Here is a 68811-nt window from a genome sequence, read left to right as displayed (position 1 = left end):
GTAAATGCCTTATTATCTTGGCTTATAGAGACACAACAAGGGTACTCCACACACCTTCAATGGGAGTGTTGTATTAGGGTGGTAAATGCCATATTACCTTGCCATATAGAGAAACTACAACTGTGCTCCAAACACCTTCAATTGGTGTGTTGTATTAGGGTTATGAATGCCCTATTATCTTGCCATTTATAGATACTACCAGAGTGCCCCAAAACACCTACAATTGGAGTGTTGTATTAGGGTTGTAAATACCCTATTGTCTTGTTATTTAGAGACACTACAAGTGTGCCCCAAAATCATTTAATTAGAGTGTTGTATTAGGGTTGTAAATGCTCAATTATCTTGCCACCTGGAGACACTACTAGAATGCGGTATACACCTTCAATTGTAGTTTCATATTAGGGTTATAAATGACCTATTATCTTGCCATTTAGAGATACTACCAGAGTTCTCCAAACACCTTACAATGGAGTGTTGTTTTATGGTTGCAAATGTCCTATTATCTTGCCATCTGGAGGCACTACTAGGGTGCTCCGAATACCTTAAATCGCAGTATCGTATTAGGGTTGTAAAACCCCTATTATCTTGCCATCCGGAGACACTACTAGACTGCTCCGAACACCTTTAATTGGAATGTAGTATTAGGGTTGTAAGTGCCTAATTATCTTGCCATTTGGGGACACTACTAGAGTGCTGCAAACACCTTCAATTGGAGTGTCGTATTAGGGTTCTAAATGCCTTATTATCTTTCCATCTGGGGTCACTACTAGAGTGCTCCAAAAACCTTCAACTGGAGTGTTGCATTAGGGTTGTAAATGCTTTATTTTCTTTCCATATCGAGACACTACATCTGTGCTCCAAACACCATCAATTGGATTGTTGTATTAGGGTTATAAATGCCCTATTGTCTTGCCATTTAGAGATACTACAAGGGTGCTCCAAATAGCTTCAATTGGAGTGCTGTATTAGCGTTGTAAATGCCCTATTATCTTGCCATATATGAAGACTACTAGAGTGCTCCAAACACTTTCAATTAGAGAGTTGTATTTGGGTTGTAAATACCCAATTATCTTGCCATCTGGAAACACTACTACAGTGCTCCAAACACCATCAATTGGAGTGTTCTATTGGGGTTGTAAATACTGTATTATCTTGCCATATTTAGACACTAAAAGAGTTCTCCAAACACCTTCAAGTAGAGTGCTCCAAATATCTTGTCATCTAGAGACACTACTAGAGTGTTCCAAAAACCTTTAATTGGAGTGTCGTATTAGGGTTGTGAATGCTCTATTATCTTAACACATAGAGTCAATAAAAAAATGCACCAAACACCTTCAATTCAAGTGTTGTGAGAGGGTTGTAAATGCCTTATTATATAGCCATATGGAGACACTACTAGATTGTTCCAATTACCTTCAATTGGAGTGTTTTATTATGGTTGTAAATACCCAATTATCATGCCATATAGAGACACTAAAACTCTGCTCCAAACACCTTCAATTGGAGTGTCGTATTAGGGTTATTAAATGCCCTATTATCTTGCTGTATAGAGACACTACTAGAGTGCTCCAAATATCTTCAATTGGAGTGTTGTATTAGGGTTATAAATGCCCTATTATCTTGCCATATAGACACACAACAAGAGTGCTCCAAACACCTTCAATTGGAGTGTTGTGTTAATGTTGTAAATACCATATTATCTTGTCATATAGAGAAACAACAAAGAGTACTCCAAACACCTTGAATTGGAGTGTTGTATTACGGTTATAAATGCCCTTTTTATCTTTCCATATAGAGACCCTACAGGAGTGCTCCTAACACCTACAATTCGAGTGTTGTAATAGGGTTGTCAATGCCCTATTATCATTCAATTGGAGTGTTATATTAGGATTGTAAATACCCTATTGGCTTGCCATTTAGAGACACTACAAGAGTGCTACAAACACTTTCAATTGGAGTTTTGTATTAGGGTTGTAAATGCTCTATTATCTTGTAATCTGGACACACTACAAGAGTGCTCCAAACACCTTCAATTTGAGTGTTGTATTAGTTTTGCAAATACCCTATTATCTTGCCATATAGAGACACTACAAGAATTCTCCAAACACCTTCAATTGGAGTGTTGTTTTAGGGTTGTAAATGCCCATATCTTGCTATTTGGAGACACTACTAGAGTGTTCCAAATACCTTCAATTAGAGTGTTGTATTAGAGTTGTAAATACCCTATTTTCTTGCCATTTAGAGACAATACAAGGGTGCTACAAACACTTTCAATTGGAGTGTCGTATTAGGGTTGTAAATGTCTTATTATCTTGCAATCTGGAGACACTATAAGAGTGCTCCAAACACTTTCAATTGGAGTGTCGTATTACGGTTTTAAATGTCTTATAACCTTGCCATATAGAGACACTACAAGACTTATCCAAACACGTTAAATTAGAGTGTTGTATTAGGATTGTAAATACCCTATTGTCTTGTCATTTAGAGACACTACAAGAGTGCTGCAAACACCTTCAATTTGAGTGTTGTATTAGGGTTATAAATTCCCTATTATCTTGTAATCTCGAGAGACTATAACAGTGGCACAAACACCTTCAATTGGAGTGTTGTATTAGATTTGTAAATGCCCTATTATCTTGCCATCTGGAGACTCTTCTAGATTGCTCGAAACACCGTCAATTCGAGTATATTATTACTTGTAAATACCATATGATCTTGAAATCTAGAGACACTACAAGAGTCCTCCAAACACCTTCAATTGGAGTGTTGTATTCGGGTTGTAAATGCCCCATTATCTTGCCATATAGAGACATTACAAGAGGGCTCCGAACAACTTCAATAGAGTGTCGTATAAGGTTTGTAAATACCCTATTATCTTACCATATAGAAACACACCAAGAGTGCCCCAAACACCTTCAATTGAAGTGTTGTATTACGGTTGTAAATACCCTATTATCTTGTCATTTAGAGACACTACAGGAGTGCTCCAAACACCTTCAATTGGAGTGTTGTATTAGGGTTGTAAATGCCCTATTATCTTGCCATCTGGAGACACTACTTGGGTGCTCTATATACCTTTAATTGGAGTGTTGTATTACGGTTGTAAATACCCTATTATCTTGCCATATAGAGACACTACAAAAGTTCTCCAAATACATCCAGTTGGAGTGTTGTATTAGGGTTGTAAATGCCCTGTTATCTTGCCATCTGGACACACTACTAGTGTGCTCCAAACACCTTCAATTGGAGTACTGTATTAGCGTTGTAAATACCTTATTGTCTTGCCATCTGGAGACACTTCAATTGGGAAGTCACACATTCCTAGCATTAAAATGGCTCAAGAGCACTAAAGGTTCTAATACAAGAGAAGCGAGCACTCAAGGCTCTAGGATTTTTATGAATAAAAGATCTCTCACAAATCACTCGAGTTCTTACAATAGATTGAATATGGAGTAGATTTTTGGTTGTTGAATGAATATTGAAGTTTCAAGATAAAGCAACCAAGATAGCTCTCTATTTGAGTTGATCAGAAGACATTTGATGGCTGGAGCATACCCAAGAAACCTAGTTTTGGCTTCTATATAAAGGGAGAGAAGCAAATCTAGGTTTATTCTTATTTCATATCTGACGTCTGTGTTCCAAGGCCTATAGCGATCCATCCTTTAATATTTTGAACAAAGTTAATTCATATAAGTTGTATATCTCGGTCTCCTGAGAATTTCAAGCTTTGATTCAGTCAAATAGGAGTTCGTACAACCAAACAGTAGCCAAAATACGAAAGGTGCGCAGGCTGACGGACCATAACGGTCCATGACTGTTGCAACGGTCTGGCAATGGTCCAGCTCTGGATTGTTTAGCTTTATGTGACACTAAATGGTATTTTATGCATGACGGACTATCCTCAGATGTATTTTTACAGTTATAACTGTCCCTGGACCGTTATAACGGTGCTCAACTGTTCTGGAACTTCAGTACTCTTCAAACAGGCGTATCTTGGTGCTCGAGTGTCTGTTTTCGTCATATGACCACTTTTCGGAAAGCTTGGGAAGTGTAGATATTGATTCTAAGGTCTTTGCCTTCATTGAAACATTTCTACATCTTATGAACTTACACATCTTCAACTCAAGAAAATTGTTAAATGCAATTTATCTATGTTTTGCAAATTTAGTCAAACAGATAAGTCGAGGGCTTCCAAAAGCCAACAATCTCCCCCTTTTGATATTTGCAAAATATGCATATCAAGTGAGTGCATAAATTGGTTATTCCCACAAAGTTTGAAATTTTTTGAAGTTTTTGTTTTTTTTTTTCCTTTGTTGTTGTGTTTATGTGTAGATGAACTTGTAATATCTCTCCCCCTTTTTAGAAATGGTCAAAATGGTCAAAAAATAAAATATAGTTATGCTCAAAATGAAGAGAGGGCTCTCCCTTAATTTGGTAAAATTGTAGATTAAAATAACAATATAATATTGAAGTTAAACCACATATATTTGCAATAAACTCCCCCTTAATTTGATAAACTTGTAAATTAAGGCATGAAAATAACATATCATTATAAAGTGAAATCAAAGTACACATATTTGCACTAAATTTGAATTTTGAAGTTTATGTAGTGCAACATATGAAATTTCGACTCTTTTTAGTCATGAAACTGTTGAAGTCAACATATTTGTTTCTAGATGCCAGATAAAACATGGATTGATCATTTTTTTCTAAATAAGAGAATATTGAGATTATAATATTGATAAAGTGTATTAGCCTCTTATGCTAGGCAAACTATTAAAATTAGAGCGTGTTATTCTAATGAATATTGAAATTTAAGATTATTGATTGATCGTTTTGGTGATTCTTTTAATCGGTATAATTTTGAAGTTTAATAAATGATTAATAAGTTGTGTCTCTAAATTAGGTAAAAATATTATAATTATATTGTTTGAATTCGATCATATTTTTAATGTTCTTCACATAGGATATATTGTATTGTAGGAATTGTCAAATAATTTTGCCTTTAAAATAGATGAAATGTTGAGATTAGAAGTTTGAAATTAAATTAAAAATGATGATTTGATCAAGATTCTTATGAAGTTATAATTTTATAATTTTACCCACTCAACACCAATTAACATGGATGATATAGCAATTAAAGCTTAATATCTTAAATATGTATATTTATCAACTAAAGCAATATATATCATTGATACTAATGTCATATCTTTTGTTATGGCAATTTAGTCATGTAAAATAAATTTTGCAATTAATATTACCATATATCAATATTAAAAAAAAAAATCCATAATGGTGTTTCTAAAATAAGTTTGACAATTACTATTGTCATTTCTTAATTTTGTCCATACCTAAATTCTTAGATTAATTTAAAAATTAAGTTCAATCAATTTAATTTAGGAACCTTGTCAATTTTAATCTAGTAAATTTTTAAAATAAGTTTGACAATTTTATTCTCCCTGTGAGTAAATGTTACAATTCGAGATATAACTTAATCTTGAAATTCAAGTATACCTAACTTAAACCTAAGATCATTGTTTCTTTTGAAGTGTGATGGTTTCATAAAACTATTTTTAATGAAACAAAAAAAAATATTCATCGTCAATGATATAGTTAATTTCTTTTCTGAGTAATGATCAAACACACTTCCAAGGATATATAATAGTTTAAAGAAAATAATTGATAATAACTAATATATACCCTTAACTTATCTTAACCTTAATAATTTTGAAATTTAATAAATTGGAGAGATATTACCTAGAGCTTTACTCTAGCCTAGATTTAGGAACCCAAACTACATTCGACATGTTATTTCTTTTCCTAAACCTACACTCCAATGAAACATGTCCAATCTTACAACAATAATTACAAAAGGTTAGAGTTGGTTTTCGAGATATTGAGGGGTGAGGTATGTTTATGGTTGGACCTTGCTTGAAGTGATTTTGAAAGTGACATTTTAACTCTTGAGTTTGTTTCCAATGTTCATTTTGACTCCAATTTACTATTTTAGGTGAAACATTTTTATTTTGGTAGGATTTAAATGTATTGTGATGTTGAAAATATTTCTAGTTGAATCATTAGTTTGAACTCTATTTTGCGAGATATGTTTATCTTTTAAATCATGAAACTATTGATTTGATTCTTTAGAATAATTTTTGTTTGATCCTTGTGAATTGTTGGTATCCTATCATCCTTATATAACTCTTGTTATTATATCTATACCTAAATACATAGTTATGTGATCTTTTATCACTATTAATTGAATTTTTTGTGTGTTTCTCTTTTGATCTAGACTTTGACGAACTATTGGATCTCAAATAGGATTGTTGTTCGCGTGAAAGCGCAACGCAAGTTTCGGTACGCTTGGGAGCGTATCTTTTAAAACCGCGGTTACACCTTCCGATTAGGGTTGCAAGTGCACAACCCTATCGAGGAGTATAATCGGGTATCGATCCACAGGGACGGTTCTTTTCGATTCTAAATTCCTACGAATCCGAGTTAGGTACTAGAAGTGTGAAAAGTTGGGTTTGGTTTGTTTATATTTCCTAATTTCGAGTGACAATTCAATTAACAGTAAATGAAAGCAATTAAAAGTTTTGGTTTTGAACAATGATAAAAGGCGCTCCCAGGGTTTCAGGTTTCATCCCAAACTTTGCCTTCTCTGGACCTATCATGCGACTCGCATCATCTCTGATGCGGGTCGCATGGCCCTCGAGCAGAGCTGACATGTGTTCGTATCTAAGTTGATTTCTTGTGCGAGGCTTCAACCTGTAGCTCTCACCTACTGGTATCTAACCTAAATTGATTGTCTGGTTTGCTAGAAGTATCCACAACCTTTCGATAATGGAAAGTTCACCTCTCGGCTACTATTGATCTTAGATCTACTTCAAATACTCAATCACAATTGCAAGAAACATCAAGGCCAAATTACTAGAAGAGATGCTATAGACATCTAACAGTAGACAATCAAGAATCAATCAAGCAATCAAAATCAAGCAATCAATGAATACTCAAACAAAGAATCACACAAGTTCAAACTTAGATCAAAACAACATGCAACTCAAAGACAAAGTTTAGAGACTACATCCTAACCCTAGGAACTAAAGATCTACTCAAGCATGGTGAAAGAAAGCATAAAAGAGAGAGAGAATAGGCAGATCATGATGAAGCTCGAAGATCCAAGGTGGATTGGAGAGGATCTTGCAATCTTCTCTTCTCCTCTTCTTCAAGCAAGCTCCAATCTCCTTCTTCTCTCTTGATCTCTGCTCTCTAAGTGATCTGGAATGTAAAGGGGGAAAAAGCTCCCGAAATTCTGGCATATGACCTGCTTATATAGGCAACGGATCTGTCTTGGGGCTTTGCTGTCTGCTCTGGAAGCTTGCGATGCGACCTGCATCAGGTCTGATGAGGGTCGCATCGACTCTGATGAGGGTCGCATCGACTCTGATGAGGGTCGCATCGACTCTGATGAGGGTCGCGTCAGATGTGATGAGGGTCGCATCAGATGTCTCAGAATTCAGTAACTTTCCTAATTTTGCCCGTTTTCTGCAAAATAAGAATGAAATCGCAGCAGTACCACATTCTATGGATATTCAATGTAAAATACGCGATTTGGTGGTTTAAAACGCAGATTTTGGTACAAGAATTGGTCGGAACAATAGATCAAATATGGAGATATCAATTGTCCCCTTTTGTATCCGACACCGGACTTGTTATGAGGATAATGATGATTTTTAACCATTCTATCAATTTTATCAAGATCTAGACTAAGGACATTTCTAGGAGATTTTAATGCCAAATTTTCCATTTTTAAATTTTTTATTTTCACTTTTAATAATTCTATCTCACCTAGATGTGATTGGCAACTATTTTCATTATCTGACTTTTGCAATTCTCTAATTTTGTGTTCATATTTCTTAACTTTATCTTCTAACATTTTATTTGTAACAATTATTGCCTTTAAATTTCTATTTTCATCTAGTAGGTCATTTGCCTTATGTCTAATGGACTCTAATCCAACTAAATGTGATTTATATGTATGTGACTCAACCTCTTTTGCTTTTATTTTAAGCTCTAGAATATTAGACCTCAATTTTTGTATAATACATTCTCTCTTAAGTAAAGACATACCTGATTCATGGAGAAGCCCTCTCAACCTAGCTTCATTATTGATAATTTGACTATCTCTCTCTCTCTCTCTCTAAATGAAATGTTTGGCTTATTTGTGAATGTATGATTATTGGACAAATCAAATGAATTGCTAGTTGATTCACATTCGGATTCATACCCATCTACACTGAAATTTAAATGTACTTTATTTGAGGTGCTAGAAGATGTGCTACTTGAGTTCTCCTTTTTGTTGTTCGACTTAGCCACCTTTCTATGATTTTCAATAGCGAATTTGTTGGCGATGTTGTGGTTGGAAATGATATCTTTCTTGTTGACATCGGAGGCTTCATCATGGTTAGCCATCAAGGCTAGGTTCACTACATGTGCATCATCCGTGTTCGGGTCGGACTCATCATCGCTATGGGTGTAAGCAGTCAGATACGGATCGGATAGTGGTCTTATGTATTTGTATCCGTTATAATTTTTCGGATATGGATACGGATAGTCTCGGATACGGATATGGATCGGATATTAAATGTTACAGATACGGATCGGATATCGGACTAATACATATATTTTTCATAATTAGCTTGTTATGTACAAAACATCTATTTTATTATTAAAATATTAGTCACTAATTATGTCATAGAGTTATATTGTTGATCAAGATATATATCTATATGCAATTTAATAAATTATTCGTACAATATGCAATTTAATAAATCAATTTAACAACATATATCACATTTATTGTGGTTTAAAAGTATAAACAGTCAAATACGGATAGTTAAAAGTCTTACTGTATCTGTATCCATTATAATTTGTCGGATACGGATACAGATTGGATAATTTAAGTACTTTTTTGGATTCAGATTCGAACGAAATTGGATATTATCTGATCCGTTTACACCCATCTTTCACCCTCATGTCACGTCGAGGTCCTGCAAACAAAAAAACGGCAAAATTTGATCCATTTTGTCGTAGTCGAGTCGTTAACATGTTGGTTAACCGTATGATGAAACACGGAAAAAAATCATTGGCTTATCAAATTTTCTATCGAGCCGGGATAGATATTAGACAACAGACAAAACAAAATCCAACAAATGATGAGAGGTAAGGATTTTCTCGTAGCATATTGAATTAGACGGGTTATTTTTTCACCCACTACCGATCCCATACTTCCTCCGATAAACTCAAAATCCATAATCGACCCCTAATCATCGCTCCAAGGGAGGCTCCTCTTATGGGGTTTCTTCCTCAACCTTTCCTATAAAACTTTTAACAATTTCTTACCTTGATATTTTTCATTATTCGATCTCAATTTGCATTCTTGTCTTTCTTCTTCATCCTCGTGTCTAAGAAAGATCTTGTAGCATGTTTGCATGGAGTGTCCTTCCTTGTGACAAATTATACATATCATCTTATTATTACCCTTTCAACGCTTCTTGTTGTGTTTTTGTTCAAAGTTCAATATGCCTTGAAATGTTTTGGATAGGAGGAGAGGATCTTTGGAGAGTTCTTGGTCGAATTTATTTATAAAGTGATTGTAGGATTTATATTTGTAGAATTTTTTGTAGTTTGAGTGAAGAGCTACATTTTTAGGGAAATTATATTTGGGTTCATGATTTTTGGTTTGTCAAAGTTTCTCTTCACAACTTAGAAGATGAGCAATTAGTTCGTCCGGGGTGAAGGTTTGGTTTCCCAAGAGTACTACAAGAGCGCTTATCATTGACTCCCATCTTAGTTTCCTAAGCATCACATGCAAAATCTTTCCTACAACTTTATTGTTAGAAATAGGTTCTCATAATTCTATAAATTCATTTTGAATTTGTAACATCCTATTGTACATGTCATCAATTGATTCATTACCTCCTATATTAAAAGTTTCAAATCTAATTTCAAGCCTAGTGAGTTTGGTTCGTTTAATTTGATCATTACCCTCATATTTGTTAACAAGGACATTCCACATTTCTTTAGCATTTGTGGCATTACAAAATATTATGGCTATTGATTCATGTACCCCTATAATAACATTCATTGCCGTATCATTAACCTTTTTGGCAAGTTTAGACTCGGTAGTAATTATGTTGGTGGTTTTGTCATACTCAGGGGTGAATTCATTTTCAACGACTTCCCATGCACCAATTAGGTTTAGAAAGTTTTTCATTATCTTTTTCCAATAGGTAAAGTTTTTGGTAGAAGGGGTTAACATTGGAGGTTCCCTACAATAACTTGGTACCATTGGTGCCATTTATAGATCCAAATAAATTTTTTAAATTAAGTATGCCTTAATTTGAATTTCCTTCTCTGATACCACTTGTTGGTCCCAAAGGCACCTAGAGGGAGGTGAATAGGTGTTTTCAAAAACTTTTAATCTAAATTAAATTATCTAGCGTCGTGTCTATAAGTTATTCTCGGCAGAAACTTGAATAACTTAAATCTAAACTAAAGTATAAAATAAATAAAGTAAAGAGTAGAGTTTAGAGACACTTGACATGAGAGATGTTTACAGAGTTCGTCACTAATGCCTACGTCTTTGGGAATTCGCGACCTTCTTGATGGCGCACCTTTCTTTACCTAATGAGAAAATAATACAAGGTGGAACCGGTGATTCCTTACAAAGCTTGGAAAGTCACACGGCCCAAGCAAGGAAATCGCTCAAGAGCACTAAAGGCTCTAATACAAGAGAAGTGAACACTCAAGGCTCTAGGATTTGTATGAATAAAAGTTCTCTCACAAATCACTCGAGTTCTTACAATAAATTGAGTATGAAGTAGATTTTCAGTTGTTGAATGAATATTGAAGTTTCAAGATTAAGCAACCAAGGTAGCTCTCTATTTGAGTTGAGAAGAAGAAGTTTGACGGTTGGAGCACACCCAAGAAACCTAGCTTTGGCTTCTATATAAAGGAAGAGAAGCAAATCTAGGTTTATTCTTGTTTCCATATCTGACGTCTGTCTTCCAAGACCTATAGTGATCCATCCGTTCATATTTTGAACAAAGTTAATACATAGAAGTTGTAGATCTCGGTCTCTTGAGAATTTCAAGCTTTGATTGGAGTTTGTAAGATCAAATGGTGGCCAAAATACGAAAGGTGCACAGGCTGACGGACCATAACGGTCCATGACCGTTGCAACGGTCTGGCAACGGTTCGACTCTGGATTGTTTAGTGTTATGTGACACTAAATGGTATTTTATGCATCATGGACTATCCTGGGATGTATTTATACCGTTATAATTGTCCCTGGACCATTATAAAGGTCATGAATTATTCTGGAACTTTAGCACTTTTCAAATAGGGATATCTTGGTGCTCGAATGTCTGATTTCAGCATATGACCACTTTTCGGAAAGCTTTTGAAGTGTAGATGCTGATTCTAAGGTCTTACCTTTCATTGGAACATTTCTACATCTTATAAACCTGCATACATCTCAACTCAAGGAAATTATTAAATGCAATTTATGTATATTTTGCAAATCTAGTCAAACTGATAAGTTAAGGGCTCCCAAAAGCCAACAGTTTTTCATGTTTTACTAGTTTTTTCATCTTCTATTGGTTGTATTTCATCTTATTCTAGTTGTATTTCATCTTCTTCTAGTTGTTTTTTATCTTGTACAAATTGTCTTTGATGTTATGGTTGTCGTTCATCTTCTACTAGTTGTTTTTAATCTTATTATGGTAGTCTTTCATTTTATACTGGTTGTTTTTCTTATTCTTATAGTTATTTTTCGTTTTCTACTAGCTGCATTTTATCTTCTTTTATTTGTCTTTCATCTTATATTAGTTGTCTTTCATATTCTACTGGTTGTGTTTCATTTACTAGTTAATTTTCATCTTGTACTGGTTGTCTTTCATGTTATTCTAGTTGTCTTTTATGTTCTTCTAATTGTTTTCCATCTTCTACTAGCTGTTTTTCATCTTCTTCTGGTTGTCTTTCTTATTCTGCTAATTGTCTTTCATGTTTTACTAGTTATCTTTCATCTACCAATGATTGTATTTTATCTTCATCTAGTTGTGTTTGATCTTCTTTTAATTGTCTTTTATTTTCTACTATATTTTTTTTCCATCTCATTTTAGTTGTATTTCATGTTCTACTGGTTGTGTTTCATGTTCTACTAGTTGTTATTCATTTTTTTATAGTTGTGTTTTATCTTATACCGGTTGTCTTTCATCTACTACTGGATATATTTCATCTTCTTCTATTTATTTTTTTTTTTAGTTGTTTTTCATATTCTACTGGTTGTATTTCATCTTCTTTTGGTTATTTTTAATTTTCTTATAGTTGTATTTCATCTTGTACTAGCTGTTTTAATCTTCTTCTTGTTGTCTTAAATCTTGTATTGGTTGTCTTTAATGTTCTTCTAGTTGTTTTTCATCTTCTCCTAGATATGTTTTGTATTATACTAGATGATTTCATGTTCTAGTAGTTGGCTTTCGTTTTCTTCTAATTATTTATAATATTCTATTAGTTGTTTTTCATCTTCTTTTAGTTGTATTTAATCTTGTACCAGTTGTCTTTTTATGTTTTTCTAGTTTTTTTATCTTCTACTAGTTGTGTTTCATCTTCTTTTAGATGTGTTTCATGTTATACTGGTTGTATTTCATCTTCTACTAATTATATATGTTTTATCTTTTTTTTCTAGTTGTCTTTTATCTTATAATTAATGTATTTCATGTTCTACTTGTTGTTTTTCATATTGTTCTAGTTGTCTTTCATCTTGCACTGGTTATATTTCATCTTCTTTTAATTATGTTTCATCTTTTTTAGTTGTATTTTATCTTTTGTTTATTATGTTTCATGTTCTACTAGTACAAATTCAACATAGGTAGAGTTCTCATAGCATGCTGTTTGCATAATTAAGGCCTAATTTATTTTATTTTATAGGAAAATAGACGCCTAGGATTAAAACATGATTATATTTCCAAACAAAAATGAATCTATTTACTTAGTTCAAACCAACCAGTGTGCATAAAGCACTTTTTTTAAGAGGAGCGGATGTGTTACCTGTACAACGTTGTAATAAATTATTTAAGGTCCATCTCTAATATAAACTATCCAAATTTAGTTCGCCAGACAGAAGAGAATATGACACAAATCATAACTACGAAAGCGGATATTATTACTATCACGGACTTTAAATACTTTATATATAGAGCATGAATGAGAGCATTTACTCTACTGAACTGTATCGATCCATCACCTCAACTGTATCTGACCGTGCAATTAATTCTTGAATAGAGTAAGTCCCAACTAGTGTTGTAAATAACAGTATGTAGTTGTCGGACGGACGAATATCGTCAAGTGATTAATCGGTTTGCGACTGATTAATTGAAATTATGCAGACAATTTAACGTTTTTATTAAATTTATGTATATATATCATAATTTATTTAACTCATTAAATTTATCAAATAAATATAATTTAACTTAGTTTTATTATAATAATATGACACTACGTTTTTTTTTTCTTAACGCATAAGCACTTTACATGTGTAAGTAACACATTTATTTAATGAAAAGTAAATTCAAGAATTAAGTTTTTCAAATACTAATAACATATTTGAAAGAAATAAAACATTTCAATATAAAATCACTAAATTTAGTTTATAATAACAACTTAGTTTCATAAATGAACATGTTGTAATTGAAAAAATTATATCAGTAAGTAAGAAAAATGTATGGTATATAAATAACATAATAATTAATCAATTTCAAAGTAAGTAAGAAGAAAAAAATATATAAAAAATAATTAATGTATGTCCAAGCACAAATAAAACTATAATACGTGATTTATAAAAACTTATTATCACACACTATCACAGAAAAAAAAATCAATGTAAAAATAAATATTCACTGGAATAAATTAGAATAAACATAAATAAATAGGAATAAACAAGAATAAACGAAAATAAACAGAAGATTAAAGATAAAAGGGTTTATTAATAAAAAAAGGCCGATTAATCATTTTTCATCCGCAAACAAACATCTGTTAAGTGTATTCATAACGGTTTGGCCGCTATTACAATTAAATGGCCGTTTAATCTATCGTTTTTTACAACAATGGTCCCAACTCAAGGAATCAAGGTGACAAATCCGGACTGACATATTGGAGTTCAAACGATTTTGGATAAAGTCTTATCTAGAGTCTTATCAAAGTTCGAAAAAACAGTTTAAATATACATGACTTTTAAGTTTATTAAGTTTTGATCCGCATCAAAATTCCAGACCTGATTGATCCATTATCCGAAACAATCTGGAGGATGCAATGCCGAGTGTTCGTTATGAGCAGGTTTGGTTCATCAGTGCTTGTGTTGGTGATTAGTGAGATGAGGTTGGGCTTCTCTCACAGTGTACCCAAGCGAATCCAGTAGGCATGTTGCAGTTGTAAATGAATGGTCGCCATTACCGTTTGCTGGAGAGACGCATGGTCTCCTCCCATCCATACTGTGGACAAGTATTTTCCTCATAATTTTACGGTACAGGTAGGAGTGTTCAAACAGTTCGATTTATTTGATTTTTAACCGAATCAAAAAAGCTTGAACTAAATGGTTTGGTTTTCGGCTTAAATGAATTAGTTCGATTCAACTTTTATGTTATTCGGGTTTTATAATTTAGTTCGGTTCAACTTTTTATGTTATTCGGATTTTATAATTTTGTTTGGTTTAAGATTTTAAAAATCGAATTAATTGAACTGACCGAATATCAAACAGTGAAACCTAAATCCAACTCAGATTTTTTTTATAAATCATAATTAAAAAAAAATTATTATGAAACCAATATTATTACTTTTTTTTTTTACAAAAACTATAAGAATTGAAATGCTATTTTGCCGAAAATTTTAAAAATACCATTTTATTAAAATTAATAAACCAAAACACCAAATTGGACTGGAATTGTTAAATTTCGCATGGCCGTTGCGAGGGGAAGCGGGCGCTTATTTGGGCCGCTTCTGGGCCCAGCGGGCTGGGCCGCTTTCGGGGCCAGCGGCCACACTGATTTTGCTTTTTTTTTCTTTTTTGGAAAACATAATTTTTTTTTGTATTAAAATATTAGAAATGTTGAATATATTTCTTTGAAAATAGATGAAATACAATATAATTTGATTTATTAGAAAGACTGCAACAAATAACCCGGATCAATATTTTTCAGGCCGGATTTTTCGCGGCTGTAAGAAAAATTAATATATTTCTTTATGTGTTATTGGAAAATAATAAAAATACTTAGATTCTGAGTTATTGATCCCGGTTCAAAAGTAACTTCTAGATAATCCAGAAAATATTGTGATCTTTCTAATACATTTAATTTATAAAAAGTTATATCTATTTTGAGAATTATTTTTGAAAAACAATCATTAAATAAATTAAAGTTTTTATTTTTTTTCAAAAATAGATACAACTTTTTAAAAATTAAATGTACTAGAAGGATCATAATATTTTTTGTATTACCTAGAAGTGAATTTTGAACCGGGATCTACAACTCAGAATCTAAGTATTTTTATTATTTTCCAATAACACATAAAGAAATATATTAATTTTTCTTACAGCTGCGAAAAATCCGGCCTGAAAAATATTGATCCGAGTTATTTGTTGCAGTCTTTCTAATAAATCAAATTATATTGTATTTCATCTACTTTCAAAGAAATATATTCAACATTTCTAATATTTTAATACAAAAAAAATTTTGTTTTCCAAAAAAGAAAAAAGAAAAAAAAAAAGCAAAATCAGAGTGGCCGCTGGCCCCCAAAGTGGCCCAGCCCGCTGGGCCCAGAAGCGGCCCGGTTCCAAGTGCCCGCTTCCCCGGGAAGCGGCCATGCGAAAAATATAATTTTGAACTGAAATTGGTGTTTTGGTTTAATAATTTAAAAAAAATGGTATTTTTAAAAATTTCGGGCTATTTTGGTCTCGAAATTTTTTTTTGGGACCGAAATAGCAATTCGATCTGAGGTATTTTCATAATTTTTCAACTTATTTTTTTTCTCAAAATATATGAAAACGACTGGAACTGAAATGACATCTCAGTTCTTATGTTTTTGTAAAAAAAACAAAACAATCAAGTTAGTTTGATAAAATCTATTTTTTTATTTATGGTTTCTAAAAAGAATTCTCCAACTCACAGCCGTCTCTCTCGCGAATCCCCGTCCATTTTTTATTAATACCCTTAAAAAAAGATTTTTTTTAAAACTACCCCCGCACTCTGTTTTTTTTTTTTAAAAAGCTACTTCGACCACCAGGCCCACGGGCGACCAAGATCCTCTAGCAGATCGCCTGGGAGCCGGGCGGTCCTCTATTCTTTTTTTTTTAGAGATCGTAATATTTTGATTTAAATAATTTTGTGAAGAAAAAAAAAATTGTATGCCAAAAAATAAGACATTTGATATATTTATGAGTGAGATGTCGTAACTCTTTATAACTTTGATTTGATTTGTCAGTTAGATATCACAAGTCTAAAGATAACACTAATTAAGGACTTGACCTTGATTACAAAATTTTCAAGCTCTGACAGTTTGTTAATATTCTTCTCTTTATTTCTGGTGCTAAAACAGTAGTTTAGAGCTACTAAAATATGTTCAAACCTCAAATTAGATCTCTGTCCATGCACAAGCACCCTAGACTGACCTCTGGTATGGTACCAAATCCAAACTCAGCAGCCAAGCACTAGGCAAAGGCCGCTGGCACTAAAAACATTAAATTTGACCTTTGCTGGTAAATAAACAAATCTGAACTGATACAGGGACCAAACTGTAAAAGTGATTATACTAGCATGTAGAGCATTCAAAAATACACAGAATTGATACAAATTTCAATTTATTTGGATTTTCTTACAATTAGTTATGAATTTTCAAAGTTCGGCTTTTGAAAATACTTTAAACAACCATAACTTTGGCTAGGAAAATTGGATTTGCGCGTATGACCACTTTTCAGAAAGGGGGACGAGACGGATTTGAATATCAAATGGGGAAACTCTTGAGCATCTGAAGCATCAGAATTTCAAAAAAACGTCGTTTAGTGTCTCAAAAATTCAGTTTAAGTTTTCGTGTGATGGTAGGCATACAACGATTGGATTTTATTTAGTCAAAAGCCTAAGAGATTATTCAAGAATTATCCATATAATTATTTTAAAATACATTTACTATTTATTGTGTTCATTTGCCTATCTCCGAGCAAATGGTATATGTTGACAACAATCAAATAATTCAATTATTATCTCTCTCGCTCTCCAATTATTCTCTAAAAAAAATAAAGAAGTTGACATCGTTGATTATATCTAACCATATTTCCTTGTATATATTTGAATAAAATAAATTATTAAGAAGAGGAGGGTTCAAATGCCTCCACTATGCCTCCATTTTTTTAAAACTTTAATAATTCAAAATTTAAAACTTAAAAGTTAAAATAAAACCGTTGGATATGATCTACATCATTTTATTTATGCACATGCAAAAAATTATGGTATTTCAATTTTATTTTGATTGTCATCAAGAGCTTATAAAAATGCACTAATGTGGATGATTTCTAGACGTTGATTTTTGAACTTATTGATTCACATAAAAACAAAATTGAAATGTGATAATTTTTTATGAGCACATAGAGAAAATAATATAGATCACATCTAACGGTTTTATTTTGACTTTTAAGCTTTAAATTTTGAGTTATTAAAGTTTTAAAAAATGGAGGCGTGGTGGAGGCACAAAAAATGGAGGCATTTGAACCCTCCTCTATTAAGAATCAATGCCAAGTCCTTAATTAATATTATCTTTAGACTTGTGATATCTAACTGACAAATTAAATCAAAGTTATAAAGAGTTACGACATCTCACTCATAAATATATCAAATGTCTTATTTTTTGACATAAAAAAAAAAAAAATTCTTCACAAAATTATTTAAATTAAAATATTAAGATCTCTAAAAAAAAAAAAAATTGAGGACCGCCCGGCTCACAGGCGGTCTGCTAGAAAATCTGAGCCACCCGTGGACCTGGCGATCGAGGCAGTTTAAAAAAAAACATATTGCGGAAGCAGTTTTATAAAATCTTTTTTTTAGAGTAATAATAAAAATGGCCGGCGAATCCCTAACAGACTAAAAAAATAAAAAGAATCCAAATCCTAGGCTCTCTCTCTCTCTCTCTCTGCTTCCCTCTTCAAATTTTGTGTCACAGATCCAATCTACTTCTTTCTTCACCAACTAAAAGTCAGATTCTCCCTTAAATTGTTTTCTTTTCTCACTATTCGTCTATTCCCCTCAACTCACTATTCTCAGAGGAATAGTGAGAATAGTGCAAGGATTAGTGCAAGAATAGTAATTTTTGAGTTAGTGGTTGTAAATAGTGCTAATCCAAGTGGTTTGAGAATAACGCTAACTTTGAACTATTCGAGTTAGTAAAAATATCGTTTGGATTGTATATTTGGAATAGCAATGGAGGGAATTAATAAAATAATAATTAAACTAATGTTATATTACATTTAAGTTTTAATACTAATCTAACATTTTATTTAATACTAATCTAATATTTTATTAAATACTAATCTAATCTAATCTGATATTATATTTATTTAATACTAATTTAATATTTTATTTAATACAAATCTAATATTTTATTTAAAACTAATCTAATACGATATTATATTTATTTAATAATAATCTAATATTTTATTTAATACTAATCTAATATTTAAACTAATATTATATTACATTTAATATTTAAACTAATATTATATTACATTTAATATTTAAACTAATATTATATTACATTTAATACTAATCTAATCTGATATTATATTTATTTAATACTAATCTAATATTTAAGTTAATATTATATTACATACAACACTTAACATTTAAACTAATATTATATTACATTAAAATTTTAAATTAATATTATATTACAATTAATATTTAAACTAATATATCTAATATTAATCTAATCTAATATTATATAATACTAATCTTATATTTAAACTAATATTATATTGCATTTAACATTTAAACTAATATTATATTACATTTAACATTTAAACTAATATTATATTACATTTAATTTTTTATTTAATATTATATTATATTTTATCTAACATTTTATTTTATATTAATCTAATTTGATATTATATTTATTCAATACTAATTTATTATTTAAATTGATATTATAATACATTTAATATTTAATCAAATATTTTATTTAATACTAATTTAATATTTAAACTAACTCTAATTGAGGAATGAAAACTATTTTTTATTAATATCACTAACCTCACTAGCTATATTCTTGCTAACCCATCATTTCTATGGGTTAGTAGAATAGAGTTATTCTTGAGCTAATCCAATTTTCTAATTTGTGTTTGGATCACCCAAGGTTAAGAATAGTGGAGCTAATCCAAAATTAGCGCTATTCTTGCCCTATCCAAACGCAACCTAAGTTTCATCCAGATCGTCAGATTTTTGTTTTTTTCTTTCTTTCTTTATTAATAATTTGTAATTGTTTGGTAAAACCGCACCTTCTATTTACGAGTTTAGCTAGCATAGGATTCTAAACTTCGATCTTGTTTTCTAATTTTTTTATTTTTTTATTTTTGCTGTTTTAGTTTCAGTTGTCAAAATATTCTTAAAATTTATTCTTATTTCAACAATTTTGGTAGCTATCACTACATTTCAACATTTTTGGGTTTTAGTTCGGTTTAAACCGAATAAATCGGAATTTATTCCGGTTTGTTCGATTCGGTTCTTAATTGGTGGACAGGTTTAATCAATTCAGTTCAGTTTGATTTTTGAAAACTGAAAAAAAAAGAAGTTTAGTTTGACTATTTTATTTCGGTTTTAACCAAACCGACTAGTTGAACACGAAGGTCCAGATTAACTCAATATGGTGCTTAATCGAGTATAGCACAAGAAGCCAGTATTATTTGTGCTTTAAGATTTGTGTAAAAGTTAAAAGAACAGTTTGGATTCACTAATTCTAAAATATATCTGTCCGGTACCGGAAGGATATGAATTCTCATACTGTTTGGCGGGTCTTATACTTATACTTTGCTAGAACACAAATGATCTCAATTCACAAAGTACTTTAATTAAGTTTAACATTAAAAATCATCAGAATGACTTTTAACAACAAATTTAAACGGTTGAATTAGATCTACTTTACGAGTGATTTGTTTATATGTCAAATTTATACTTCTTTCACTTAATTTAGTAATAATATCAAGCAGTAAAAAAAAAATGTTTATAAATTAATTTTAACACTTTCATTTTTCATTATTTTTTTAAATGCTTGAGTTTGTACTAAATGCTTCTCGGTAGCATCTATCAAGTTTTTCAAAAAAAGACTTTGTACTAAATTTATTCGAAAATTTATAAAGTTAACATTTACTCGGAACTTCTTAAATTTGATATATAAATATATCACTTAAATAGATTTTAATAATTTAGATTTTTCGTTTAAAATCAATATGATAGATTTTGAGTTTAATTTCTAAAAAAATGTTAAACTAAAGAAAACTCTAAATTCTACTGTTGTTACAATCATTCGTTGCTAAAATATATATATGGGCTGATTATTCATGCAATGCAGCATGGCCATCAACATCCCATGTAAAATTGGGCTTTTTATTGTCAGTATCAATTACAGGGCTTAGAGGTATTTATGATGCTATATCTTTTTTTGGGATTGGTTTGCTTTCAATAATATTAAATCAAATCAGCAAGCTCAGTTACCTCAAAGCAGCTAAGGGCTGAGACTGAAAATTAGTATGAGTTGGGTTATATTTCTTTTAGCATGATGTATACTTTTTATTATATGTTATGCAATATGTGTTATCTTCATGTTGTAGGAATTAATTCCTTTTATTATAATAGTCTTTAACGATGCATTTGAAAATAAAATAAGATATTGATTGCCAAAAGAAAGTATGAATAGAATTTCAATCGTATAAATGAGATCTTCTATTTTTAGAGATTACTAAAAATCTGGATATCTGATAATCTCAGTATGAGATCCGACAAGATATTTATTTATTTTACGAACCAAAATTTTTTAAGGAAATGAATGCACAATGATTATACGAGAAATACATTGATTTATTGGTGAAAAGTAACATTTATAGTGGATAACTAATAAAAATTAAAATTGTCTACTAATTAAAATATTCTACGGAGCAGCAGAGGAGGAATTCCAGCCTTTTCCTCATAAAATCAACTGCCCTTTGTTTTTTTTTAGAATATCCAGCATGTGTATGCATTGACATTTTTCTTCCAACAAAAATTTCGCTCATCATTTTTCCATTTTTGGAGGGAACGTTAATTGCCTTATCTTGTTAAAAATTTACAATAGTACACAGGTGTACAATAACAGAAAATATCCATGTATTCTGCAAATCCAGGTTTTCCTCTATGTACATGGAAAGCAAATCACAATCAATTTAGATATTTCTAAGCCATTACAAATTAATCGGCCAACCAATCTACAGTGTGCATCTAATTCTGTTCTATTTATAACCAAATCACAATCCCATCATTATAATTGTAGCCATTCAACCTTCTCTTTTGTACCACCAAAATGGGACCCTTCTTCTACCTGTTGTTCCTTGTCTCCTGCCATTTTCTCTCTATCTCAGCTGCTCCCCCAGTTGCTCCCCCAAAACTTGATGAGGCATGCAACAATGTTGGTGGGTGGTACGTTACGCCACAACTCTGCCACTCTGTCCTTGATACTGATCCTCAAAGTCAAAATGCAGACCTGAAAGGCCTCGCCATTATCGCAGTTAATATTGCAGCCGGAAATGCTACGCTGGTACTCGCAGACATGAAACAGTTTTTACAAGCCACGTCGGATCCAATTCAACAGAAAGCTTTGCAAACATGCGTGCAAGTCTATACAGATATCATCCCCAAACTAAAGGTTGCTGCCGAGTCGATAAAGAACAACAAGTACAGTGAAGCTGGGACGGTGCTAGAAGCGGCCTTGGGGGTGCCAGCAAAGTGTGATGATGCAACTGGAAATTATCCTACCATAAGAGCAATGGTGGATAAAGTTGACGTATCATTTTCGAATGTGGCGTCGGTTGCTCGAGCAGTTGTTGGATACCTGACTAACTACTATAGTGGTTAATTTATTTTTATTATGTGATAAAAAAAAGTATGAATAATTGTACCCTTATTTTCTCGTATTGAGACTTGTTTCTCTGTTTCCTCACACAAACCTTCAAGATGAATTTGTTAATACTGAATACAATTGTTAAGATAACTATAAATTAATTTATCAGCGGCGCTTACAGCATATGCCTGCTTTATACAAGAAAGTTTCGTCAAATGCCTGTATTGTTGTAAGATTCCTGTTTTCTATTTATTTTTTCTTTAAAAGAAAGATCAATAAATTATATCAATTGTGATATTATCCTATATAGTTTGCAGGACACAAAGGATCTGAATTTGTTCGATTCAAACTTAATTTTTTAATTGGTGAAAGAGCAAGACAAAAGTTTGACAAAGAATAAAAAGAATCCTATATAACAGTAAAGTACTACAATAATTGAAGCTAAAGTAGTAATAAAAGGGACAGTCTTCTGCCATTCTCTCCTATATAATTTCCGCATGCGCATGGAATAGAAGTATAGAACGGTAGTTGTACGAGACCAAGTGCTCCGTGAATAGGGGTCTCAATGGTACCCTTTTACCCTTTACCCGATCCCGTACCTTATTCAATAAGGCGGGTATGAGTAATTTTTTTTGGATAATTATAATTTTTCCCACCTATCCATCTCCCATTTCATCCCGTACCTTTTACCCTTTACCCGATCCCGTACCTTTATTTCTTTCATTTTTCTCTTTCACCTCCATCTTCTTCTTCCACCTCCTTCTTCCACCTCCGCCTCCGCCTCCCTCTCCTGCCTCCCTCTCTCACCTTCGCCTCCCACACCTCACCTCACCTCCGCCTCTACCTCCCTCTCCCACCTCCTCCTCCGCCTCCGTTTTTCCATCAATAAGCTCCCCTCCCTCTCCCACCTCGAAATGGTAAATACAATAAGCTCCCTCTCTCTTACACTTTCGCCTCGGTTTTTTTCCTCTATGCCTACTGCTCCTGCTCCAGCGAACGTTCTGCCAGAGATCATCCGTCACTCCATCCCAATCAAGCACGCCTCTGCCAGGAATGAATACTTCAATGTGTATGAATGAATACTAAAGCACGTCTCTACCGGGTCAGACCTGTCACTGTCGATCGTATCAAAATAATTTTGTATATGTATATGCAATTAATCTCTTTCATGTTTATGTTCCTCTTTCTCATAAAGTAGCGAGTTTTGCAAATAACAAAACTTTATTAATGGTGAATTAGACCACTGCGTATTAAATAAATGACATAAAAATAACTTTTGAAAAAAAAATAGAGATATATAAATGAATACTTGATGTTTTAGATATGAATACTTCAATGTGTATAAATGAATACTTAATACCTTAGGTATGAATACATGCGTGACAAGACATTAATACTTGTGCAACGGACAACTCGAAAGTATGTCATCATGGATCTCATTTGAAAGATAAAATTGTGTAGAAAACGTCCGTGGTTTTATATTTGCAAAAATTTTCACATATCGTCAGAAATATTGGTTAGATTGAATGGAGAAAAAAAAAACTCACCTCTAAAAATGTGTAAAAGATGAATGAGTGATTTGTCCAGTTTTCATATTTGCACTTACACGACGAGGATTAATACTTTCTTGATAAGAGATGAATACTTGTGCAACATACAACTCGAAAGTATGTCATCATGGATCTCATTTGAAAGATAAAATTGTGTAGAAAACGTTCGTGGTTTTAGATTTGCAAAATTCCTCACAGATCGTCAGAAATATTGGTTAGATTGAACGGAGAAAAAAAATCACCTCTAAAAACGTGTAAAAGATGGATGAGTGATGTATCCAGTTTTTATATTTGCACTTGCACGACGATGATGAATATTTTCTCAATAAAGATGAATACTTGTACAACGGACAACTCGAAAGTATATCATCATGGATCTCATTTTAAAGATAAAATTATGTCAAAAACATTCGTGGTTTTAGATTTGTAAAATTCCTCGCTGATTGTCAGAAATATTGATTAGATTGAACGAACAAAAAAAAATCTCACCTCTAAAAACATGTTAGTTTTTTTTTAAAATATTTGATATATTAGGTATGAATACTTGATGTGTTATAGATGAATACTTGCGTGCGCCAGTTGTAAAATCTTTCAAATATTATGTGGTTCTCAAATAGTAAGTGGCCCCCCTAGGTAGTTAGTAGTTATTGAAGTAGTTAATGACTGGGGGATGAAATGGGGGATTATTAGAGGGGGATAGCTAGGTGCTCCTTTTTTTTCGTTAGCTTATTGGGTATGAATATGGGTAAGAAACTTTTTTCGTTAGCTAAACGAGTAAGGGTATGGATAAATTCTATTTTATATCTGTTACCCTATAAGGTAATTATAAAAAATATAATAATATAATAATATTTGAGCAATCATTAGTTAGTACTTTTTTTATTTAGTTTATTGTTTTTGTTGTAAGAAAAATATTAAATATACTATTTTTATTTGTATGTCTTGTCCTTTAATTAAATAATTAAATTTTTTAAAAGATATATTTTTGTTTTTGAATTCTCTTGCTTCATAAAAAATACAATTTAGTTGAAATTGATTGCACATTTATTTATTTATTTTATTAGTAATATCATTGCATATGTGCGAAATAAATGAGTTTTGATGTTTTATTTGTAAAATATAATAAAAGTAATTATTATAGTAGTATTATTTGTTATTCACCCGCTACTGTTTTGTTATCCAATAATTTTAATGGATAAGAATAGAGTAGGATAAAATGAAATCTTAATGGATAAGGGTAAGATATGAACAAGGTTATTCTTAGTGAGTAGAATACAAAAATGTTTCCACCCTATGCGTGAACTGTTATATATCCCCAATTTAATTCGCGTCTCGTCAATGATTAGAGAACAAAGCAGGTGAAGTTTAATTTTGTGGACCCGAGTCAATATTCAATTGAAATGTTCATAAATTTGACTACAATAGTCAATTCAAATTTTCACAAGTTTATTACCAACTCAATATTTTCTGAAAGATCCCATACAGTACATGCATGATTACTCAATCAAAGGTATAATCCCGGAATAAAATTTCATGGAAATTAAAAATTACATCAAAAAATGAAAGAACACCGCACATATAAAGAGTGCCTAATCAAAACATAATCGAACAACAAAAAAAAAGGTCTTTAAAAGATGAGGAAGATATAAATTGATGATGGAGACTTAATTAGTTGGTTTTGTAGCATACTTTTCTGATTTGACCCTGGTTTCCGGTATACACACCAAGCAATCCCATCTTTACCAACGCCTTGCCGAAGAGGTCCAAGAAGTAATCATTATTTCCAGCCAAGGTCTTGACAAATGAAGAGGTACTTGAATCGAACGCCAATGCATTATCGATCGGGAGAACACCCTTGCCTTCGAGCAGCTTCTGGTAAAACAAGTTGTCAACTGTGCGTACACTGTCAGGACCGTCTAAGAACACAACATTGGTGTCGGTCGAGGGGTCATTTTTGCAGATAAAGCTGCTGATGAAAAAAACATAGAAGGCATTCAAGCTTGGGTCGGGCTTATTAGTGCCCTTGTAGTTGTACAGTCTGTCCTTGATGACATTGCAGTGCGTCACTCCAACTGTGTGCCCACCTAAAAATAACAAATGAAGATGTCAACTATGTGATTAGTGAGTTTCTTTACCCTTTAATATATATTCTTTAACATTTTTTGTTTTCAAATTTGTTTTTGAAATGTAACGATCAGTTACCTAGCAAAACAACTGTTTCAAAGGGGCTGAAGCCCTGGTCTCCATAATATTTAAGTGCTTTAGAAACAGGGATATCTGGTGCTGGTAGATCAACATAAGATGCAAGTCCAACCATGCCATCCTTTCTTCCCATTGGTACCTCAAAGTACTTTCCTTTAGCCTTATATTTATTGATAAAAATGAGAAATGAGAAGAAAAAAAAAAACATTAGGCAACATAATATACAGTAGTTGTTAGAAGATATCCCCAGTAATGTTAATTGGTATAAAGTAGATGCACCAAAACTTTTAAAGTTTAACATACCGCGACAACTGCATCTCGAGTAGCAGCTGCAATGATGTCAGAACAAGAGACTACACCTGGGCATGCCTGCTCTAATGCTGCCTTGATGGTATCAACCAGGTCATAACCTTTAACAGTGAAGTTCGGGACGGCAGTTTGCTCACTGTTCGGGCCCCGCAACAGTAGTGATGCATCACATTTCTGTATTTGGGTTATCGATATTTCTTAGACAGATATTTGGTCAAAAATATATCCAAAATAAGATTTTGAAGGATGACTTGGTAAAAGCTGTGAAAATATTGTATAAACTAAACTTTGTATGTAAAAACAAGGCAGTTGATATTTAACCTTATCTCCCAAGCAATCATGAAACTGAAGGCGTAGGAGGAATGCAACGATATCTGGGTCGTATGCAAAGCGTGCATTGACGATACCCTTAATAATAGACTCGACATCCTTCGTCCCACATTTGCCTTTGTAATAGCCTACTTTCACCTGGCCATAGCAGGAACTGATGAGACAGAGCACAAGCAGAGTAATAATGGTTGCCCGGCTCACCATAGTTAACTTGGCTTGTTTAAACTTCGTTAACTATGGTAGAGGAGGAGCGCCTTGAGGTGATGGAAGAGAAGAGTTTACATGCGCTATTTATAGAGCTAGCACGGACCTTGATCTTTGTAGAAAGAAAGCATTGATTTATTTTAATCCAACATCTCTGTTTACTTTTGTTCCACTAACTCATATTTTAAATCTGACCCAAATGGTCAGAAGGAATATATACAACAACATATATAAATCTTAATCTCAGTGTCAAGGTTTGAAAAGAACATTAATATCCTTTCAAGTGTTGTTTGATATTTGCAAGATGACAAGTATTGTATTGGGAATGGGCAAACACTACAGAAGAACCAGCTAATAATTAATTAATTTGCTTTTATTTAATCATAGGTCCCGTAAATTGCCAAGATATTGTAATTGTGATGGCCAATTTATGTACTTCATGTTTAAATTGATTCACATTTCTTGAATTGTAGTCTTATTTTTAACTGAAAATTGTTTTCTCCAGCATTTTGTTATCTACAGTTTACAAATATGTGGAAAATTAAATATCTCATGACCTTCATAAATAGTTTCTGCAAATATCACAATATTAGAAAGAATAGAATCGAAAAAAGAGACCATCTTCAATGGTTTTTTTTTTCTTTCTTTTTGCAGAAAGGTTTCTTTCATAAGTTTCTGGAAAATATATAAATAAAAGAGATCATATCTCATATCATACCTTAATAATGACACATAATATCATTTTATGCATGATATCATCCGATCTGTTTTTCTAATTTAAAATACTAGGTGCTATCCCAGTAATGGGGCATGGCTTACAATAAGAAATATCATTCGGTATAAAGTACTAAGATTGAACATTCATCTTCAATTAAGTATATATTGAGGTTTAAAAAAAATTAAGTATATATTTGTATAAATAGAAAAAAGGGACAATGAAGTCGTCGTCAAATGATATTAATCTGAAAAATTGAAGTACTACTCGGACATTAATTACAAAGTTAATAGCGCATAGAGAAACTTGTAGACATATTTGGCCTTTTAGATTGGTTCTAAAAAAACTATACCAAATTCAAGCAATTTAGATAATCCTATTAGTGACCATATATTAAATATATATGAACGATTGCGAATATCAAGTTGTCTAATAAACGGCAAAAAAAATTAAAAAAATTTCATTAATTTTCATTAAATTTTATGTGCATGCATGATACACAAATAGTTCCAGTCACATTGCAAATTGATGTTAAATGTAATTAGTTGTTATATTTTGAAACTGTTTAGATTGTGATCAAACTATTCCAGTATGGCAGTATCAACGTATTGTCACCCAAATGATTAAACACCAGTTAAGATAGATTTATGATGTTCAACTGCCTATCACAAGAAATTGAACACGAAAATTTAATCAAAATAGACAAAAGAAATTAAGATACAAAATAATATAAAGTGTATTCTCTTGTACATCGATATCTTTTAAATGTCATGCAGTATGCGGATTTGAATATGCCGATGCATTAATACTCCATGTGTCCATCCATGGAGACACATAGTATTCCCATGTGGCTTAAAAAAATAATTGAGTTGAGAGAGATTTGAACCCTTAACCTATAAAAATATGGTAAAGAACACGAACTACTAAGCTAGACAATAACCATTGTGATATAAATTAGTTTTATTTTATCTATATTCCTTTAAATATGTTTAAAACCGCATATGTACTCTTCTGCATATATACAAATCCGCATATATAGCCACATGCTGCATATGTACAGTGAACTTCCGCATGCACTAACAAAACAACATTTAAAAATATTGTATTTCACACAGGATCTTTAATTGTGTATGGGTACATGGAGATTATGGCAATAATTTGGACTTTAGTATTTAGTAGATTCATTAATTTTACAGTTTGAAATTTTTTGGTTTCGTCCATTTGATTTTTCAACTTGAGTGAGTCTATGGTACTATGCATAGCACGGATGGATCCGTACTACGGATCAATATCTTTGTTTTCAAAATCTTAACGGTCGATCCAAACCGTTCAATATGATTTCCATATAAATATGTACTTGCAGACCAAATTTTACATTTTTTTAGAATTTTTTTACTATTTTTTAAGATAGGTAGAAAATTACTTGATCTGAACATTTTGGACCATCCAAAAACAGTCATTTTCTACCTATATAAAAAATAGTAAAAAAAATTCTAAAAAATGTAAAATTTGGTGTGCAAGTATATATTCATATGAAAATCATGTTGAATAGTTCGGATCGACCGTTAGAATTTTGAAAACGAAGATATAGATTTGTAGTACGGACCCATCCGTGCTATGCATAGTACCGTAGACTCACTGTTTCAACTTTATGTGCCATCTTGTTGGTGAATATATAAAATTTGTATGTGTATCTTCTACCTTTCCGATGGAGTTGCAATTGTTGTCAACTGCTGTTTAGTAGCCCAAATTTCTTGTTTTTGATCTAATTTAAGGTATATTTTAAAACAACAACAGCGCACATATCTTGCTAATTGAAGATGTATCTTATAATTATCTTAATATAATGACCCAGTAAAATTACGGAAAACAATGCTATTGCTAGCTGCTAGACGACCAACAATTTTGGATATTCCAAAGGCCGGAGTTCAACGCATGCTGGAGATGCGGAAATGTGAATTGAACACAAGACGTGATGTCCATGAAATTTGCAACGTGATCACCTTGACATTCCCATGGAAATAGTCATTAATATTTATATATATGAACATAAAAGGAATTAAGAAAAATAATAATGAAAGGATTGAATAAGACAATCAATTGTGCCTATAAAATGGGAAAGCAATTGTGCCTCTTCCATCACCTCAAGGCGCTCCTCTTCTACCATAGTTAACAAAGTTTAAACAAGCCAAGTTAACTATGGTGAGCCGGGCAACCATTATTACTCTGCTTGTGCTTGGTCTCATCACTTCCTGCTATGGCCAGGTGAAAATAGGCTATTACAAAGGCAAATGCGGGACGAAGGATGTCGAGTCTATTATCAAGGGTATCGTCAATGCGCGCTTTGCATACGACCCAGATATTGTTGCATTCCTCCTACGCCTCCAGTTTCATGATTGCTTGGGAGATAAGGTTAAAATTAAATATCAACTTCCTTGTTTTTACATACGAAGTTTAGTTTATAGTTATACAATATTTTATTTTCACAGCTTTTACCAAGTCATTCTTCAAAATCTTATTTTGGAGCAAATATCTGTCTAAGAAATATCAATAAACCAAATACAGAAATGTGATGCGTCACTACTGTTGCGGGGCCCGAACAGTGAGCAAACTGCTGTCCCGAACTTCACTGTTAAAGGTTATGACCTGGTAGATACCATCAAGGCAGCATTAGAGCAGGAATGCCCAGGTGTGGTCTCTTGTTCTGACATCATTGCAGCTGCTACTCGAGATGCAGTTGTCGCGGTATGTTAAACTTTAAAAGTTTTGGTGCATCTACTTTATACCAATTAACATTACTGGGGATATCTTCTAACAACTACTATATATTATGTTGCCTAATGTTTTTTTTTTCTTCTCATTTCTCATTTTTATCAATAAATATAAGGCTAAAGGAAAGTACTTTGAGGTACCAATGGGAAGAAAGGATGGCATGGTTGGACTTGCATCTTATGTTGATCTACCAGCACCAGATATCCCTGTTTCTAAAGCACTTAAATATTATGGAGACCAGGGCTTCAGCCCCTTTGAAACAGTTGTTTTGCTAGGTAACTGATCGTTACATTTCAAAAACAAATTTGAAAACAAAAAATGTTAAAGAATATATATTAAAGGGTAAAGAAACTCACTAATCACATAGTTGACATCTTCATTTGTTATTTTTAGGTGGGCACACAGTTGGAGTGACGCACTGCAATGTCATCAAGGACAGACTGTTCAACTACAAGGGCACTAATAAGCCCGACCCAAGCTTGAATGCCTTCTATGTTTTTTTCATCAGCAGCTTTATCTGCAAAAATGACCCCTCGACCGACACCAATGTTGTGTTCTTAGACGGTCCTGACAGTGTACGCACAGTTGACAACTTGTTTTACCAGAAGCTGCTCGAAGGCAAGGGTGTTCTCCCGATCGATAATGCATTGGCGTTCGATTCAAGTACCTCTTCATTTGTTAAGACCTTGGCTGGCAATAATGATTACTTCTTGGACCTCTTCGGCAAGGCATTGGTAAAGATGGGCTTGCTCGGTGTGTATACCGGAAACCAGGGTCAAATCAGAAAAGTATGCTACAAAACCAACTAATTAAGTCTCCATCATCAATTTATCTCTTCCTCATCTTTTAAAGACCTTTTTTTTTGTTGTTCGATCATGTTTATGCAATTTTTGTATGTGCGGTGTTCTTTCATTATTTTTTATGTAACTTATGATGTCTTTGAGTGAGTAATCTTGCTTGTATTGGATGGGATACTTCGGAAATATTGAGTTGTTATCAAATTTATAAAAATTTCAATTGAGTATTGTTGTCAAATTTACGAAAATTTCAATTGAATATTGAGTCGGGTCCCCATAATTAAACTTCACCTGTAAGTTCTTTATGTTGCGGATATGTACGGGCCCAAATTTTCTTCGCTAAGCCCGTTTATCTTCTACCGGCCCGTTGTTATTTTCGTATTAAATTGGCACTAAGATTTTTTTAAAACAATTCAAACTTTTTTCTTACTTTTTATAGCATTAGAAAATATTAATTCTCTCGAATAAATGTAAATCATTATATTGTACAGACTATTCAGGATGATCTCATGATTGGTATAATTTATTCAGCAATTTTATACCTTGACCCTTGTAAAAAAAATTATCACCAAAAATCTCAATAGAGTATAATTCTAATTTTTAAGATCAATAAACATTCATTTCAAATTTTAGATCTAACTAAATTAATTTCAAAATGTTTGTCCTGTCTTTATGAGAAAATAACTAAATTGTTATTGGTCTCCATGTCAATGCTAATAATATTATGATATTTGTTTTAGAGTTAGGCTAAGATGCTTTACAAAAGCATGGACTGCCTCTTCGCACCTTTAAGCTGCTCAACATTATTTTCATATTATATTATACTTGAAGACCAAATTTTACAAAAAAAATAATAATATTTTTTACTAATTTTTTAGAATTTAAAAAAAAAAAAATTTATGGAGTCAGAATTTTCTAAATAATAGTGATTTTCAAAATTTCTGAAAAAATAAATTAAATATTTTCAAAAAAATGTAAAATATGGTCTTCAAGACATTGTAATATGAAGATTATGTTGAGTGGTTCCGATTAAGTATTTAAATTTTTAAAACGAAAATAAAGACGTAAAGTACAAGAGAGGACCTATATTTTACAAGAGAGGCGTAAAGCTCACCTTTTTGTTTTAGAGGAAATAAATATATATAAGAATATTAATTTCCCTACATTTTTTTTTCATTTCTAAGACGAACTCAGGAAAACTGTCATATTTTATGTATGATAGCATAAGAGATATTTTACATGGAAATAATATAACAGGAAACTTTAGAAGTGGAAAAGACGGAAAAAATAAAAATAAAAACGAAGAAAAATGTCTGTCAAAAGGAAAATATCTTTTCCACCTTTTGTTGAATCCATATCACTTGGGTATCTTATTTTTTGAGTTTAAATTCAGTCCGTTTGTTATAACTAGCACGAATCTTAAAAAACTCCATACCTTACAGTTTTGGATCGAATGAGCTCAGATTTTGATCAAACGATTCGAATTGAAACTGAAACAGTGCATTACCTCATAAGATCCGGACTCCATTATCCCTTGATCCAAGCACATCATGTGCCAAGTTGAATGCAATTAAGATAGCACTACGTGCAATTGATGGGCTCTTAAGACTAATAATTTCATTAATTTAATAATTTCACTAAGTGTCACTATTCCATTCAAAAGACCCTCAAAATATATAACTGTTCGAGCCAAAGTCTCCATAAAATAATTACTCCGGATTCTCTATGGCAACAAAATGCAATTACTTGAGTGTAATAATTTGCTCAAGTCAAAATGACATTTAGAAACAATTTTTCAAGAAAATAAAATTAGGTGGAAGAAATTTTCAAAATAAGGCATAATTGTGTAATTTGTTTTTATACAATCATATTTTTTGTATTTTTATTATGAAAACACAAGACAAAAAAGTATATTTTGAAGAAGAAGAAGAAAAAATGATGGAGAACAGAGAAATACCTCCCCTAAACCCTACTGGCTCTGCTCCTGATTATACCGTTGGGTCAAACGTGGTTACAGATTTTACTATATGCATTAAAAAATGAAGTTGTGACGGCGAGTGGAAACTAGAAACACACAAATTTGAATTTGTGAAGGATCTGCTGACCAGTCTGTGGCAAAGGCAATGCAGCCCATCCGTGTGAAAAATAACATGTTTGGAGATCCCTTTTGACCTCCCACCTTTAAGAAGAAAATAAATAACATAGTAAAGATATAAAATATATGAAATTTATGGCATGTCAATAACAGATAATTTCAAATTGGCAATAGTTAACTTCATATACATTGAGTGAATCAAAAAATTATACAAGTATGTATTAAACACCATTCATAAATTTTGAAACGATACTTAATTTGTATGAAATGAAATAAAGTCAGCAATCTGTCTACATCAAATTGTAACAAAAAAAATGTTGTCAGGTAATTGAGGGTTTAAATTGTACAGCTTTAGAAATAGATGGGTGTCATGTTTTGGTCAAAAGGCAAACTTAAATGGCCAATGAAAAATTTCTTTCATGTTCAGAAATCTAATTCATATTCTATGGTCTAAGCAAGAGTAAAGATGCCGAAGTTATAGCCATGTGTAATCCGCTTAGCCATTGCATGCACCAGCACCACAATTCCGAGGTGTATATATAGAAATTGGATTTCGGTTGACTATTTTCACGTTGTCAGGGAAGGCTAGCAATTATTACCAATATATATCCACTGCAAGTTATCATTTCTTCAATAATTTAGGTTTATTAGACTAATTCTCGTAATTTGTACTCTGTCAGTTAAATATTGTTCCTACTTATTTTAGTAATTTTAGCTAACTGGCTGCCTGATATGTATCTTGTTCCTATTCAAAGTGTACCAGCACGGCAGCACTACCGCTGAAGCCACAGCCTGATATGTATCTTGATAGAAAAATAAGCCCCCATTGAGTGTTGCTGTAATTTTGGTTTTTCATCATTGTAGCTGAGCTGAGCTCAAATGTAGTTCAAAAAGTTTTGTAGAGTTTTTTTATTCTGTATGCTTGGTCTTGTGATATAGTGCATATAAGGGCTTGAGTTTTAATAACAGGTAGGAGACTCTTGATGTAAATGTGTGGGGTTGAGACTAGACATGTTAGCTTCTGGGTCTTGTACCAGTTTCTGGTATGGTTGCAGCTATTAGCTGACAAGTCTGTCTCTGAAGCATGAGTTGAGTAGCTAAGATTTCCTACACTGTTTGGGTTTTTTAGTGGAAGAGTAGAGGAAGAATAGGTCTTAACTCTTTGTAATTATGGTTTCTGGTAATGCAATGGGCTTAAATTAATGCCCGATAGAATTTTTTCTTTGGAAATCATTCTACTAGCAAGTGTTTGTTTCCTTATGTATACGCTAATTGACAGCAACTTGAATCCAAAGTATGCATCCCAAAATTTGAATAACAATAATAGACATCATTACAAGTGGTAATTAAATCCGGCGGAATCACTTCAATTTCAAAAATCTCCTTCATATTATATTGATTTTCAATTTCAGTCATAAAATTATTGAGGAATAATCTAGTTGACATCAACTGGCCAAACCTCTTGGTTCTGTTACTGATCGAAACATTTTCCAATAGAACATCTTATCATCTTTGTAGTAGTGAAAATGTATACAACAAATAAACAACCAGTTCTAAATTGTAATTTGTTTTTTCTACCAGGAAATTTATTCATTTAAGAAAAAAGCTTCAAAGAAAAATGAAAGGAAAAAAAAAAGGAGAAAGCGCTTTAAAAAAATGATTAAATGTTTTGCTATAATTTTGCCAATTTATAAATGATGGGTCTTTTGCATCTCATCACGAATTAACAATGCAAAATCATAATTGACCAGCAGGCAGCAGCCCCGAGACCACAAAATGCTTATAATAGATTACTGATACTTAATTAATAGTTAGTTTTAGGGTTTAACAAAAACCATCCATGCTCTTTATATAAATACAATCCTCTGTCTGTCAGTCAGAGACTTCCCTGCTCTCTCTTCCTCTCTCTTTCTTAAAACAACAGAACGAAAAGGAGAGAGAAGATGGAGTACCCAAATGCTCTTAGGACAACACTATTAGCACTCTTATTAATACTTGATCTCGCTACTGTCTGTCACGGCATGCTGCGGTACGGCTTCTACAATGGTAAATGTGGGCAGCACAATGTTGAAGCAGTCATACAAAGTATCGTTAAAAATAGCTTCACGGCAGATCCAAAGATTGTTGCGGGTCTCCTCCGGTTGCAATTTCACGATTGCGCCGTCAATGTGAGCATTTTCTTCTTTTGCTAACAACAAACGGTAACGTAATTTGAACTGTTATGTTATGTTTTGTAATAATTTATTATTTATGTGATGACAGGGGTGTGATGCATCGATACTCTTAGATGGGCCATATAGTGAGAAAACTGCGAGTCCGAATTTGAGCGTGTTTGGGTATGACCTGATTGACCAAATTAAGGTGGTACTGGAATCAGTGTGCCCCAGTGTAGTCTCCTGTGCTGATATCATTATTGCTGCAACCAGAGATGCTTCTGTCATGGTAATCAAGATCTCAAATTAACATGTTAATATCTAGTTTTTTTTTTTTTTTTTTCTTGTAATTTACTTTTCCTCTTCACATCCATTTGCATTTTTGTTTATCAATTTGTTTGTCTGCCTGAATGTGTGAATGTATCAGGCTGGGGCAGCTCCATTTCAGATACAGATGGGCAGAAGGGATGGCATGGTCTCACTTGCTTCACTTGTAAATCTACCATCAGCAAACATACCGGTTCCAACTGCAATTCAATTCTTTCAGTCTAAAGGGCTCAATCCATTTGACATGGTTCTTCTATTAGGTAGCACCAATTCTATTGCTATTGAAAAATGATGTCATCTTCTTATCAATACATGTCGAAATTCTCCTTGTTCTCTAACTAATCATCCAAGAACTGCACTTCCCTTTCAGGAGCTCACACTGTCGGAATATGTCACTGCTCAACAATCAACAACCGTTTGTATAATTACATGGGCACGAACAAACCTGACCCCACCATGAACCCATCATACATGACCGTTCTCCAAAACAATTACTGCCCAATAGGCCAGTCAAACAACAACTATGTATTCCTCGACGACCCGTCGAGTGCTACATCAATTGACAACAGCTTCTACAAGCAAATCTTGAACAACAAAGGTATTTTGCCAATTGATCAGGCGCTGGCACTTGATGGGTCCACCAGATGGATGGTCAATCTTTTGGCGAACTCGACTGACTTCCCCAGTTTGTTCACGCAGGCCTTGGTCAAGCTTGGTAGAGTTGAGGTGCTCACTGGTAACAGAGGCCAGATTAGAAGAAATTGTAGAAGTATTAATTGAGTCCGCATTTTGTTTCTTCTTTTTCCTCTGTATTCATTCTACTAATTATTCTTTTTTCTTAGTTTCTAGTTGTCTTTCTTTTCTTTTTTTTGTGGATGTAGCTGTACCAGTTGTATACTGAATAGACTGAGTTAATTGTGTTGTCAATCCCAATACTGTTGCTTCTTTTTCGGAGCTTAAATTAGCTCCTGTAACATAACAGCTGTAAGAGTTGAAACCGCCTCGATTTCAGTAGCTCTGATTTCTAGGGTCGTCTCTTTGTGACCCATTAAAATATGAGCAGTTCATCGGATTTTAGCTAACAAATCGAGAGATATTTGCGTCTTCAACCAAGAATCTATAATAGTTTAGAGTTTAGACCTAGTTTTGAGCAATTAAACGAGCTTAAAGAAAGTCAAGTTGATTATTAGATCCCTAACCCATATTAACTTCAATGATTATAATAAAGCTGGCTGGCCTCCTTTTTACTTGATAATTATGCAGTATATAAAATTATCTGCATAATAGCTATACATACTCTCGTGTTCATCCTTTCCTGTGCTAATGGAATCTGCAACTGCTGAGAAAGGCATTAATACTGTCACACAATTATCACACTGTAACAAAATACATGGGTTTTAGTTGCATTCGTCCAGACAATCTATTATAGATCTTTTGACTATTTCTCAAGTTTCTGACAGTTATAATCTTACAATCTGCAAGAGAGAATCAATCATGGGAGTTGATCTTTTGACAAAATACATGTGTTTCTCTTTTCTGAGTAAACAGATAAAGAGTTGATATGCAAAATCATACAATCTGCAAGTACCTTCCCAGCAAACAAATCAACTATTTTTAATCACCATAATATTTTTTATGAGAGAGACAATCATGGGAGTTGAATCTCCAGCGACGAAAGATAATTCTCAAATTCCAGTTCAAAAAGAAAAACTGACACAGGAAAATAACAATTTACTACAAAATTGAGGCCCCTAATCTATTCCACAACAGCTAGCAGATCATCCGACTTAACAAAGACATGCTTCTCCTCCGTTCCCAGATCAACCTGCACCAACAAAATATATTATTTTATTTGAAACTTCACATAAAAACAAAGTAAGAGCATGCCATGAGTACCATAATCTATATTGAACTAAATATCAAAAATCTATATTCAACCCGCACATAGATTAGGCACCAAATAAGTTCTCAATTTCTCACTCCAAAACTTCTCTTTGCAACTAAACGTCTTTTGCTGCCCTCATTTTAACTTCTTTTACCAAATTATAGCAAAATAGGGTACTTAAGAGCACATTGAGAAAATACCAGTGTTATAAAATGCGGCTCATACGGCCGCATATGCGCCCGTATATGGGTTTGCAGCCCAATACCACATAGAAATTTACCATGCGGCCCAATATGCAGATTTCAGCCCATATACATGGATTGGGATGATTTTATTAATGAATATTCGTATGCCCCGGCCCTAATGGATCTCAAGTTATAAATTGGTCCTTGTACCGAGATATATATAAGTGATTCAAACTGATTTTTATTTATAATGTGGGACTAATGTTTAGCAAGAACCGGGATTTGTCTCTACCTTTTATTTGTTGCCTTTAATAGGCTAAGTCAAGACAGTGACAGTTGTCTTCCAATACCTTTGACATCCTTTAGATGAGTAATTTGTAAACGGACTGATTTTTTTCTCTTTCATCCTAAACTTTACTATAATTATGATTTATGCTTTTATCCTTACAATGCTTTTATTCAACCAATTACAATTATTTTTTAAATAAACTTAAATAAAAAATTCAGCGTTTGCACTCGTAATTTAAATACTCCAATCCAAATTTCATCTATTTTATTTATTTTCTTAATTTTAAATTGTGTTAATTAGTATTTGTATCTTAAAATCCGCATATATACTCCCGCATAAAAATCCGTAAATGCGGCCGTATACTGCATATGAAGTATGCGGTGGCCTTCCGCATACCGCATGAAAACCGCATTTAATAACCTTGAAAAATACCAAGAAAAGATAAGGATCAAGTACCTCATGTGCATTGACATCTGAAAATAATACCTGTACAGAAGGACATGAGCAGTCAAAACATTAAACCAATAAGAAATAAAACAGGAAAAACTACAATATAGTTTCTGTGATCTTCAAGTTTGTTCTGAAAACACAATGTGAAAATGAAAGGTAAAGAAAAAAAAATTACCTTGCTCCCTGCTCCAACCTCACTAACATCAGTGCCTACTGATAAAATCTACAAAAACAAGATGCCATGTAAAAAACTAAAGACTTCATACAAAGTAAAAAGCAGACAAAGAAAGCAAACATAAATTCCATACCTCACCCATGAGGTACCTCTCGAACTTGACAGCCGATTTAGGCAATAAAACACCTCCAGCAGATTTCTACAGAATTACAGAGGGAATTACTGCCTCAATTCCAAACAAAGCTGAAACAGCGTTAAAGGTACTACTAAGGAGTAGCACTAGAATATGTTAGTAGCTGCCTTTCCCGAGTTATTTTGCCATTTCCAAGTGCTTAACCCTCAATTGATCCTTAAAATAGCCTAATTTTTTTGGCTAAAAATAACCACCAATTGGTCGATATGCATACTGTTGGGACTCAAATATTGTACCAAGGCATAGCATTAAACATATTAAAATGTCATCATCTTAAGACTGGAATTCTTAAGCAAGCAACAAATTTTTTTTCAATAAAAAACCCGATGAACCGAGTAGTAACTCTAATATTTATCAAGCAAATACTTAAATTAACATGACAAGACATTCAAAAATGACTTTATTTGACAACCATAACAACCAATCTCAAAATTTGCTGAAATTAAAAGTTAAATTACAGATGTTTCTTTATCATTATATAAATTGTGTATCAAATTTGGTGTAATTAAAGAATGGTTTAGTCACCAAACCAAATGCCAATAACCATAATTTTTTTCAAATAGGTTGATGCATAACCAATAAGTTATTAACATGGACCAATTAATACACAGCCTATGTAAATCATAAAGAACATGTCCACAGTTTCATTTTTTTTTTATTTTAGTAAGTTGTAAGTTTTCACAGTTATCACAAAATTTGCTATCAATATAACCTGTTAAATAGGAAATAGCATTTTCTTCCAACAGTCTTCCATTCATATTATATGTTCATGTACCAACAAATACAGTAAAAGAAATCAATCTCTAACAACTCATTTCCAAGTGTGCCTTTGAAGATTATTAGTTATTCAAAATGAGAAAGGAATATACTAAAGAAAAGAGAAATTACATCAGGGATTTGTTCGAGCCGAACCAGCACCCTATCACCTTGCGGCGCAACCTGATATAATCAAATAACATACATTTTACTCAAATTCGCACTTAACTGACAAAAGAAAGAAAGGAACCGTACAAATTAATTTATTTTAATAGAAATGTAAAGAAATATCAAATCCATTAAACTTCTTGAACAAAGAGAGAGAAGGGCGTAGGGAGTGAGAGAAAGAGACCTTGGAAGGTTCCCATTTAAAAGCTGACACGCGAATGGAGCTCCTGCGAAGTAGACTGGCGCTTGGCCGAAAGGAGGGACGGAGAAGAGTAGGGTTAGCTGCAACGGCGAAGGATTGCGCCATGTGTGTGTCACTCTGCGTGCTTGTGTGTTGTGTTTGCGAGGTTTTAGACGAGAGCTTATCGCAATAGCGCACCTTACAGTAGAAGACTCGAGAACGGATTACGATTTATGATTCGTAGTATGGGGTTTTCTAGATAGTTCGATAGGGATGACAGAGAAGCAATGCTTAATGCTTCCCAGTTCCCACCGGAACGAATCTGGCGACTTGGGTTTATATGGGCTTAGTTATAAATGACCGGCCCAATTAAATAAGCCTTCTTACAAAAATGATGGCCCCTCGATAAGTTGGCCTTATTTATTCAGTAAGTGGTAACGGCCCATAAAAGATAAATACAGGAGGGATGCTTGGCAATTTATGAACTTGTATCACAAGGGTTCTGTTTTATGGTTTCCAAGTTTCTAACACAACCCCTCAAGATCTTCGAACCCTTTGCTGGTAGTGTCATATTAGGTAGCTATGGTTAACAGTTGAGCAACTTCTTTGCTATTGCTAATCGGTCCTAATTAATTAATTAATTAATTAATTATCTAGTATTTGTAGTTTCGTCGATTTGTACTCTTCACACAACTTGAGCTATTATTAATTTCTACTTGAGTTTAGGGGCTATGCCAGTTGCAATTTGGCATACAAAATTAATATTATAACTGTGTTAATTTGCAGTTTCTGCATGCCCAAGTAATTTTGTCTCTTTTAATTGTCGCTAATAGTTAGATTGCTTCCCAAGCATGTGTTGACAGATCAAAAAAAAATGTTGGTCTTTTGACTTTAAAGTTTAAACAAAAGTTTTAAAGTGTTAATCAATGATTTCACCATGTAAGAACTTTTATCCAATTTGGTAACTTCCTGCCTTTTTAGCAAATAAAGTGACATCTATCCCATGCTCCTTAACAATGATCGATAGCTTATTAATATTAATTATTAATGTTATTATTATTACAATTTATATTATTATTATTTTGCTTAACGATATTTTTGTTATAGGTGTAGGTTTTCTTAAATATCCAACATTGATTGTTGATCTTCAGTGTCGTTTTTTAAGCCGATACTGATGTCCAACATTTTAAATATCGGTGTCATCGTTGTCGGACTCATATTTAACAGACCGATACTGATTGTATTATAAAAACCGCCACTAAAATTCTATATTGGTGTTCAATTATGTTCGTAGTACTTGTGTCGCAAATGAACTATTAAACAGATGTAACTGTCAAATGATTAATTTGAATTAGTAGTATTAATTAACGAACGTGACGAACTAATTAATAAACAGATGTATTATTGTTGTTTTTTGAGTAAATGTTGGAGGTTAAGTCATCCAACTATTTATTATCCTTATTATTATAACACATAATTATTATAACACGTGATTTCTCTTATCTGAATTTTAAACAGATGTATTATTGTTGTTGTGTTGCATAGAAGGATGCAACTCACCAAGCACACTAGAGCATATTGTCAGTTCACGGCACTTGAATGTAGTTGTCATATTCAAACTAATTCTAATTTTGTTTTTTGTTTTTTCTTGTAAAACCTGATAGGGGCAACTAATTATAATTTTGAAAGAAGCAAAAATTGTTGCTGTCAGAGTTTGAAATAGGTGACACCCAATTTTGACTTGGCATTTTGTTAGCAAACAAAAGTAGTTGAAGTAATACTGTCACTTAGCACCAAAATCTTGGGGGCCAAGGATTTGGAAGTTTGAAACTTTTACCTTTCTTTATTTGTCTTGATCGATCGCCTTCTTTCAATATACAAATTTATCTTCGAGAAATTTGCCAACCTTTCAAAGAATCGAAATGAAAAATAAATCCACTAATTATTAAATTAAATGTTTCCATGGCAATACCGACAATATATTGTCAAAATTTCAAAAAATAACACTACCATTAACTTTACCAACAGTAGGTTAGAACTCCTACCGCTGTAAAAATTCACTAATTATGGTTAAAGGCTTAGATAAATTTAAATTTCGATCGAAAACAAGTCTTTCGTCTCTAGTGATAAAGACAATATTTTTTATGGAAAGTTACCAAAAATTGGATCATACATGACTCAGATGGATCTAGAAGAAAATTAGAGGTGACTAAAGTTACCAATTTTTTATATGTATGAATTTTATAAATACTAATATCTATTAACCCTTCCTTGTACAATTAGATTACATTATATTAAATTTTAATTTGTTCAGCGTACCGAATTTCAATTTTTCTAATTTGGTCCCCACAACTCAGTCAAGCTGGTACAATATTTAGTTGCACCGTAAATAATAGATAATTGTTATGTGGATAAATATGTCTTTTTCGGTAAGATTTTGCCCCTATTCATTGCATCATATACGTGTCTCTTAACGAGAAGAGAGGCACCAACTGTCCATTTTAAACACAAGGATTTTAATTAGGCACTTATTCAGAGTTGTTACAGACTTTTACAGAGCAATTGAGTTTATCCGCACATTCTCTCTCTAGGAGAAATTATCAAATGCTCTGCACCCAATTGTATATTTTTTAAAAGAGAGCACCTAGCTATCCCTCGTAACAATCTCCCATATCATCTTTCAATCATTAACTACTTCAATAACTACTAACTACCTATGGGTCCACTTACTATTTGGGGACCACATAATATTTGAAAGATTTTACAACTTGCGCGCGCAAGTATTCATCTATAATGCATCAAGTATTCATATATAATACATCAATTATTCATACCTAATATATCAAGTATTTTTTAAAAAAAAAAAAACTGGACACGTTTTTAGAGGTGGAATTTTTTTTTTCTTCATTCAATCTAATCAATATTTCGGACGATCGATGAAGAATTTTGCAAATCTAAAACCACGAATATTTTTGACATAATTTTATCTTTAAAATGAGATCCATGATGATATACTTTCGAGTTGTCCGTTGTGCAAGTATTCATCCTTATCGAGAAAATATTCATCATCGTCGTGCAAGTGCAAATATAAAAACTGGACACATCACTCATCCATCTTTTACACGTTTTTAGAGGTGGTTTTTTTTTCTCCGTTCAATCTAACCAATATTTCTGACGATCTGTGAGGAATTTTGCAAATCTAAAACCACAAACGTTTTCTACACAATTTTATCTTTCAAATGAGATCCATGATGACATACTTTCGAGTTTTCTGTTGCACAAGTATTAATATCTTGTCACGTAAGTATTCATGTTACACTTAGGGGCACCTCTAATTGCTCAAAAACTGAAATTAAATTGCAATTGAAAGTAAGGAGATGAGTTTAGAGAAATTTGACACGCGGGGTGATAACGGAGTTCGGCAAAACAAAGGCCTACGTCTCCGGGGCTTCGCAACCTTGTGAGGTGCGCCTTCCTATTACCCAATACGAAAGGATTACAACTTGTGAACCGTTGAGCCCTTACACACCAAGCGGGAAGTCAAACGGCCAACTCAAAGAGGTGAGAACAAGGTCTCGATTATCTAGGAACACAAGAGAAACACTCAATAGCTTACTCTAACCTAATCTATAGCTAGATTGGTGAAGTAGGTTGAGGTTGCTTGAGGGATTTTGAAGTTATAGGCTCTCACAACAATGGTGGATTCTAAGCTCTCAGAAAATCACTTTTGAAATAATTAGGGTCGGCTAAGGTGCTTTTGAAAGTGATCCCCTCAATCTATTTATAGTGGCAGCTCAAAAATGAGCTGTTTGATATAAAACGTTACCAACGTTTTATAAAACGTTACCAACGTTTTATTCAAATGCGATTTAGGGTTTTAATTCTCTGACAGCTTAGTAAAACGTTGCTCAACGTTTTATAAAACGTTACAACGTTTTATAAACGTTATAACGTTTTCTAAACGTTCCAACGTTTCTAGTTTATACTGAACACCTGTTCTTCAGTTGTTCTGAGCCTGTTAAACGTTACAACGTTTCATAACCGTTATAACGTTTGTAAAACGTTACAACGTTTTATAAAACGTTCTAACGTTATAACTTGGTTTTCTTTTGATATTTTTGAAGCTTCTGATCATTATAAAACGTTACCAACGTTTTGTAAACGTTCATAACGTTTTATCCCACTTTGATCAACCTCACACATACTTTATCAATCTTTTGAATTTACATTTTATATTCTTGATAAAAGTCTTCGTGATTTCTTCAGTCCAAGCATATTTCATCGCAGTTCTTTCTCTTCTTGGACCTATATGTTCTTAAAATAGAAGAAATCGTAAAATTCAATAATTGTATGTTTTTGCAAATTAGTCAAATAGACGTAAAAGATTATTGTACGAACAACAATCTCCCCCTTTTGGCGATTTGCAAAAACATACAATGTGAGTAAGTGCATAAATCGAAAATTTTCAGAAATTAGTTAATCCAGTTTTGATTTTGCATTTCAATCCATTTGTACCAATTTCTCCCCCTTTTGGAAATCGACGAAAGGGTTGAAAATTAGCACTAATTTAAAGTGCTCCCCCTCAAATTATGCACTCCCCCTCAATTTAGTAATATAGCAACAATAATTTACAAACAAAAATAAAGTTGAGGGCATAACTTTTACATGCAAAAACAATTCAATTTCAATTCACCATATCAAGTTGTATATATCCATGTGCATAGCTCATGCATATACAACATTTCAACTCATGCAATCCAAGTAATTCAATAAAACTTGTCAAGGCGCCAAGATATCCAATTTTTGCAATTTTGCAATGTAGCCCCTTACAAGTTAGCAATTCATACACCATTTTTAAGATATCAATATCTCATACATATCTACACCAAATTTCAAATACCACAATTCAATCAAATCATGCAATTCAATCAATTTAAACTAGTTGAAATTCACCAATTTAACAATTCAAAACATTTCAAAACAACAATTGAACTAACATAACAAAACAACAATTCAACTAACATAACCTAAATCAAAGCAATTCAAACAATTCAAATTAAACATGCAATCAACAAACAATTCATGCAAATAACACACAATTTAAGTTATAAAAAAAATACGATCTATTCGTCATTCATGGGGTCGTTTGGTTCTTCGGCCATTTCTTCTTGACTTTCAACTGGGATGTCTTCTTCTTCATCATCCAGGTCTTCTTCCTCAACCAGACGCTCACGTGCTCGTGCCGGGCTTCCAGAGGGACCATATTGCTTGATAAAGCGATTGGAGAGGCTTGATTGTGCTTCATCAAGCGTATTGAGAGCTCGAGCATGTGCTCGCAGTTGTTGCTTTATCTTCATTTGCCCCTTTTCAAGCTTGTCGAACCTCCTATTCATGGCTTGATGATTCTGTTGAATCTCAAGACGTTGGTTGTGCATTTGTTGACAAAGCCACATCATTTGTGCTTCTTGACCTTCTGGAGGGACAAACGCACCAGCTTGTGGCACAAATTGTGGTTGAGGTGGAGGTTGAGCCGGTGCAACTTGTTCTTCCGGATCCCAGTATTGATTGGGTAGTGCCTCTTGATGGTTTATCCATTGGTTGATGGCTCTTGCATCGGGTTCATAGCGCCTCAGACCCGATTCTGAATGACCATAGACCCACCCGATTCTTGTCAGGTGGTCAACCAAATTTGTCAGGAAGGATACTTCTGCATCTTCAGGTAGTTGGATACCGTTGAGACGGATGATTTTGTGAATGAGGTGGGCATAAGGCAGAGAGTGGACCGAGGTTGTAAATGCACCATTAATGTGACGAAGAAAGAAGTAGGGTATATTAATCCTCTTTTCATCCATTTGAATGAGATGACGAAGAAAGTACATGGGTCCCCACTCAAGATTGGTTTTGATTGTGGCTTTGGGCATAAGGATGTTGTTGATGAAGAGAAAGAGCAATCGATGTAGAGATGGAAGGTGAGAAGCATAGATTTTAGCCCCGGATATGTAGTTGCGGTCAAACCATTTCTTATAGTCAAGTGAAGTTCCATCGGCATAAAGAGGCCAACTTCTCAAGGGGTAGGTTTCCTCCCCGTCATTCTCAACCCCAAGCCATTGTGCCACAGTATCCAGAGATAGGACAATTTCTTTCCCACCTACCCAAGAGATGATCCTGAAGGGTTCATCACTAGTTTGGATGTTTGCATAGAACGTGCGGGTAAGAAGGTCATTGTAGGGTTCATAACAAGTGACAATAGGTTCCCATCCCCAATGATTCACATAAGCAATTATCTTGTCATCCTCGGGTTGGGAGAAGGTAACCGCGGCTTTGTTAAACCAGTAGCAATCGGTTATTTTCCTATTCATAAAAGAACCCACATAATTCTCATAGGCCACAATATCCCGGAATAGGTATCTATTTGACCGGTGAATGTTCCAATTTGGTTCCAGATTCCCCCCACTTCCTTGACCAACCTCCGAGTCCACACGTCTTTTCTTACTACCCTTAGGCACTGCATCTTTCTTTGGAGCCATTAGATTAGGGTTAAAGAGAAAGTTTACCGATTGAGAGGTGAAGTGCTAAACCGAGAAGAGGAGAGCCCTAGAAGTGCAGTGGTGAAGCCGGATCGTCAATCCAACGGTCGGATCGCCGGATTTGCTCCTAGGGTTTTGGCTAGGGTTTTGGAGAGAGAGAGATTGAGAGAGGGAAAGGAGATTTGGAGAAGAGAATTGAGTAGTGAGAAGAGAGGAGAAGAGAAATCAAGAAGAATTTCTTGATTTGGTGAAGTAGATGGCTAGAATGGGTAGAGAGAGAGAGAGAGAGTCGGAGTAGAGGAAGAAGGAGAGGTTTGAAGGAAGAAAGAAAGAATAGAGAGGAAGGGACGGGTTTGAAGGCTTTAAAACCATTTTTCGCTATAAAACGTTACCAACGTTTATAAAACGTTACCAACGTTTGTTTAAAATACATTGTTTTTACCTAAAACGTTATAACGTTTGTGTAACGTTTGTTCAACGTTTTTGTGAAGCTTTCGGACTTTTTGAAGTCTCATAAAACGTTACCAACGTTTGGAAAACGTTACAACGTTTTCACTTGTAATTTTTGCACTTTTGGTCCCTTGTCAGACAAACGTTGCAACGTTTGTATAAACGTTGTGACGTTTTGAAAGCGTTGGAACGTTTGTGCAACGTTTGTCCAACGTTTTTGTGAAGCTTTCGGACTTTTTGAAGTCTAATAAAACGTTACCAACGTTTTCAAAACGTTTACAACGTTTATATTGTAATTTGTCAATATTTTGGCTAAGTATTGGAAGTAAAAACGTTTAGAACGTTTATAAAACGTTATGTAACGTTTTTATAATGCTTTCGGACTTTTTGAAGTTTCACAAAACGTTAGGAACGTTTTCAGAAACGTTATAACGTTTTGTTTCTTTAAAACACTCCTTAAATGACCTATTTTGATTGCAAATAATAATTTTGAAATAAGTTATGAATATGACTATTCTCTAAGTTCAAGCATGCCTAATTTAAATCTCAATTCATTGTGTTGTTGTGTATTTAGGGGTTTTGTGAATATATCGGCAATTTGTTCTTTGGTGTCGATATGTATGAGTTCAATTTCACCTTTTTCTATATGATCCCTAATAAAATGATGCCTTATCTCTATGTGCTTGGTTCTAGAATGAAGGACCGGATTTTTGGATATCATAATGGCACTAGTATTGTCACACATAATTGGTACGTTGCGGAAGCGAATTTCATAATCATTTAGGGATTGAATCATCCAAAGAATTTGTGTGCAACAACTACCGGCCGCTACATACTCGGCTTCCGTTGTGGAAAGGGCAACCGAGGTTTGTTTGCGACTTGACCAAGATACAAGTGAACCACCAAGAAATTGGCATGTACCACTTGTGCTTTTTCTATCCATACGGTCTCCGGCAAAATCGGCATCGGCATATCCTATCAAGTCTAAATCCGATTGTTTGCCATACCATAATCCCAAATTTAAACTACCCTTGACATATTTAAGAATTCTTTTAACGGCTTTCAAGTGCAATTCTTTGGGATTTGCTTGATACCTAGCACATAGACATACCGCAAACATTATATCGGGTCTACTAGCAGTTAAATAGAGTAGGCTACCTATCATAGCTCGGTATTGAGTGATGTCCACCGATGTGCCATTTGGATCCGAGTCAAGATTTGCATTCGTAGCCATTGGAGTTTTGCTTGTATTGCTTTCGGTCATCCCAAATTTCTTGATCAATTCCTTCGCATACTTGGTTTGGCTCACAAATGTGTCATCCATGAGTTGCTTGATTTGAAGCCCCAAGAAGAAGTTCAATTCACCCATCATGCTCATCTCAAATTCACTACTCATAAGAGAAGAAAATTCCTCGGCAAGTGCCGCATTAGGTGAACCAAAAATTATGTCATCTACATAGATTTGCACCACCAAAAGTGATCCATCTCTTTTCTTAGTGAAAAGAGTTGTATCATTATTGCCTCTAATGAATTCATTGTCAATTAGAAAGGAACTTAATCTACCATACCATGCCCTAGGGGCTTGTTTGAGTCCATAGAGAGCTTTGGTGAGTCTATATACATGATTAGGAAATGTTGGATCAACAAAGCCTTGAGGTTGATTAACATACACCTCCTCATCTATGAATCCATTCAAAAATGCACTTTTAACATCCATTTGAAATAGTTTGAAATTTTTGTTTGAGGCATATGCTAAAAGCATTCTAATGGATTCAAGACGAGCTACAGGTGCAAAGGTTTCTTCAAAGTCAATACCCTCTTGTTGTTTGTACCCTTGAGCTACCAACCTAGCTTTGTTGCGAATTACATTTCCATCTTCATCCTTTTTATTTCTAAAGACCCATTTGGTTCCAATAATCATTCTATCATTTGGCTTAGGTACAAGTTCCCAAACTTTGTTCCTTTCAAATTGAGCAAGTTCATCTTGCATGGCACAAATCCAATTTGGGTCTATATTTGCATCTTTAAAATTTTTAGGTTCTATATGAGATACAAATGCACAATGACCAATCATTTGATTTAATTCGGATCTTGTTTTAACTCTTTCCCTAGGATCACCAATTACATTAGAAAGAGGATGAGAAGATACTTCCCTTAGGTCTTGAGGAATTTGATACTCAATTCGTGAAGATTGCATCTCTTCGGTTTGCATTCCTTCAACTATTGGATCCATCTCGACAATGTTGGTTGCATCCATTTCGGGTTGAGTTTGCTCGGGTTGATCCTCAATTGTATCGGTTCTTGTCTCAATTTCATCTTGATCAAGAATTGGCACTTCAACACCTACAATCTCAATACCTTTCTCGACCTTTTGATTAGCATTTTCATCAAATTTAACATGCACGGATTCAATTACAATTCTTTGAGATGGAATGTAAATTCTATAGGCTTTACTTGAATTTGAATATCCTACAAACATTCCCTCAATAGATTTAGAATCAAATTTAGTTACTTTAGGAGATTCATCAAGAACAAAGCATTTTGAACCAAATACTCTAAAATGAGATATCTTAGGCTTGTACCCTTTCCATAGCTCATAAGGTGTTTTATTCAATATGGTCCTTATGCTTACGCGATTTACCACGTAGCATGCCGTATTTACCGCTTCGGCCCACAAGTGTTTGGGTAAGGAGTATTCATTTAGCATGGTTCGGGCAAGCTCAACTAAGGTTCGGTTCTTCCTCTCAACTACCCCATTTTGTTGAGGTGTGCGAGGAGCCGAATACTCATGTTTGTATCCCCTTTTAGAGCAAAGTTGATCAAATTTTGCATTTTCAAATTCCCCCCCATGGTCGCTTCTAATCCTAATGATTTTTGACCCCTTTTCATTTTCAACACGTTTGCAAAATTCAATGAAGTTGCTAATTGCATCATCCTTGTGTTGTAGGAATAAAACCCAAGTAAAGCGACTATAGTCATCTACAATTACATATGCATATTTCTTTTTGGCCAAACTTGGTACACTAATTGGTCCGAATAAATCCATATGTAACAATTGCAAAGGTTGATCGGTTGAAACCATGTCTTTGGATTTAAAACTACTCTTGGTTTGTTTACCTTGAACACATGCATCACATAATCCTTCAAGTTCTAATTTATGTGTTGGTAAACCACGCACAAGGTCTAGTTTAATCAATTTCTTAATGGTATCTATTGAAACATGACCTAACCTACGATGCCATAACCATGATCCACTAGATACGGCACTTAGACAAGTTTCACCGGAATCAAAATGAGTAAAATACAAGTAATACACATTTTTCTTTCGTTTACCCGAATAGATTAGAGCATCATCCGAAGATCTAACTAAGTGACAAGCATTAGCATCAAATTTGGCATAGTATCCCGAATCACATAACTTACTTACACTAAGTAAGTTATAGTCTAATCCATCAACTAGATATACATTGGATATGGTCAAGTGTTGGTTACCAATTGAGCCTATACCAATAATAGAGCTCTTCCTTTGATTGTTTCCAAAGGTAACCGTACCTCCATCATATGGTTCTAAGAATTTAAAGTTTGATTTGTCACCGGTCATATGGTGTGAGCATCCACTATCAATGATCCAAGCACTTTCCTTTTGAGATGAAATCAAACACACCTACAAAGTATATATTAGTTATTATTGAGTTAGTAACTAACATATACCTTGCTTTTAATCTCCCCCTTTGTATTTGGCAATTTTAAAACTTTTAGGGGAGATTAAGTGTGAACCTAAGATAGAATAGATTTAGGAACCCAAACAACATTATGTTTGTTGTTTACATTCCTAAATCCACATTCTAAGGAAGTGTGGCCAAATTTACAACAATAGTTGCATATTGTAGTCGATTGCTTAAGTGTAGTAGAACCTTGTTTGAGAATGGATTGGTACTTCACTTCACATACACTACTCTTATTACTATCATGTGACCTATTTGCAACTTTGAATGCAACACTTTTGATTTTGTTAGAATTAAATCTATTGTGATGTTGGGGAACATCTCTAGCTACACCATTTCTTTGAGTTTGGTTTTGTAAAGCATTTTTATTTTTAAGTTCATAAAACCATCCATCGGGTCCTTTGAAATAAGTTTTGTTTGACCCCTTTGGATTAAACATGTTCTTATCACTATTTTGAAAAGTATTTTTGTTCTTTAAATTTCTTTTATTATACTTATATCTAAATGCATAATTAGGTGACTTTTTATCTTGATTAGCATTTGAGGCATGAGAGGACTTCAATTTGGATGACTCCTTGTTCAAGGGAGTCAAACCATTTTTGGTAAAGAATTGATAATTTGAATATTGTTCACAATTAAACTTTAGCTTTTCATTTGGAATACTTGAAGTTTGAGAATGTTCCCCTTTTTCTTTAGGGCTTAGCATGTGATTAGATTTAAGTGAGGATTTACCCTTCTCAAATCCAAGACCAACTCTATCATTTTTATAATAGGATTGATCATTTATCAATTTGCTCACATAGTAGGGATCTAGACTAGTGACTTTTGATAATTCACTAGGAGATTTCAATGCCCGAATTTCGGTTTCCAAAGTTTGAACTTTAACTTTTAAAATGCCTATTTCACCTAAGTGAGATACTTTTAATTTTTTATTTTCAAGTTCTAGCATGTCATTTTTTGCAATTAATTTTTGGATAATACCTTCCTTCTCAACCAAGGTTCTATTTGACTCATCAAGGAGTGATTTCAACCTAGATTCATTATCATAGTGCATTAGAATTTCACTATTGAAAGTGCTTGCATCATTGGTATCTAACCGATTCATATTCAAGTCATTATTGGTCTCATTTGTGATGATACAATTTTCAATATCAATTTCACCACTATATTCTTCACCACCTTCATTTACAAATTCAAGTTCGGTCTCATAACCATCAAGACTAAGAGTTGAATGTACCTCACTAGCAAAGTTTGTTGAGGTGTTGACTCCTTCATCTCCCTTCTTGGCATTCCTTGATTTAACAAGCTCCATGAGAAAGTTGATGGTTGTTTCATCGGTGATGTTCTTGCTAGCTATAATTGAGTCTATATCAATCTTTGAGGAATCTTCATCTACACTTGCCATCAATGCAAGGTTGATCTCCTCTTCATTATCCGATTCCGTGTCGGATTGTTCCGTCTCACTATCCGAGAACAAGGCTTGCAAAGCTTTGGCCTTCTTCTTCTTATACCCGTCATACTTTTGTCTTGGTTTTCTATCTTGTTGTGTTTCGCCATCCGTGTTCTTCAACTGTGGAAATAGCTTGAAACATGTTTGAATGGAATGCCCTTCTCTATGGCATGCGAAACACATTACCCTTTTGTTCTTCTCTTCTCGTTCCTTGTTGTATTTTCTTTCAAAATCAAGCATTCCTTGAAACATCTTGGATAAGAGAAGAGCATCCTTGGATGTTTCATGATCAATTTTGTTGATAAATTGATCATTTGAGAGACGGGTGTTTGAGGAGCTTGGAAAGTTTCGGTTTTGTGCCGGAAAAGCTACGGTTTTGGACTTTGAGCTTTGCTTCAAATCACCGGATTGTCGAAGTTTTTCTTCAAAACTCCTAAAATGAGCATAGAGGTCATCTGGTGTGAATGTGTCGTGCGTGCCTTGGATTGCCTCTAGAGCACTCACCAACCCGGACCATTTATCCCTCATGAGCATCACCCTTAATAGCTTACCTACAAGTTTATTGTTAGAAAGTGGTTCTCCCAATTCGGTAAACTCATTTTGGATATGCATAAGTCTATTATACATATCCTCAATGCTTTCACCATCTTCAACCTTAAAGGTTTCAAATTTTGCTTCTAAACCGGTTATTTTGGTTCGTTTGATTTGGGTATTCCCTTCATACCGGTTTACAAGAGCATCCCACATTTCTTTCGCACTTGATGCACTACCAAAGAGTGAGGCTACCGATTCACTAACCAAATTGAATATGGCATTGGTTGCTAGATCATTGTCTTTCTTGGTTTGTTTGGAAACGATGGTCTCAATTTTGGCATCGGTTGAACCCTCGGTAGCTACACTTGTGTATGTTGGTGTATACCCTTGTTCAACCACATACCATACCTCAAGGATATTCAAGTAATTGATCATGGTTTTCTTCCAATGCATGAAATTTTTGGTAGTAGTACCAAAAATTAGGGGTTCTTTCACGGATCTATAAGGTGCCATTTGTCAAGTTGATCTAATCTCCAATTAAGTGTGTCTTAATTCGAGTAACTTGCTCTGATACCACTTTGTTACACTTAGGGGCACCTCTAATTGCTCAAAAACTGAAATTAAATTGCAATTGAAAGTAAGGAGATGAGTTTAGAGAAATTTGACACGCGGGGTGATAACGGAGTTCGGCAAAACAAAGGCCTACGTCTCCGGGGCTTCGCAACCTTGTGAGGTGCGCCTTCCTATTACCCAATACGAAAGGATTACAACTTGTGAACCGTTGAGCCCTTACACACCAAGCGGGAAGTCAAACGGCCAACTCAAAGAGGTGAGAACAAGGTCTCGATTATCTAGGAACACAAGAGAAACACTCAATAGCTTACTCTAACCTAATCTATAGCTAGATTGGTGAAGTAGGTTGAGGTTGCTTGAGGGATTTTGAAGTTATAGGCTCTCACAACAATGGTGGATTCTAAGCTCTCAGAAAATCACTTTTGAAATAATTAGGGTCGGCTAAGGTGCTTTTGAAAGTGATCCCCTCAATCTATTTATAGTGGCAGCTCAAAAATGAGCTGTTTGATATAAAACGTTACCAACGTTTTATTCAAATGCGATTTAGGGTTTTAATTCTCTGACAGCTTAGTAAAACGTTGCTCAACGTTTTATAAAACGTTACAACGTTTTATAAACGTTATAACGTTTTCTAAACGTTCCAACGTTTCTAGTTTATACTGAACACCTGTTCTTCAGTTGTTCTGAGCCTGTTAAACGTTACAACGTTTCATAACCGTTATAACGTTTGTAAAACGTTACAACGTTTTATAAAACGTTCTAACGTTATAACTTGGTTTTCTTTTGATATTTTTGAAGCTTCTGATCATTATAAAACGTTACCAACGTTTTGTAAACGTTCATAACGTTTTATCCCACTTTGATCAACCTCACACATACTTTATCAATCTTTTGAATTTACATTTTATATTCTTGATAAAAGTCTTCGTGATTTCTTCAGTCCAAGCATATTTCATCGCAGTTCTTTCTCTTCTTGGACCTATATGTTCTTAAAATAGAAGAAATCGTAAAATTCAATAATTGTATGTTTTTGCAAATTAGTCAAATAGACGTAAAAGATTATTGTACGAACAACAATTCATACCTAAGATATTAAATATTCATTTATACACATTGAAGTATTCATATCTAAGACATCAAGTATTCATTCATATATCTCTATTTTTTTTTCAAAATTTATTTTTATGTCATTTATTTAATACGCAATGGCCTAATTCACCATTAATAAAGCTTTGTTCTTTACAAAACCCGCTATTTCATGAGAAAGGGGAACATAAACATGAAAGAGATTAATTGCATATACATATACAAAATTATTTTGATACGATCGACAATGACGGATCTGACCCGGTAGAGGCGTCCTTGATTGGGATAGAGTGACGGATCTCCGACAGAATGTTCGCTGGAGCGGGAGCAGCAGGCATAGAGGGAAAAATCGAGGTGAAAGTGTAAGAGGGAGGGAGCTTATTGCATTTACCATTTCGAGGTGGGAGGCAGAGGCGGAGGTGGAGGTGGGAGATGGAGGTGGGAGAAGAAGATGGAGGTGAAAGAGAAAAATAGAGGTGAAAGAGAAAGGAAGAAAGAAATAAAGGTTGTTAGAAATAGTAGTTATAGTTATAGTTAAAATAAAAAATTAGTTGGGAGATGAAATGGGGGATGGATAGGTGGGGGAAATTATAATTACTCTTTTTTAAATTGTTTTACTACTATATTTTTTATGAGGAGGGTTCAAATGCACCCAAATTTTTGTGCACCCAAATGCACCCTATCATTCAAATCTTTTTTCTCTGTTTTCAAAGTCCAAATAGTCATTCCGAACCGTTAGATGCGATTTATATATTAAGATGTATTTGGAGACCAAATTTTACATTTTTTGGAATTTTTTTACTATTTGTTAAGCTACTTTGAAAATCGCTGATTTTATATTTTCTGGACCATTGGATCAGCGATTTTTCAAAGTGGCTTAATAAGTAGTAAAAAAAAATTTAAAAATATAAAATTTGGTCTCCAAGCACATCTTAATATATAGATCGCATCTAACGGTTTGGATTGACTATTCGGACTTTGAAAACAGAGAAAAATGATGGGGTGCATTTGGGTGCACAAAAATTTGGATGCATTTGAACCCTCCTCATTTTTTTATATAGATACAAAATTATTGTTTTGGATGATCTAGAATCTTTTAAAAATAATAATTTTGTATATATATATAAAAGTAAAAAATTGAAACAAAATATAAATTTGTCTTCAAATATATTTTAATACGAAAATTATATTGAATGGTTCAGACTTAATTTAAAAATAAAAATAAAGACATGAAACATATTAAAGTATAAAACTAACAGGGCATTTTAACCCTACTTATAATTTTGTCTATTACCAGGAACATCTACAAGTTCCTTCTCCGCTGAAAGTTGAAAGAAAAGGAAATTTGAGAGGTTGGAAAAATGATGCCCAAATATGAAAAACAAAAACTAGAAAATAAAAATGTTTAATCGGTTAATTTAATTTGTTTGTTCAGCACTTTAGCGGATGAATAAAGCTGATCAACTGATTTGTGGCTTTGCATGAATAAAGAGAAATGTCTATTTGGTCCTATCCCACGGTTCATTTTTTGTTAGATTATTAAAAATTATGCCATGTAATGCTTTCATGAATATATATTATTGTATGGGGGTCAACTTTATCTTATATATACAAGGAAAAAAAATACTACTAATTTATGTAATCCTTTGTCTATATTTCTATGTATCATTTAGTGTTGTATTATATTTACTAGTATATTTATTTATTAAAATTTAGGGGGAATTTCATGTATACCCCTCAAAAACTCTGAAATTACATATTTCCCCTCTAAAACTGATAATATCAAATTTATCCTCCTAAATTTCAAAAACTCACAAATTTATCCAATTTATTGATTTTTTTTTATTAAAACTCAATTTTAAATTTATCAAATATCCATTTTACTCTTTTTAAAAAAATAAAAAATGTAGAAAGAATATTTCAAAAATTATTACATTTACTTCGTCAGGCATGTCATCGACTAAGGACTTTATGGTGTAATATGAATTTCTTCCGAAAATTTTAAATATATCATATTCCCAAAAAAGATAAACCAAACAATCATGATTTCTGAAAAATTTGAATTTTGACACGGCCGCATCCCGTAGGTGCGGCCACCTTTTTTCGGGCCGCATCCCCTAGATGCGGCAACCCCTTTTTTCGTTCAGATTGAACTGTCGCACGAGAAGGAAAAAAAAAGGTGGCTGCATCTCCTAGATGCGGCCCGCAGAAAAGTGGCCGCATCTAGAGGATGCGGCCGTGTCAAAATTTGCAATTTTCAAGAAATGTATTGGTTTGGTTTATCTTTTTTGAAGTTATGATATATTTAAAAATTTCGGGAATTTCTTACCTCAAAAAAAAATCAAAGATGCAAGAGGAACATAGATTCACATTAGTAATATAACTACGTTCATAATTAAACAAATCAAATTGATTTTTATATGAATGTTAAAATTGGTCAGTGGCAATATTAGAAAAATATCAATTAGTATTTATTTCCATTGGTCAGTGCCGAAATCAAGGAGGTATTTATCAAAGAAGGATGTCAAATTGGTTATTCGGCTGATTTGGTTGTAATTGCGGAGTTCTTACTCATATTGAGCTTGGAGGTACAAGACAGTGTCGGCACTGACAGCACTACTGGTGCAAAATATGAGTTGCAAATGGATTAGTACAGGAAAAGGGGGTGAATTTAATTAGAGCAATTGGTGATCCTGGAATGCTTTCTAGTAGAGAGGTACTGGTACCATCACTAGTACAATGATCGCTTACTGGTACAGCACGATGGCATACCCGTACAGGGGTAAGGACATGGGAGAAGAGTAGCCAGTGCTCTGAAATTAATGCTTGTTGGTAACAAGAGGAGGCGGAAAGAGATGTACCAGAAAATGCTACAGTGGAAACTGGTAAGGTGATTACTGATACAATGAAAATAAGATAGAGGTTCATCACTATGAAGTCATGTAATTTTCTTTCTGTATTTTTTTAATTTTGTATTGACAGCTTATCAATCTTTAAAAAAAATTGAGTTGCAAATGGATCTCTAGATTTGACTGTAAGTTCAATCTCAAATTTTTTTAAAATTCAATCTTTTTAAGTATGTTGTTTCATAAAATTCAATCTTTTGCTGTTCGGATTGAGGGATTAAAGGGTTAATGGGTATTTAATAAATTTAAGGGAGAATTTCATATATATACCACTCAAAAACTGTGAAATTACGTATTTACCATCCAAATTTCTATAATTATATATTTATCATCTAAAAATCTAATAACTCACATATTTACCCAATTAATCAAAAAATGAGATTAATTAAGTTTAAGATATATAAATTATAATTAATAAGTCATTTGGTCTCTTCTCCTTCTCTGTCCCTTCCTCTTTTGCACACAGATTTTCCTCCCGACTTTTTTGACGTAACTTCCCATTTTCGCTTAAACTCTTTTCTCATCTCGTCTCTCCCGCTTAAACTCGGAGAGAAAGGGTAGCAGACTCGGATATAAGGATTCCAACACGAGCTTGATTGTCTAAAATTAAGGTAACCATTTCAACTTTTCCAACTGAATTCAATATTGATATCACAACCCATTATCAAAGTAGTACCTGAATTTGAGAATCTATGTTTTGTTACTGGCTCAGTTTGGAATATCTTATTTTAATCTTTTATATTCGGTATAAAGGAGAACGGTTCTAAGGAAAGAAAGAGAAAGTGCTAAGTTAATATTTCATTAATTCTAGTTTTAAGAAAATTAAACATAATTAATCTGAGTTTTGGGTATATTTGATATATACTAAAGTTATATTGGGTAAATATGTGAGTTATTAGATTTTTAGATGGTGAATATGTAATTACAAAAATTTGGATGGTAAATATGTAATTTCATAGTTTTTGAGTGGTATATATGAAATTCTCCCTAAATTTAAAATGAGTTTTAATAGAAAACTCAATAAGTTAGGTAAATTTGTGAGTTTTTGAAATTTAGTTGGGTAAATATGATATTATCAGTTTTAGAGGGTGGAATACGTAATTTCTAGGTTTTTGAGGGATATACATGAAATTTCCCCTAAAATGTAATTTCTTTTTAACGCATATTTATGCTCTCAAATGCAATGTTTCGATACAGACGTGTATTTTCTTACGAGGATACACGGTTTCTTTGGTCATGTAGGGACACTTAATTGTCCTTTGCAAATATATATTCATTGCACTGAGACTGAGACTGAGAGGCTATATATCTACAATATTAATTATTAAAATGTTTCAATTTGCATGTTATTGATCACAAAATACTTGCGGTCGTTGGTCGGGTTTATAATTAATTTGGGTCAATTAATTAGACAGCTGTAAATGATAACGATTGTGTTATATATTTGATTTGCGTCTTTGCGTTCGTACTTCATACTATTCCTTTTTCTTTTCTTTTTTTAAAAAAGGACAGCTGAATAGCCATTGGTTACCACTTACCAGCTGAATATCTGATCCAACAATAATATATTAAGTTGCCGATATGTATATATATTTATAATATGTAGTGCCGTAATTAATTAGTCACATTATGACTTGATCGTGGTGTGTTGTGTGATGTGACGAAATTAACCCTTTATATATACGTGCTATGTTATGACTAAATATTGAGAATGGTCATAACATGTGAATGGTTACATTACGTTAGTTATGTCATGTACAACTATTTTTTTGAAATTAATTTAAGAAAAAATGAGAATAAAAATCATAATAAAGAAAAATCGTACATAATTGTAAAATAAAGAAATGATGTTGTATAAAATTTATGTGTATAACATTAAATTTATTATTTGAAATTGGAATTGTATTTGAGATAAATAATGACATAAATTTTATGTGATTTTAATTATGTACAGTTACGGTAGGTCATGTCATTTGTCGTGTCATATCCCATATATATCATTGCTAAACCAGTATGTGGCATTGACATTTTTTCGAAGATGATCATAACACATGATACAATTAGAGTCACGTCACATCACGTTACAGAGAAAATAGAGATTCAAATATATATAGGACTTGGCTACGGTGCTATGGGTAGCTAAGAGGTCTCCCGTGCTATGGCTTAATATTCGACTTTTCAAAATTCAAAAAGTCGATCTGAACAGTTCATCTTGTTCTCCATATTAATATGTGCTTGGAGACCAAATTTTACATTTTTCTGAATTTTTTTACTATTTATTAAGCCACTTGAAAAATTGCTGATCCAACGATGGCTTAACAAAACAGTAAAACCGTTGGATTAGCGATTTTCAAAGTGGCTTAATAAATAGTAAAAAAAATTCAGAAAAATGTAAAATTTGGTCTCCAAGCACATATTAATATGGAGAATAAGATGAACAGTTCAAATTGACTTTTTGAATTTTAAAATTTCAAATTTGGACCGTGTGTATTTCGGCCCATATGCTACCGAAAGCACATTAACCTATATATATATATATAGATAGATAGATATATTGGTAGCTAGCCAGTACAGCGTTGGAACATTTATCACCTCATAAAACAATTCAATAATTGCATAAGCAACCTACGTACGTCCGTGGGCGTCAGAAATTAAGCACCTAGAAATTAATTGCAACTTGTGGAAATTAATTAGGCAACGTCTATTTCAAGTTCGGAAATAAATAAATTACGCGCTATAATAATCAACTTGCGAAAGCGAAGGTATTGTATGTTTCTGGAGGTGTCACCTTCGGTTAAGTATATATATATATATATAATGGGGTCAATTATTAGACCCGCAAGTCCAAACAACCAAGCAATACGACACAAGCCTTCTTTGTAGTATCTTCCCTTGCTACCTATTTCTTCCTTCATTTGCTATATATAGCTAGCCTAGAATTAATTTGACTAAAGAAGGAAACAAAATTAAATTAAATTAAATTAATTAACAGTAGCGTCTCACATTGTTATGACAAGTTAATAAACGGTCACTTGATTTGACTAGTCCAAATAAACAAATGTGAGATGATATGTGATACATGCATCTGCGTAATTTAATTAATTATATTGTGCATGAATGATGTCAGGTTAATTAATTAGCTAGAAATGAAACCACCTCTACGGAGTACGGGTGGGTTAATTTGTTTAAAATTTACCACTTCCCAGCTGAGTCAGCACGGAACAGATAGAGATAACTTCTCCGAATTAATTAATTGCCTTATTGCCAAGCATTCATTATATATATATATATATATTAACTTTCCTGGAAAATTATAATGAGGAAAAGAAAAATCACTTAGTTCAACGAGATCTAAAAGATCAAGAGCAAGTGCTAAAAAAAATGGTCATGAAGTCAAAAGAAGTCTTTTAATTAATTTTTCAGATAACAGGAACGAGATCAGAACTTGTTTTTTTTTTTTCTTAATTCTTCATCAACTACAAAATTAAGTATAAAGAACCCATATATATAAATTTACAAGAACCTAGCTAGCTACATTTAAGGACTTATTAGAAATCAATTCTAAATGAAAAAAATTCTAAAGACTCTGATTCGAATATAGAAAATCAGGAGAATGATGGTGCACTTTTTTTTTTTTTACATTTTTTATAGTCTTATTGTAAAAACACGAAATACGTACTCGTCGAATGAATGATATAAGAATATGTTTCTCTCTATTTTAAATCTAAGAGAGAAATAGCTAGTCAGGATCAAATATAAGATATGGTCAAGGAAGCTTCAAGCCCTGAGTTCGTTATAACGCACCTAGCTAGCTAATGCACATTCTCTCGTACGTAACATATATATAGAACAACTAAAGGATATCATTTGTTATTATCTATATTATATATTGACATGACAATCACTAGATATAGCTAGATGGATCGGACATATATAATATCATAAAATTAAAAATACATAGCGCGTTGTGGACATGCATTTGACTTCAAATTCTATTCTCTGGTGTTATCATGGACCAATATAAATGAACAAAATAGAAGTCAATCTCCTACTTAAAAAAAAAATTGAAGTCAATGTCCACCATTTATTTTCCCTATAGAAAATTCTGAGGTCTCCTTCGCTGGCAAAAGAAAAGTTATGTATGTATCTATCATACATGCATGTATGTATAATGAGGAGGTCTTAATTATGTATTCATTTTTAAAACATTAATAAATTAAAATTTAAATCATAAACGTCAAAATAAAACCGTTAGATGTGATCTATATTATTCTATTTATGCTCGTATAAAAAATTGTGACATTTTCACTTTAATTTAGTTGTCATCAAAAACTTGTAAAAACGTACTTATGTGGATAATTTATAGACATTGAGTTTTCACATTATTGATTCTCATGAAAATAAAATTGAAATGTGATAAATTTTTTTAAGCATATAGAGGAAATAACATAAATCACATCTAACGGTTTTATTTTAATATTTATGATTTAAATTTTGATTTATTAACGTTTTTAAAAATAAAGTCATAATTGGGGCAAAAAATAAAAAATAAAAACATTTGGACCCCTAAATAAATTATTTTATCTCAAAACGCAGGCTGAAAACAATTGCATTAACCCCACTTTCAAACTTTTTATGGTCGTATACAACAACAGAGTAGACACTTTTCGCGAGGGAAAAATCGCATTTATGACGGTACTCCCTCGCGAAAAGTACCGTGACAAAAAAAAAACTGAACAATAACAGTACTCCGTCGCGAAAAGTCACTTTTTTATCTTCACGAAAAATATTTCATTCTTATAATTCAAGTAACAGATTTTGCATACATATTCAAGTAATTCAAGTAATTCACTTTTTTATTCTTGCGAAAATTACCGTAGCCAATTGAATACATGTGATTCAAGTAACAAATTCTGCCTCGTATATTTTTCTACTATTTAACCGCAAAGTAAAATTATATATGAACAGTTAAGCAAAAGATAAGATCTCAGCAAGCAAACAAACAAAAGGGCAGCAGCATTCATGAATTAAATGCGTTGTCTTGGGAAACGCCTAAAAATCTCTCGGGGAAACCGCAATCATTTTCCAAGCTAACTGGCACACAAATGTCCTTACAAAACTTCAGTTTTCAGCGATGTGGCCAACAATTTTAAGTTGTAACAATTAGGTATCCAATGAAAGAACGCCACAACGGCAAAGTTTTAACAACTGTAAGATTCTGTAAACCAATGAATTGTTGATTCCACAGCACTCCGCTAACTGAAACTTTCAAACTGATCCGCTTGGTCCCATCACCCATGTAATGCAACGCTGCAAACATCCATTACATCATCTCCAGTATTATTGTACAAAAGGTTGAGAAATTTCGAACCTCAAAATGGAGAAAACGCATGGACCACTAACTGGGTCCCCTTCCCCTCTCACTCTCAGGCTCCATGGCATTACTGTAGCTCGCACGAAACCCGAGCCTCCTTTCTCAGCAAGCCATCCAGTAAAACTCGAGGTTAGACAATTAATAAAATTACTATTATAACCCAGTGAGCCACCTGTACACGGCCACCACTCCTCCCGCCTCCTCATTCTGCCCCGCTTCCAGGTCCCACAGCCATGTGTCCGGCGGTACTCCGCCACCTACGCCAGAATCAAACCGTTGACTTGATCGTTGACTCCACCTTCCGCTCCATCTCTCGCTCCAGCGTTGAGAAGGGAACTTCATTGAATTGAACGACGAAGATGCTGACGACGCTAGCCTATCCAGGTACTCTTGCAACCACGCTCGCACAGGCTCCTCTCTTGTTAGAGGAGGAGGCGGAGGGGGCGGTGGGGGCGGAGGGGGTGGAGGGGGTGGAGGGGGCGGGGGAGGTGGAGGTGGAGGTGGAGGTGGCAGTGCAAGATCATCGGATATCTCAATCTCCCTCTTCTCCAGTTTAGTCACTTGAGGCTGAGCAATTTCTACCTCCTCTTCTATGCAGTAGTCATGCGACTCCAAGCTGTAGGTTCTGGATGGAGGCATGATAGGTCGAATTTGATTTTGGACTTGGCTATTCGGTTCGGATCTTCTAAAGCTTGTACCTATTTCTAAGCGGAAACTTCCAGAAGAAAGATCCGGAAGGGGGGGATGAGGCAGGGTGATTGATGATCGGCAGAGCGGGCATGAAGGGTTGGATTTGAGCCACTTGTCAACACATGGTTTGTGAAATGCATGTCTACAAGCTGGCAGTAATCGGAGCTCCGCATCTGGTACAAACGCCTCGCAACAAACTGCACAGTCGAGCGATGATTTGGTCAGCTTAGCCATATTAGAGGCGAGTCTGATGAGTGGAAGGGAATCAATTAGCTTTAATTTTTCATGCTCTGATAAGACGGGGGTGCCATTGGTGGCGCTAGCATTGCTACTTGTACGTGCGATGGAGAGTCGGTATGAGGAACCACGAGCGTTGCGAAAGAAGAGCCGGATGAGTCGATGAATGAAGAGGATGCTGATAATTGCAATTGCTACTATTGAAACAATTATGAATATGCTCGATGTGACTTTGGCACTTTTTGTTTTCGTACTGGTACCAGCTGAGTGGTTGCTAGTTAAGGCGACAGGAACCGGAGGCGGGATTGTACCGGCATCCATGTGGATGGAGTTCAAAAAAGATAGGGGGGGCTGAGAGAGAAAAAGCTTCTTCCTTCTTTCTTTCTTTCTTTCTTTTCTAATGATATAGGGAGGGATTGGCGGTCGTTTGGTTGGTTTGTCTTGTTTATTTATCCTCACAATCTCACATCTCTCTCTCTCTCTCTCTCTGTGGTTGCCTTCTTTTATTTGAGAGAGTGAGAGCGATTGTTTATAAAATGTCATGACATTCGTAATAATTCCGTCGCGTTTTGGAATGGTTAATTCAGATTTTCAAGTCGTGAGTGCAAATGGGAAGTTTTCATTGGAATTAAACACGTGGATTATCCGTTCAATTTTACTTGCTATATATTATTATATATATAGTAGGTAGGAATGTGTATATGAGTATATCCTTACAAAAGAATAATAAAAACATTATATATATATAGTATGTATAAAAATTGAAATAGTCTGCGTAAGACATAAGCATTATATGTTTCGCCGATTACGTACTGTAGAAGCTGCGTAAGTTGCTTCGATCTTACCTGAACTTTAATTGTTATGACATAGACAGGTATAGGAAGTGTGGTCTCTAACTAGTACAAATAGACCGTATATAATAATTGATATTAATTGTTATAGATTTTTATTGGTTCCCTTATTAATTAATTTCCCTTATTGCTGAAATTTTTGAACCAAAAATAGACAAGTTATTTTAATTCAGTAGCATTAGCGAGGGAATTTAATTTAAAAAAAAAACTAAAGCATTAGATATGTCACGTTAACTCTACAGTACTGTACAGGAAGAAAACATGCATGCATGTAAAGTTCAATTATTACATGCAGACTACAGACTAAGTGTGCTTCCGTTTAGTAAAAGTTTAATTATTACGTATATATCAGAGGAGAACATGCTGAAGTTCAGTACGACTTGATCAGACTACATGTATTAATATTATAATTTTTTTCCAGGGTGGTTGTTCAACAAGCAGACTGTATTTCATTTTTTTTTTCCTCTTGCAGAATGTAAAAATTATTTTTTAAAGAAATGAAGTATAAATTTAATTCATGTTCATTCCACTGCACATGCTATTATAACATTTGATAGAAAAAATATTATTTGTCCCCAACATTTTGTACCCCAGATGAATTATAGTAAACCTAGCTATAGCTACAACGTCGGCAATTGGCTTTCAACCAATTATTTAAGTTGCAAATTAAATATATACGCGCAGAGTCGAAACAAGAAAATTATTTTTTATTGATAGCTGAATTGCATATATATAGTCATACGAACAGTTGGGATTCAAACTCTAATTTTTACAACTACAAACTTAAATTTTAATAAACAAGTTGCTGGCACTCATTAATTTGAAATTTTATAAGGAGGTTGAACTATAAAAACTCTTTTAATAAAAGTTCATTTAAATTTTAGTATACTTGATAAAAAAAAAAATCTTAGGATATATAACTAATTAGCGCCTCTAATTTGACATTTTTGCAAAATAGAGATTTGTTTTCTTGTAAATCTCAATATATAAAAGTAAAAATTATTGTGAAAACTGTTTATGTACATAAATAATTAGAAGAAGTAAAAGCACAATGAAATTAAAGGTGTCTTGAGTAGCTAGACTAGATTAATTATTAGCTAGTAGAAAGATCGATCGGACAGAGTACAGAGATATTTTTAACCGGCTGTTGCTAATTAAGTATATATTAAAGCAATGATTAAATCCGAGAATATGGTTTAGTGTGTTGAGTCTGTTGACCATTATTTCGGTCTTTATAGATATTGGGTCAGTATTTAATATTTATATCATATAAAAAAATAACGAAGTCATTTCTACGAGAAATTAATTAGACGTACAGTAATGTTAAATATAGGGTGCTTATCAACTTTGTTAATGTTGTGAATCAACTTGTGATATATATAATGATTTTTTTTTATTTTAAAATTTTTAATCAATTTGAATTGTTTAAATTATGTTTATATTAAAATATATCTAGAAATCCAATTTTACATTTATTATTATTTTTTAGATAAGTAGAAATCTCTTCGTCTAAATTTTTTGGACTTTTCAGTTGTTGTAATTTTCTACTTATCTAAAAATTAAATAGTAAATAAGTCCTAAAAAAATTAAAAAAATTAAGATATCAAGTACATTTTAGTATGGACCAATATCAGTAATTTGAGGTACGTATATAAATGGTGCTAACCTCACTTACATATACATGGGCGGATTTAGTAAGGGTCAAGAACAGTTGCCCTCTACCCCTGTCCCTCCCTGGATTTTGAATTTCTATGGAGATCTATAGATCCGGGCTAACTTTGTTTCTCTCTAGAATTTTGATTAGTAATTACTGTTATATTTATACTATTTTTTTTATTTTAATTGATAATGAGGGTTAGAAGTTGGAGCATTGAAAATTAGAAGTTAGAATATTATTTTTTATCTAGTACGTACCCAATTAGCTAATAATGAGTTTGAACTCAGTTAGTTATTTAAACATAATTCGTTATTTTATTAATTGTCTCTAACAAAAATTTTGAATTTGTCCATACATAAGCGGATCCAAAGAAAGAGAATGGGATAACTTACCCCGATTTTTTTTTGGATAAATAGATACTATTTTTTTTGTATAATTTAGAGTAAAATGCTATGGTATTGTAAAATTGACTTTTATTTAAAAAATATTATATAACTAATTCTTGTGATGTGTTTAACCTTGTAGTTCAAATGTTATGGCTCCATACATGTGTCCTTGCACATATATAATTCGAAAAGGCGTTGAATATAATTTTTTTTTCCTAGATATCATTATGTACGTGCCAAAATGCATGATATACATATGAAATCCAGTCCGTATCTGCACTAACTATTTCTTCCCACAAAATTTCAATTTATTCTCGAGCGCATATATTTGGAAATTTTTTGTCGATAGAAATTATTAAATTCATACGTACGAAAACAGAAAGAGTACTTCGTTTCTAACAAATATATAAAGATCTTACTCAATGAGTCCGATTTAAATATATGGGCCAGACTCAATATATAGTTCAGATTCATCAATATATATATATATAGAGAGAGAGAGAGAGAGAGAGAGCGCGATGGGCTATGGTACATTGCAATGCATAGACATTTTTATGCATTGGACCATAAATCACTGATTCAAAGTCCAAATGACCATAAAATTCAACGGCTGAGCATCATTCCGAAAAAAAAAACAGTAAATCAGGACCCTTGCAGGATCTAGACATTAAGCTCCTTAATAAGGAGGATATATATATATATATATATATATTAAACGGTTGAAAAGGAGAAATATGCAAGTGTCACATTTCATCAGATTTTAAGTATATCGGCATCAATGATGAAGATTCAAATTTTTTTTTTTTAAATTCGGTAGAAAAGAAGAATAAGTGGTTGTCACAATTAATCAATTCATTTGGATCTCCATCATTGAGACCGATCTATTTCTAACCTGATTTTTTGTAACATTTATATTTCAGAGTTTCCCATCCACATCTATTTTTTTAAAATAAAATATATTAATGGATTTGAACCATTGAATCCGATCTATATATTTAGATCGAAATCATTAAGTCATATCCTTCTGTATTTGTTGAAAATGAGATACTCTTTCTATTTCCGTGAAATTTTAATAATTTATATAGATAAAACATTTCGCATATATTCAGCGGTTCAACTCATGACATGCATGCATTGCACGTGGGAGCTTGTACAAAGTACCTTTACAGTCAGATGCAACTTAACTCTCTGGTTTCTAACGGCCTCTCCCACTGGATCCAGTAAATCAACAACGAATAAGACCCAAATTTATGTGTGTCACTCTTTACTCTTTACATTCTTGTTAAAATTAGCTATTCTTTTATTAAGTAAAAAATACATATTTTTAAAATGAATAAAGATTTCTTTGATTTCTTTCCCTCAGTTTATTTCCCCATTCATTCCTCAATCATTAATTATATAAGGGGACTATAACTTCCAGCACAAAAGACAAAATAAAATGTGTATCAGTCATTAATAATGTGGGAGACCGCTAATTAACTGAGAGACCACTTATATTTAAAAAACTTTACAATTGATGCGCGTAAATATGTATACTTATACACGCAAATATTAACATCTAATATAGTAAGTATTCATATATAAGATATAAAGTATTTCTTTAAACAATCTTTCTTATCACATACTTATTTTTCACACATTTTTAAAGATGGTTTTTTTCTTACTTCAATGTTGTCCATATTTCTGACAAACTGTGAATTTTTTTTGCGAATCTAAAGTCACAGACGTTTTCTACGTAATTTTCTTTTTCAAATGAGATCCATAATGAAGTACTTTTGAGTTGTCCGCCGCGCAAGTATTCATACCCCGTAGTGCAAGTATTCATATCTCGTCATGCAAGTATTCATAACTCGTCGCAATCTCGATCCAGACTGCATCACCTCCGACTTCCTGTCCATCGGCTCCTATCGATCCGCCGGCAACAAGGCAGGTTGTCACAGGCGATTTATGAATACTTTCCCAACGAGGTATGAATACTTGCTCAACGAAGTATCAATACTTGCATAAAGATGTATGAATACTTGCTCGACGTGGTAGAATACTTGCCCGACGAGGTATGAAATTACATGACAAGATATGAATACTTACGCGATGGACGACTCGAAAGTATCTCATCATGGATTTCATTTGAAAGAGAAAATTACGTAAAAGACATTCGTGATATTAGATTCACAAATTTCATCACAGATCGACAGATTGGCAAGATTGAACGGAGGAAAAAAAAACCACCTTTGAAAACGTGTAAAAGATGGGTGTGATGTGTCCAGTTTTTTTTTTTAAATACTTGATATCTTAGGTATGAATACTTGATCTATTATATATTAACACTTGCGTGCATATGTATCTATATTTGCGCGCGCCAGTTGTAAAATCTATCAAATATTAAGCGATCTCTCAAGTAGTTAGTGGTCCCCCCAGTAAATAAGCGGCCCCTCAACTTA

General features: G+C 33.3%; 6 protein-coding genes across 7 annotated transcripts; 3 read left to right on the top strand and 3 right to left on the bottom strand.

Annotated features, from left to right (window-relative positions):
- The first annotated feature begins 21627 nt into the window (after positions 1 to 21627).
- LOC144552018 (putative invertase inhibitor) lies at positions 21628 to 22393 on the top strand. The gene has a single exon (XM_078300127.1). It carries the CDS (start codon positions 21652 to 21654, stop codon positions 22201 to 22203), a length of 552 nt encoding a protein of 183 aa, XP_078156253.1. The 5' UTR covers positions 21628 to 21651; the 3' UTR covers positions 22204 to 22393.
- A 2640-nt stretch (positions 22394 to 25033) lies between these two features.
- LOC144551718 (peroxidase 57-like) lies at positions 25034 to 27943 on the bottom strand. Its single transcript, XM_078299796.1, has 4 exons — positions 26571 to 27943; positions 26244 to 26423; positions 25941 to 26100; positions 25034 to 25822 (listed from the first exon to the last, which is right to left on the bottom strand). The coding sequence occupies exons 1-4, from the start codon at positions 26781 to 26783 to the stop codon at positions 25407 to 25409; spliced, it is 969 nt and encodes a 322-aa protein (XP_078155922.1). The 5' UTR covers positions 26784 to 27943; the 3' UTR covers positions 25034 to 25406.
- Positions 27944 to 29697: 1754 nt separating this feature from the next.
- LOC144551880 (peroxidase 60-like) lies at positions 29698 to 31127 on the top strand. Its single transcript, XM_078299978.1, has 4 exons — positions 29698 to 29910; positions 30064 to 30243; positions 30386 to 30545; positions 30664 to 31127. Exons 1-4 carry the CDS (start codon positions 29698 to 29700, stop codon positions 31077 to 31079), a joined length of 969 nt encoding a protein of 322 aa, XP_078156104.1. The 3' UTR covers positions 31080 to 31127.
- Positions 31128 to 35054: 3927 nt separating this feature from the next.
- Positions 35055 to 36575, top strand: LOC144551995 (peroxidase 57-like). Its single transcript, XM_078300105.1, has 4 exons — positions 35055 to 35330; positions 35425 to 35604; positions 35743 to 35902; positions 36013 to 36575. Exons 1-4 carry the CDS (start codon positions 35106 to 35108, stop codon positions 36420 to 36422), a joined length of 975 nt encoding a protein of 324 aa, XP_078156231.1. The 5' UTR covers positions 35055 to 35105; the 3' UTR covers positions 36423 to 36575.
- Positions 36576 to 37239: 664 nt separating this feature from the next.
- Positions 37240 to 40166, bottom strand: LOC144551720 (10 kDa chaperonin 1, chloroplastic-like). 2 transcript variants are annotated; one of them, XM_078299798.1, is made up of 6 exons: positions 39928 to 40164; positions 39708 to 39758; positions 38760 to 38825; positions 38627 to 38674; positions 38458 to 38487; positions 37240 to 37467 (listed from the first exon to the last, which is right to left on the bottom strand). In XM_078299798.1, exons 1-6 carry the CDS (start codon positions 40048 to 40050, stop codon positions 37399 to 37401), a joined length of 387 nt encoding a protein of 128 aa, XP_078155924.1. In that variant the 5' UTR covers positions 40051 to 40164; the 3' UTR covers positions 37240 to 37398. The 2 variants fall into 2 exon arrangements, with proteins under 2 accessions (XP_078155924.1, XP_078155923.1); XM_078299797.1 differs by lacking the exon at positions 37240 to 37467 and adding an exon at positions 37663 to 37703 and having other exon boundaries at positions 38409 to 38487; positions 39928 to 40166.
- A 22003-nt stretch (positions 40167 to 62169) lies between these two features.
- LOC144551717 (uncharacterized) lies at positions 62170 to 63894 on the bottom strand. Its single transcript, XM_078299795.1, has one exon. The coding sequence runs from the start codon at positions 63795 to 63797 to the stop codon at positions 62703 to 62705; it is 1095 nt and encodes a 364-aa protein (XP_078155921.1). The 5' UTR covers positions 63798 to 63894; the 3' UTR covers positions 62170 to 62702.
- Positions 63895 to 68811: the final 4917 nt, after the last annotated feature.

This window comes from Carex rostrata, chromosome 3, assembly GCF_964058835.1.
Source record: "Carex rostrata chromosome 3, lpCarRost1.2, whole genome shotgun sequence".
NCBI lineage: Eukaryota > Viridiplantae > Streptophyta > Magnoliopsida > Poales > Cyperaceae > Carex > Carex rostrata.
This window is presented reverse-complemented; position numbering and strand designations above follow the sequence as displayed.

What these genes read in the sequence shown, in the direction of transcription:
- LOC144552018 (XM_078300127.1), top strand. Translation starts at nt 21,652, where the DNA reads ATGGGACCCTTCTTCTACCTGTTGTTCCTTGTCTCCTGCCATTTTCTC.
- LOC144551995 (XM_078300105.1), top strand. Translation starts at nt 35,106, where the DNA reads ATGGAGTACCCAAATGCTCTTAGGACAACACTATTAGCACTCTTATTA. An exon ending in TTCACGATTGCGCCGTCAAT is followed by an intron (nt 35,331 to 35,424) that starts GTGAGCATTTTC and finishes ATGTGATGACAG; the next exon opens with GGGTGTGATGCATCGATACT. An exon ending in TGACATGGTTCTTCTATTAG is followed by an intron (nt 35,903 to 36,012) that starts GTAGCACCAATT and finishes CTTCCCTTTCAG; the next exon opens with GAGCTCACACTGTCGGAATA.
- LOC144551717 (XM_078299795.1), bottom strand. Translation starts at nt 63,797, where the DNA reads ATGGATGCCGGTACAATCCCGCCTCCGGTTCCTGTCGCCTTAACTAGC.
- LOC144551880 (XM_078299978.1), top strand. Translation starts at nt 29,698, where the DNA reads ATGGTGAGCCGGGCAACCATTATTACTCTGCTTGTGCTTGGTCTCATC. An exon ending in ATGATTGCTTGGGAGATAAG is followed by an intron (nt 29,911 to 30,063) that starts GTTAAAATTAAA and finishes AACCAAATACAG; the next exon opens with AAATGTGATGCGTCACTACT. An exon ending in TGAAACAGTTGTTTTGCTAG is followed by an intron (nt 30,546 to 30,663) that starts GTAACTGATCGT and finishes TGTTATTTTTAG; the next exon opens with GTGGGCACACAGTTGGAGTG.
- LOC144551720 (XM_078299797.1), bottom strand. Translation starts at nt 40,050, where the DNA reads ATGGCGCAATCCTTCGCCGTTGCAGCTAACCCTACTCTTCTCCGTCCC. An exon ending in TTAAATGGGAACCTTCCAAG is followed by an intron (nt 39,759 to 39,927) that starts GTCTCTTTCTCT and finishes TGATTATATCAG; the next exon opens with GTTGCGCCGCAAGGTGATAG. An exon ending in AGAGGTACCTCATGGGTGAG is followed by an intron (nt 38,675 to 38,759) that starts GTATGGAATTTA and finishes TTGTTTTTGTAG; the next exon opens with ATTTTATCAGTAGGCACTGA.
- LOC144551718 (XM_078299796.1), bottom strand. Translation starts at nt 26,783, where the DNA reads ATGGTGAGCCGGGCAACCATTATTACTCTGCTTGTGCTCTGTCTCATC. An exon ending in ATGATTGCTTGGGAGATAAG is followed by an intron (nt 26,424 to 26,570) that starts GTTAAATATCAA and finishes ACCCAAATACAG; the next exon opens with AAATGTGATGCATCACTACT. An exon ending in CTCGAGATGCAGTTGTCGCG is followed by an intron (nt 26,101 to 26,243) that starts GTATGTTAAACT and finishes AATAAATATAAG; the next exon opens with GCTAAAGGAAAGTACTTTGA.